General features: G+C 45.0%; 2 protein-coding genes across 3 annotated transcripts; one reads left to right on the top strand and one right to left on the bottom strand.

The window, feature by feature from the left end:
- Positions 1–9,603: 9,603 nt before the first annotated feature.
- Positions 9,604–10,548, bottom strand: LOC102971318 (vomeronasal type-1 receptor 2-like). Its single transcript, XM_007087123.2, has one exon. The coding sequence runs from the start codon at positions 10,546–10,548 to the stop codon at positions 9,604–9,606; it is 945 nt and encodes a 314-aa protein (XP_007087185.2).
- Positions 10,549–47,620: 37,072 nt separating this feature from the next.
- Positions 47,621–62,357, top strand: ZNF331 (zinc finger protein 331). 2 transcript variants are annotated; one of them, XM_007087126.3, is made up of 6 exons: positions 47,621–47,709; positions 48,686–48,751; positions 50,655–50,754; positions 56,330–56,377; positions 57,564–57,690; positions 60,519–62,357. In XM_007087126.3, the coding sequence occupies exons 4-6, from the start codon at positions 56,369–56,371 to the stop codon at positions 61,853–61,855; spliced, it is 1,473 nt and encodes a 490-aa protein (XP_007087188.1). In that variant the 5' UTR covers positions 47,621–47,709; positions 48,686–48,751; positions 50,655–50,754; positions 56,330–56,368; the 3' UTR covers positions 61,856–62,357. The 2 variants fall into 2 exon arrangements, with proteins under 2 accessions (XP_007087188.1, XP_007087189.1); XM_007087127.3 differs by lacking the exon at positions 50,655–50,754.
- Positions 62,358–72,089: the final 9,732 nt, after the last annotated feature.

The raw sequence follows: 72,089 nt of genomic DNA, 5'->3' as shown, positions 1-72,089 counted from the left end.
GCCTCTTAGGTTCAGCATGATCCCAGTCAACAAGCACTAGTAAATTTCATGTCGATGCTCAGACATTAGAGCAGTCCCATAAGTCACAAACAAATCTCAAGAATTAATCTCCAGTATCACCACTTGTACTCAGGAATATACTGGGATTTGTAGCCATAAAATAAGATGATAAAATACAAAAGATGAATCTTAATAAAAACAGGGATGGGGGGGTACCTGGCTGGCTCAGTCGGTAGAGGATGTGACTCTTGATCTCAGGGTCGTGAGTTTGAGCCCCACGTTGGGCGTAGAGATTACTTAAAATCTGTTTTTTAATGTTTATTTATTTATTTTGAGAGAGAACAAGATAGAGAGCAACTGGGGGAGGGGCAGAGAGAGAGTGAGACAGAGAATCCCAAGCAGGCTCCATGCTGTCAGCACAGAGCCTAACACAGGGCTCGATCCCATGAACCGAAAGATCATGACCTGAGCCAAAATCAGGAGTCGGTTGCTTAACTGACGGAGCCACCCAGGCATCCCCCAAAATAAAATCTTTTAAAAATAATAATAATAATAAAGTTTCATGCAATACTGGATGTGTGTGCATGTATGTGTGACTGGGTACAATGACAATATAAATGACAATATAAGAGATCAATGGACGGTTTTATTTTTTTATTTTTTTTAATGTTTATTTTTCAGAGAGAGAGAGAGAGAGAGTGCAAGCAGGGGAGGGGCAGAGAGAGAGGGAGACACAGAATGTGAAGCAGGCTCCAGGCTCTGAGCTGTCAGCACAGAGCCCGACGCGGGGCTCCAACCCACACTGTGAGATCATGACCTGAGCCGAAGTCAGACTCTTACCCAACTGAGCCATCAAGGCACTGCAGACAGTTTTAATAGCAAGAGTGTCACTAAGGTGAGGGAACTGAAGAATATGGACACAAAAAGGTTGAGGGACCGACCATATACAGCCACGCATTAAAAATGAAAAATCGTCCTGATGGATTTGGCTCTGAAATGAAAAATAGGCTAGAAGGAAAAATAGGCTAGACACGTATATGTGGAGACATGGTTTTTGAATATGTGACAGGTGTGGTATACAAAAGAAAGAAGGAAAAAGTAAATTTGGCTTTACCAAAATTAAATTAACTTATGCAGGGGTGCCTGGATGGCTCAGTCAGTTAAGCATCTGACTCTTGATTTCGGCTCATGCCATGATCTCATGGTTCATGAGAGTGAGCCCCGTGCTGGGTGTGGAGCCTGTTTGCAATTCTCTCTCCCTCTGTTCCTCCCCTATTCATGTGTATGCACACACGTGCATGCATTCTCTCTCACAAAAAGAAAATATATATATATATGCATTGAGGGATACTATCAAGGAAATGAAAAGACAACCTATCTGGGAGAAAACATTGGTGAGTTATATAACTGATAAGGTTCTGATGTCCAAAATATATAAAGAACTCTTATAACTCAAAACAAGCAAACAACAAAAAAAAAACTTTAAGATAAGCAAAATAATTGAATAAATATTTTCAGAAATAGAAAAACCCATCCTAAAACTAATAAGGAATGTCAAGAGTCCCCAAATAACCAAAACAATCCTAAAAAAAGAGCAAAGCTGGAGGATTTACACTTTCTGATTTCAAAACTTACTGCAAAACTAGAGTAATCAAAAAAGTGTGTTGTGGGCCATACATAATACGCAGGCCATATGCTAATGGAATAAAACAGAGAACCCAGAAATAGCCCTTGTATATATGTCAGAATATTTTTGACAAGGGTGCCAGGACAGACTTTTTAGCAAGTGGTGCCAGGAAAACTTGATATCCACAGGCAGAAGAATGAACCTGGATCCTTACTTTACACTAAACACAAAAAACTAATCCAAGAAGGATCAAATACCTAAACATAAAAGCTAAAACAATAAAGCTCTTACAAGGAAACATAATGAAAAAGTTACATGACCTTGGACATGGGAATTATCTCTTGGATTTGACACCAAAAGCACAGGCAGCAAAAGAAAAAAAAGAAACAGATAAAATACACTTTATCAAAAGTAAAAGCTTTTGTGCATCCTAGTACATTATTAAACGAGTACAAAGGCAACCCAAAGAATGGAAGAAAATATTTGCAGATCAGGTATCTGATGAAGAGTTAATAGCCAGAATACATAAAGAACTCTTACAATTCAACAACAAGCCCAATTAAAAAAGAGTCGTAGGACTTGAACACACATTTCTCTGAAAAAGAGACACAAATGATGTTCAACATTATTAAACAACACATTACAAAATATTCAACATCACTAATCATTACAGAAATGAAAATCAAAACCTCAATGGTACACCACTTCACACCCATTAGGATGATGATTACATAGAGACAAAAAAACAAACAAAAACAAGAAATACAAAGCATTGGTGAGGATAGGAAGAAGTTGTAACTCTTGGGTATTCCCAGAACAAAGGCAAAATGGTGCAGTTGCTATGCTTTTCCTCAAAAAGTTAAACACATGGGGGCGCCTGGCTGGCTCAGTCAGAAGAGCCTGTGACTGTTGATCTCAGAGTTGTGAGTTCGAGCCCCACACTGGGTGAAGAGATTGCTTAAAAAAATAAAATCTTGGGGAAAAAAAAACATTAAACACATGATTACCATATGATCCAGAAATTCCACCTGTAGGTATATGCTCATGAGGACTGAAGTGAGGGACTCAAACAGATTTCAATACTCTTGTGTGATAATCACCTGCAAGTGTTATGTTGTTTTCTCATTACAGAGTTAATTTTTTTTTAATTTTTAAATATTTATTTTTGAGAGAGAGAGAGAGACAGAGCACGAGCAGGGGAGGGGCAGAGAGAGAGGGAGACACAGAATCCGAAGCAGGCTCCAGGCTCTGAGCTGTCAGCACAGAGCCCCAGGCGGGGCTCGAATCCACGGACCATGAGATCATGACCTGAGCCAAAGTCTGACGCCCAGCCAACTGAGCCACCCAGGCGCCCCTAATTTTGTAAATGTTTTAAATTCCTACTTTGAATAATATGGAAAGGAAACAAAGCATTGATGCATCACTATGAAATATGTGTACAAGAAATTGTTTTAATTCATTGCTGACTTCATTTTGATTAAAAAGGTAATATTTGCCACCTATATTCACAGGTAAAAGGAGCTTGTAAACTGTCCTACAGTAAAATCCAGCTATTTCAGATCCAGGACAGAGTTTTCTCTGTATGTTATTAAGGAAGGGAGCATGTGAGTGAAAGATAGACTTTGGTCAATGATTCTCACCTCTGGAATGACTGAAATCTACATTAAAAAAAATTTTTTTTAATGGTTATTTATTTTTGAGAGAGAGAGAGACAGACAGAGGATGATCAGGGGAGGGACAGAGAGAGAAGGAGACACAGAATCTGAAGCAGGCTCCAGGCTCTGAGCTGTCAGCATAGAGCCCGACACGGGGCTCGAACTCACAAACTGTGAGATCGTGACCTGAGCTGAAGTCAGATGTCTAACCGACTGAGCCACCCAGGCGCCCCTGAAATCTACATTTTGAAAAAATGTTTATTTATTTAATTTAGAGAGAGAAAGAGAGTGCATGAGCAGGGAGAGGTACGGAGAGAGGGTGAGGGAGAGCAAGAGAGCGAGAGAGGGAGAGAATCCAAGCAGACTCCATGTTAACAGTACATGGAGCTGGATCTCACGACCCATGAGGTCATGACCTGAGCTGACATCAAGAGTCAGCTGTTCAGGGGCGCCTGGGTGGCTCAGTCGGTTGAGCGGCCGACTTCGGCTCAGGTCATGATCTCACGGTCCGTGAGTTCGAGCCCCGCGTCGGGCTCTGTGCTGACAGCTCGGAGCCTGGAGCCTGTTTCGGATTCTGTGTCTCCCTCTCTCTGACCCTCTCCATTCATGCTCTGTCTCTCTCTGTCTCAAAAATAAATAAGCTGTTCAACCGACTGAGCCACCCAGGCACCCCTGGAACCTAAAAATTTAAGCTGAAGAGTTAATGATTGTAAAATCTACATTTTTCAGAATACCTCAAATATTTACACATAAAAGATTTTAAAATTACATCACCAAAAAATACATCTATGGAGTATTTATGCATTATAGTGTAATTGGCAAAGTTGAAACAACCCAAATGTTTAATAACTAATTGGATTAACAAACTGGGGCATATCAGGATGCTTGAGTGGCCCAGTCAGTTAGGCATCTGACTTCAGCTCAGGTCATGATCTCGCAGTTCGTGAGTTCGCGCCCCACGTCGGGCTCTGTGCTGACAGCTCAGAGCCTGGAGCCTGCTTCGAATTCTGTGTCTCCCTCTCTCTCTCTGCCCCTCCCCCAGTCACTCTCTGTCTCTCAAATATGAATACACATTAAAAAAAAATTTTTAGGGGCGCCTGGGTGGCTCAGTCGGTTGGGCGTCCGACTTCAGCTCAGGTCACAATCTTGCGGTCCGTGAGTTCGAGCCCCGCGTCGGGCTCTGGGCTGATGGCTCAGAGCCTGGAGCCTGCTTCCGATTCTGTGTCTCCCTCTCTCTCTGCCCCTCCCCCGTTCATGCTCTGTCTCTCTCTGTCTCAAAAATAAATAAACGTTAAAAAAAAAAGTCAAAAAAAATTTTTTAAATAAAAATTTTTTTAAAAACTGTGGCATATCCATACAATGAAATGTCACTCAGGAATAAAAAGGAATGAACTATTAATCTACAGCACAGCATGGTTTAATATCAAAGGCATTACGCTGAGTGAAAGAAACCAGTTTCAAAAGGTTATATAATGTATGGTTCCAATTATATGATATTATGAAAAATGTAAAAATCTGACAGAAATTAGATTGGAGAATCCAGGTGTGAGCCTGGGGGAGATATGATTTCAGAGAGGCATGAGGAAATAATCTCTGGAGTGATGGCTAATCTCGGTACCTGATCACGCACAGGGCTTCTAAGAGGTGGGCGACATGAACAGGACCCAAGAGCAACCAATGACAGCTCTGTCTCCAGCATGGTCCACCTCCATCCTGGAAAATTCTGGGCTTGCAGGGTTCTAGCAGTGTCTGCTGCATGAGGCCTCTTTCGCTCAATATTCCCAGGAAGCGTATGACATCATATGGTCAACATGCCCAAGTTTGTGATTCTACCTCCATGACAATATTGGACGTGTGAGCCCCCCAAGGAAATGAAATCAAGTATGAGTCAGAGTGAAATGAAATACACTTTATTAAATAGTCTCTCCCTTCTGATGATTCTACCCTAAATAAAGTCTAAGGGACATTAGTTAAAAAAAATAAGTGTAGTTGGGAATGCAAGCCGGTGCCCCCACTCTGGAAAACAGTATGGAGGTTCCTCAAAAAACTAAAAATAGAACTACCCTATGACCTAGCAATTGTACTACTAGGTATTTATCCGAGGGATACAGGTGTGCTGTTTCGAAGGGGCACATGCACCCCAATGTTTATAGCAGCACTATCAACAATAGCCAAAGTATGGAAAGAGCCCAAATGTCCATCGATGGATGAATGGATAAAGAAGGCTGTGGTATAATAAACGATGGAGTATTACTCGGCAATCAAAAAGATTGAAATCTTGCCATTTGCAACTATGTAGATGGAACTGGAGGGTATTATGCTAAGTGAAATTAGTCAGTCAAAGAAAGACAAAAATCATATGACTTCACTCATATGAGGACTTCAGGAGACAAAACAGATGAACAAAAGGGAAGGGAAACAAAAATAATATAAAAACAGGGAGGGGGACAAAACAGAAGAGACTCATAAATATGGAGAACAAACTGAGGGTTATGGGAGGAGTGGTGGGAGGGGGGATGGGCTAAATGGGTAAGGGGCATTAAGGAATCTACTCCTGAAATCATTGTTTCACTATATGCTAATTTGGATGTAAATTTTAGAAAAATAAAAAATAAAATTGAAATGTATGAATGAATGAATGAATGAATGAATGTAGGGGTACCTGGGTGGCTCAGTTGGTTAAGCGTCCAAGTCTTGATTTTGGCTCAGGTCATGATATCCCAGTTCATGAGTTCAAGCCCCTCACTAGGCTCTGAACTGACAGCACAGAGCCTGCTTGGGATTCTCTCTCTCCTTCTCTCTCTGCTCCTCTCCTGATCTCTCTCTCAAAGAAATAAAAATTTAAAAAATAAATATCAACAAGTAAATTTTTAGGTCCCATCTGAAATGAGGTCATAGACTTTTGTAATGATCTTTATGATGTGCCATAAAAATGTTTTTGAAGACGCTTATGTATCACAAAATCCCAAAATTCTCAGATGAAAGTTGAAGCTATAAATATCTGCTAAGACCAGAGAATAGAAACAAACACTATGAACTAGTTCTATAAGGACCCTCTGGATCCCTTGCCTGTTCTCAGTCCTGATGCAATGATCCTGGCACTAATAGTAACTTTGGACTCATGAAGGGAAGAATGAGCACTTTGTTAGGTTATTTTTTTGCCCTTTAGCAGAACTCGGTGTGCATGTTGAGGCCAATACAAACATGTGACATGGGCATACAAAATACTGCTTGTTTGACCTCATAAACTGGGGAATTCCTGATGCCCTCCAGGAATTTTTATCCCACAAAGCAAATTTAATAGGGCAAAAGGGAACATTAACTAGTTTTCTCAATGTACCTTATATTTCAATGATACAAATAAAAATGGAACAAATAAATGAGGGAGAAGAGACAAATATTTCTTGCAGAAGAATGCTAAATAGTATACACGGATATTCCTCTTTCCAAGAGGTAGAGATTAGTTCACCTGCTCTTTCCAAGAGGTGAAGATCAGTTCACCTGCTCCCACACCATTGTGTTTGGGCTAAACCTATCAACTCCCTTCCAATCAATACACAATGGGAATGGACAAATAGAAATTTTATAGTGGAAAAACTGGAAAACACTACCAACACTTGATAACCAAGTGGTCGAGATCGACATAGCCGGTGATAAGTAAAGATTAATGATTAATGAATAATTCATTTCCAGTGATATGATGTGATGAGATGTTTTTTCTAAGTAAGCATTGTCTAATCAAAGAAAAACATCAGACAAAACACATTTTAGAGGTATTCTAGACAGTACCTGAACAGTCCTCCACATACCTGTCAAGTTCATCAAATTCTAGGAGACTGAGAATCAGAGAGCAGAGGAAGTTGGAGACACATGTCGGCTGAATGTAATGTGGTATTCTGGACTGGATCCTGGAATAAAAAAAAAAAAGACATTCGTGTTAAAACTGATGAAATAAGAATAAAGTCTACAATTCAATTTACAGTGCGGTGCCAGGGCTGGTTTCTTAGTTTTCCAAAATGTACCATGGAAACCATGGAAATGTAAGATGTTAACAACAGGAGAGACAGGGGGAGGGGAAGATGGGAATTCTATGTTCTTTGCTACTTTCCTGCAAATTTAGACAGATTCCAAAGTAAAAAAAATTACATTAAAATTGCAACCATTTATAAGTTAATTACAGATATTTACATTAAATTATATTGGGGTGCCCGGGTGACTGGTTCGATTGAGCGTCTGACTTTGGCTTGGGTCATGATTTTGCAGTTCATGAGTTCGAGGCCACGTCAGGCTCTGTGCTGACAGCTCAGAGCCTGGAGCCTGCTTCACATTCTGTGTCTCCCTCTCTCTCTGCTGTTCCCCCACTCTCACACACACACACACTCTCTCTCTCTCTCAAAAACAAAAAGTACATTAAATTATGTCTGAGTTGATATCTACTGTTTTCTTTTGAATGTGTCCATTTGCTCTGTTGGGTGATTTCAAAAGCAGGAAAGCTCATTAAGCAAAATGGATTCAATAGATTCACGTCTTTGGTCTCCAGATGGCTACTCCTCTGCTAATCCAAGCTTAATGAAGAGTTCCTCTATAAGCTTGTCTCCCCAACTTGGAAATGCAGGCACCCTCCTTGGAATCGACTTCTCATCAACCAGCCTGTTGGCACCAAGACCGATCCCAGAACAACTGACCTTCCAAAGACCCTGAATATTAATTCATTCTCATCACAGACATAAAATGTCTACTTAATGTTAGCCTTCTACCTCCACTCTTTTTACATCTCAGCTAACATATCATCCTGCCTTGGCCTTTGTCTCCTCAGAATTCCAAGGTTCCACTGAAAATATTTTTAACATGCTCATCTTTCTCCACACACGTTTTCTTTTTTCTTTTTTTTAATTTTTATTTACTTTTGAAAGAGAGCAAGAGACAAAGTGCGAGCAGGGGAGGGGAGGGGCAGAGAGAGAGGGAGACACAGAATGTGAAGCAGGCTCCAGGCTCTGAGCTGTCAGCACAGAGCCCAACGCGGGGCTCGAACCCATGAACCGTGAGATCATGACCTGAGCTGAAGTCGGATGCTTAACTGACTGAGCCACCCAGGCGCCCCAACACGCATGTTTTCTAATTTCAAACTACTACTGTTCTCTAAGAATGTGAGACACAATATTCACAACCTGGTTGTCATTGTCCTTAACAATGAAAACCTAATTTTACCTCCAGCTTCACCTCAGGACACTTGCATTACGTTACAGCGATGCGGAACCCTCTGCCCTGAATTCCTCGAAGGAACACCCCACAGGTATTCCTCTTACAGGCACAACTAGTCTTACGATCACATGGCCAGTAAATCCCAAGGAAATTTGATATGTCACATTAAAAATTATACATCCAGGGTGCCTGGCTGGCTCTGTCGGTTAAGCGCCCGACTCTTGACTTTGGCTCAGGTCATGACCTCACGGTTCATTAGATTGATCCTGAGTTGGGGGTCTGTGCTGACAGCACAAAGCCTGCTTGGAATTCTCGCTCTCCCTCTCTCTCTCTTTGTCCCTCTGCCATTCATGCTCTATCTCTCTCAAAATAAATAAATAAGCATTTTAAAAAATTATACACCCAAAGACATTTCCAGTAACTCTACGTTATTTCAGGACCGTTTTATTTATTGGACTCTGAATTTCTCCACGACCAGCATTAATAAAATGTAATTACATGAGTACTTACATAATTATTACATAGGATTTCATTTACAATGGCTGTTATTTACTCCTTATTGTAGCAGAATCTCTGTCTTATTCAAAACTCTATAAAATAAGACTGACTGGGCGACTTGGTGGCTCACTTGGTTAAACATCCGACTCTTGGTTTGGGCTTGGGTCATGATCTCACAGTTTCGTGAGTTTGAGCCCTACATCGGACTCTGCACTGACAGTGAAGAACCTGCTTGGGATTCTCTCTCTCCCCTCTCTCTTTCTCTGTCCCTCCCCCACTTGCTCTGTCTCTTTCTCTCTCAAAATAAATAAACTTAAAAAAATTTTTTAATAAAATAAGACTATTTTACTGAAGATTTCTTGAAGGATGAGTATAACAAGTGGCTGAACACTGGGGTGCCTGGGTGGCTCAGTCAGTTGAGCATCTGACTTCAGATCAGGTCATGATCTCACGGTTCATGGGTTCAAGCCCCATGTTGGGCTCTGTGCTGACAGCTCAGAGCCTAGAGCCTGCTTCACATTCTGTGTCTCACTTTCTCTCTCATGCTGTCTGTCTCTCTCAAAAACAAATGAACATTAAAAAAAAAAAAGATGTGGCTGAACACAGTGCAAACCAGACAATTTATATTTCTCTGATGAGACGAGGGAAGTGTGTATTTCTTCCCATGCACACAGAGAAGAATCTGGATACACAGTGGTTGTGACTCAGGAGAATAAAGGGGCAGGCAGTTGGGAAACCTGAATTGATTAGGGCGGAGGTGGTCATCAGCCACCAGCAGGTCTTATAAAAAACAGAAAAATAAATGTAAATAATGGAGGAGAAGGTGTAAAAAAATACAAAGGTGCTCACCAGGACAAGGATACTTTGAGTGGCTCTGATCTCAGGGGAGGACGTAGGGGGCACTTTGGTTCTATGAATGTATTGGACCTGATGCCTGTGCCTGTGCAGGATGGAAACCATGAACACACTGGTCCAAGTTATGAGCCCCAAGCACAAAACATCATGGACAGATATCAACAACATATATAGTAAGTCTGTGTGTTTGTCTTGCAGTTTAGAAGTACAGTATCCAAAGTCCATAGTTCTTGAAGTGTTTCTGCTGTTCCATTTGTCAGTCACATACACAGGAACCATAATATGGAGTATTATGTTCAGAGTCCAGCAGAGGATATTTGAGGGGCCAATGTATTGGGAAGCTTTCCCTTTAAGCATTGCCCACCTGGAGCCCCAGGGACTGATGGTGATGGCTTGGAAGACACTCAAGAGGCAGGTGGTGTCGATGGACATACCCCGGGCCACTCTGTGAACAAAGAAAACAACTTTGCATCCAAAGTCACTGAGAAAAGATTTCAGCTCAAAAGCTGCCATGGTCTCTGGGATTCCTCGAGAGAGAATCACCAAGGAGTTGATTAAAGTCAAGTGCCTGAGAATCAAGCCTGTGGACTTTGCCCCGTATCCCCTGAGGTAATGGGATGTAAAATGGTGGAAGAACCAGAAGTTTCCCAGGATTCCAAAAACTATCTGGAATAAGAAGATCACAGCAAATTTCACATCTGTTGAGGCCATTCTGTCATTTTCCAGGGTTCAGAATTCGCATTCACAAAGAGAAGACTCTACATGAAAACAAGAGTTGCGGGCTAATGGTTCGTGGAAAATAAATTTAAAATTCTCCACGTGCTACTACTTTTCTCTGAGAATTTCTTTCAAATGCACACGTTTTCTTTGATTCAAAGATTTCCAAGTTCAGGGGCGCATGGGTAGCTCAGTCAGATAAGCGTCCGACTTCGGCTCAGGTCATGTTCTCGTGGTTCGTGAGTTCAAGCCCTGAGTCAGGCTCTGTGCTAACAGCTCAGAATCTGGAGTCTGCTTTGGATTCTGTGTCTCCCAATCTCTGCCCCTCTCCTTCTTGTGCTCTGTCTCTCTTCCTTTCAAAATAAATAAACATTAAAAAACACTAAAAAAAAAAAAAAGATTTCCAAGTTTAACATATTGCTTTATATAGTTCTCATTTACTCTTTTTTTTATTTTTAAAAAATGTTTTTTATTTCTTTTTGAGACAGAGGGAGAGTACGAGCAGGGGAGGGGCAGAGAGAGAGGGAGACACAGAATCAGAAGTGGTCTCCAGGCTCTGAGCTGACACAGGGCTCGAACTCACAGACCATGAGATCATGACCTGAGGTGAAGTCAGATGCTTAACCAACTGAGCCACCCAGGTGCTCCTAGTCACTCTTATTAATGCTTTACCTATGGTAAATTATTTAATACTTAGAGATGTATACGTTTTACAGACAAGGAGGCTTTAATTAAAATGAGGTTATATGACTCACTGAAATATTACAATAGCCAGGGTGCAATAATCCTGGTGTTTACCATCATGCTATATACTCTCATAGCTACCTGGTTGTGTCTTTCTTTTTTTTTAAGATTCTATTTTTAAGTAATCTCTACCCCAACATGGGCCTCGAACTCACAACCCTGAGATCAAGAATTGCATGCTCTACTTGGAAGCACTCCGGCACCCGTACCTGGTTGTATCTTTAAATAATACAGATACATGGGGGCACCCGGGTGGCTCAGTCGGTTAAGTGCCTGACTTCAGCTCAGGTCATGATCTCGCAGTCAGTGAATTCGAGTCCCACATCAAGCCCTGTGCTGACAGCTCAGAGCCTGGAGCCTGCCTCAGATTCTGTGTCTCCCTTCCTCTCTGCTCCTCCCCCACTCACACTCTGTCTCTCTCTGTCCCTCAAAAATGAATAAATGTTAAAAAAAAATAAAATGAGGGGCGTCTGGGTGGCTTGGTCGGTTAAGCGTCTGACTTCGGCTCAGGTCATGATCTCACAGTCTGTGAGTTCAAGCCCCGCGTTGGGCTCTGTGCTGACAGCTCAGAGCCTGGAGTCTGTTTCAGATTCTGTGTCTCCCTCTCTCTCTGCCCCTCCCCTGTTCATGCTCTGTCTCTCTCTGTCTCAAAAATAAATAAACGTTAAAAAAATATTAAAAAAAAAATAAAATGCAATACAGATATATGCACGCATACAGGGTAATCTTTGAAATTGACTTTAACTTAGGTTTGATTGTGACAATTCTTCATTTTTGCTAAAATGTTTGTTCCATTGACCAACATCACTTGTGAATGAAGATGAAAAGGTCTGAATAAAGACCTGAATAGTATCTATCCATGAGCAAAACGGATTTCCCAAATGTGGATCAATGTTAGTATAGCAACAGAAGTAATCATATGATTTCCCCTCCCCCACAACAGAAATTGTTGTGTAATATTTCACTTTGCCCTAAACTATTGGATTTGTAGATTTAAATAAAACATTTGGAGATAAAGAAAACATTTAGAATAGGATCTATATTATTCCTCCTTAGAGAGCAGGCAGTGAGCTGTGATTTTTGAAAAAAAAAACAAAAAACAAAAACTACAAGACGAGAAAGATAGTAAGCTGCAAAACAAGCATGTGAAATGGAATTTCAAGGCATGAAATCATGAGCATCGAATAGAAGAAATGAAGGATGAGTCTGAAAATGATGCCAGAACTTTGAAAACCACACAAAATATCAGAAGACACATTTAAGCTGAAACGCGCTGAAGTCCTTCGTTTTCCTGCCCTCCAAATCCCTCACATGTGAGGGTCACCTTTTCCTGAAAGTCTCTCCTAAATTCACAAAGGAAAATTGTCCTTCCGTGATCACTAGTTTGCAAATATTTTCAGCAGAGATTTAGTTACTATCTCTATTAGATGCATCAAGGGTACATAGGAGAAACACAATTATGATTCAGCACATGCAATTCAGGCACATTATTTGCAGTGAGAGACACATGATGTGATTAACTCCATGAAACTCACTATCACATGCACAGTAACACTTTAAGGACATAACTACACACTATCGTGTAAATTTCTCTGTGGTTTCAGGAAGCGGCTTGAATAGCATATTAATTTCTGAATCGCAGTCTTGAGGATCGTAAAGTTCAGACTTGGCTACACCTAACTCCAGCATGCACGGTCAGGGAGGGATGTCCATTAAAACTGCATGAGGAGGGGCGCCTGGGTGGCTCAGTCGGTTGAGCTCAGGTCATGATCTCACGGTTTGTGAGTTTGATCCCCACGTCGGGCTCTGGGCTGACAGCTCAGAGCATGGAGCCTGAGCTTTGGATTCTGTGTCTCCCTCTCTCGCTCGCTCACACTCTGTCTCTGTCTCTCTCTCTAGAAAATAAATAAACATTAAAAAATTAAAACAAAAAACTACAGTTAGGGTCTGGGGGAGGACCTCAGCCCAAACCACTTTCTACCCCAGAAGAATCCTTTTTCCTGCCATAAGGATCAATCCAGACACAGACCCTGATACATCTCACTCCCTTACAGTTTGAGTCACTCAGACTGACAGAGAAAATACTCACCCCATCTCTCCTGTCGCCAGGATGCAGGCTCAATGGGACAGTCATGCCACCCCCTGTGTGGCAGAGGGAGGCAACCAGAGCTGATATGGGTATGATTCTGTGACCTCATCTCCCCACAGAACTGCAATTATCATTTCACCTGCATTTTCCATGACAATACACAATAAGGCAGGTAAGAATAATTTGTAAAAGCTTCCTCCCAGGGGCAGCTGGCTGGATAGCTCAGTTAGTGGAGCAGGTGACTCTTAATCTCAGGGTCACAAGTTTGAGCCCCAGGTTGAGTATAGAACAGATCCCAATTCCCAGGAACAATTATAAGTTTCCTAGCAAGGCTCTGCAAAGAGGCAGGTTTGGTGTCAGAAACTTTCTCTTTCCCACAACACCTGGAGGCAGACAGGGGTCTCAGGTGGTAGAACTGGGAAATGTTCCCACCTGACAGGCGAGGGGCTGGCAATGATTCACATGTATTTCATCAGACCCTGTGCTGCCCTAAGAAGTTCATTGCGAGAAGGATTCCTCAAGAAGAGTAATACAGAGAACATGTTATTAACTAGAGATGCTTTCCACAACTCAGTGCAATTATTTGAAAAGTCTAGTTGATGTGGGTATTTCTGGGAATAAATGTTTTATCAATATGGACACAAAAAGAGATACAAATTCTAAGCTGGGCAATGTCTATAGAATAAACAGCAATATTTATAAGAAAGGTTCCTCATGAAAACAGCACTAGGTCATATAGTTTATCAATAGCATCTCACTACTCTTAAATATTAACTAAACCAGGGGTGCCTGGGTGGCTCAGTTGGTTGAGTGTTTGACTTCAGCTCAGATCATGATCTCACGGTTAGTGAGTTCAAGCCCCACATTGGGCTACTGTGCTGATGGTTTCCCCCATCAGAATCCCTTTCCCCCACGCATGGTCTGTTTCTCTCTGTCTCTCAAAAATAAACGTTAAAAAATATACATATATTCCATAAACCAACGTGACTTAGGCCATCCAAAAATACTGAAGAATGATACTTCCTAATAATTTTCCAAAATCTTACAAAGATAACCACACATATTTCACAAATCTCATACATGCCTGGGAATCCAAAATTATGACACTCAATATTGCATATACTGCCATACAATATTACGGCAAGATCAAGTGCAGCTTATATCTACGTTCACGGATTAAAAGACTCGATGTTGTTAAGATATCAGGTCTTCCCAAACTGATCTGTAGATGTATGAAATCCTCATCAAAATTCCACCAAATTACTTGTAGGTATCGACTAACTGATTCTAACGTCTGTATATGGAGGTATAAGGTCCAGAAAAGCCAACCCAGTATTAAAGTAGAAGAGGGGCACTTGGGTGGCTTAGTCAGTTGAGTGCCCAACTTCAGCTCAGATCATGATCTTGTGGTTTGTGAGTTCAAGCCCCACATCAGGCTGGTGGCTGTCAGTGTGGAGCCTGCTTTGGATCTTCTGTCCCCCTCTCTCTGCCCCTCTTCCGCTCATGCTCTCTCTCTCTCTCTCTCAAAAATAAATAAACATTAAAAAAATAATAAAGTAGAAGAAAAAAATCAGAAGGCTGAGGAGGCCCAATGTCAAGACTTAATATAAAGCCAAATTAATTAAGACAGTGTGTCATCAGTAAAATAATAAGCAAACAGATAAATGGGACAGAACAAAGAGCCCAGAAATAGACTCACACAAAGGCAGTCAACTGCTCTCTCACAAAGGAGCAAAGGTAATTCAATGGGAAAAGGATAGTCTTTTCAGCAAACAGCACTGGAACACGTGGACATCCACATGCAAGGGAAAAAAAAATCAATCTGGATACAGATCCTGCACCCTTCACAAAAGTTAGCTCAAAATTGATCCTAGACATAAATGTAAAACACAAAACTGTAAAACCACTAGAAGATAACGGGAGAAAATCTAGATGACCTTAGGTTCTGTGATAACTTTTTTTTTAATATTTATTTATGTTTGAGAGAGAGAGAGAGAGAGAGAGAGAGAGGAGAGGCAGAAAGAGAGAGAGACAGAGAGAGAGAGGAAGAATCCCAAGCAGGCTCCACACTGTCAGCACAGAGCCTGATGTGGGGCTCGATCCCACAAACCATGAGACCATGACCTGAGCTGAAATCAAGAGTCAGACACTTAACCAATTGAGCCACCCAGGTGCCCCTGTGACAACTTTTTAGATACAACACCAAAGGCATAATCCATGAAAGAAATAATTGTTACATCAGACTTCATTAAAATTACAAACTTCTACTCCACGAAAGACACTGTCAAGGGAATGAGAAGACAAGCCAGATATTGGGAGGAAACATTTGCAAAAGACATATCTGATAAAGGACTGTTATCCAAAATATACAAAGAACTGGTTAAAATTCAACAAGAAAGCAAACAACTTGATTTTTTTTTTTAATGGGCAAAAGATCTGTATAGACAACTCACCAAAGAAGACACACACTTAGCAAATAAGCAAATGAATAGATGCCCATCGTGGATCGCGAATTGAAACAGTGAGATACATTAGGTGTCTATTAGAGAGGGTATAATTCAAAAGTGATGCCACCAAATACTAGCACGGAGGTGGGCAAGCAGGAACGTGCCTTCACTGTTGATGAGAACACAAAATGGTAGGGCCGCACTGGAGGGTAGATGAGGTTTCTTACAAAATTAAATAGCCTCTCTCATGATCCTGAAATCTCACCCTAGGTACTTATCCAAATGAGGTGGACGTTTATGTCTACACACAGATTTCTGCACACAAATGTTTATAGCTGCTTTATTCATAGCTGCCAAAACTTGGAAAGAACAGAGACGCCCTTCAGGAGGTGAAATAAATAACTGTCATCCATGCAGACAAATTCTGTTTAATGCCAAAAAGAAATGAGCTACGGAGCCATGAAAAGAAATGCAAGAACCTTAAATAAATATTACTAAGTGAAAGAAGCCAATCTGAAAAGGCTGCACACCATATGATCCCAGCAACATGACATTCTGGAAAAGGCTAAACTATACAGTAAAGATAGTAGTTGCCAGGCTCAGGGGGAGGAAGAACAGGAGGGGTGAATACATATGCATGAGGCTTTTTGGAACGGTGAAACTACTCTGTATGATGCTACAATGGTAGATACATGTCATTATACATTGGCCCAAACCCATACAATGTGTCACACAAAGAGTAAAACCTAATGTAAACGATGGACTTTGGTTGATGATGATGTATCAATGTTGGTTCATTGTAACAAATGTATTGCTCTGATGCAGGTTGTTGATAGTGGGAGGCTGGGGGACGGCAGGGTCATGATCTCACGGTTCGTGGGTTCAAGCCCCGCGTCAGGCTCTGTGCTGACAGCTCAGAGCCTGGAGCGTGCTTCAGATTTTGTGTCTCCCTCTCTCTCTGCCCCTCTCCTGCTCATGCTCTCTCTCTCAAAAAATAAGTAAACATTAAAATAAATAAATAAAAATAAAATCCATTTGGAGGCACGTGGCTGGCTTAGTCCATAGACCATGTGACTCTTGATCTCAGGGTTCTAAGTTCCAAACTCTATGTTGGGTGGAGAAATTACTTAAAAATAGGATCTTTAAGATAAACTAAATGTATTTTTTAGAAAGCATTATTGCTACATACATAAAAATCCAATATTCTTGCTATTGGCAGGTGCAATTGCTGACATAGCAAATCTATGTACAATGATGTAAAAACTGTTAGAACTAACAGGATGTATCAGCAAAATTCCTGGATCCAAGATCAATCTGCCAAAATTGCACAGCCGGTTCCCACACTCAGAGGGCAGGAAGAAACCAAAGAAAGAGACCACTCTAGATGGGTGGGCGACAGGTTTAATAAGCAAGGGAACTTTCTTTTTATTTTTTTAATGTTTATATATTTTTGAGAGAGAGAGCGAGAGTGAGCGGGGGAGGGGCAGAGAGAGGAGGAGATGGAAAATCCAAAGCGGGCTCTGCGCTGACAGCACAAATAAAATCCAATAGATTTACACACTCAGGATCTCTGCTGTCCTCAATTTAGTCTTTCCTGCAAAATCTGCCAACCCAGACATCAAATTGAGCCCCCCTTTTAATTACCTCACAAAATAATCTATTTTTCACCCAAAGCAATCTATATATTCAATGCAATACCTATCAAAATAACACCAGCATTCTTCACAGACCTAGAACAATCCTAAAATTTGTATGGAACCAGAAAAGACCCTGAATAGCCAAAGCAGTCTCTTTTTTTTTTTTTTTAACACTTATTTATTTTTGAGAGACAGAGAGAGACAGGGCGTGAGCAGGAGATGGGCAGAGAGAGAGGAAGACACAGAATCTGAAGCAGGCTCCAGGCTCTGAGCTGGCTCAGCACAGAGCCCGACACAGGGCTTAAACTTACAAACTGCAAGATCATGACCTGAGCTAAAGTCGGACACTTAACTGACTGAGCCACCCAGGTGCCCCATAGCCAAAACAATCTTGAAAATGAAAACCAAAGCAGGAGGCATCATAATCCCGGACTTCAAGCTATACTACAAAGCTGTGATCATCAAGACAGTATGGTACTGGCACAAAAACACACACTTAGACCATTGCAACAGAATAGAGAACCCAGAAATAGACCCACAAACATACGGCCAACTAATCTTTGACAAAGCAGGAAAGAATATCCAATGGAATAAAGACAGTCTCTTCAGCAAATGGTGCTGGAAAAACTGGACAGCGACATGCAGAAAAAATGAACCTGGACCACTTTCTTACACCATACACAAAAATAAACTCAAAATGGAGGAAAGACCTAAATGTAAGACAGGAAGCCATCAAAATCCTAGAGGAGAAAGCAGGCAAAAACCTCTTTGATCTTGGCCGCAGCAACTTCTTACTCAACATGTCTCCAGAGTCAAGGGAAACAAAAGCAAAAATGAACTACTGGGGCCTCATCAAAATAAAAAGCTTCTGCACAGCAAAGGAAACAATCAGCAAAACTAAAAGGCAACCGACAGAATGGGAGAAGATATTTGCAAATGACATATCAGATAAAGGGTTAGTATCTAAAATCTATAAAGAACTTACCAAACTCAACACCAAAAAAGCAAATAATCCAGTGAAGAAATGGGCAAAAGACATGAATAGACACTTCTCCAAAGAAGACATCCAGATGGCCAACCGACACATGAAAAAATGCTCAACATCACTCATCATCAGGGAAATACAAATCAAAACCACATTGAGATACCACCTCACACCTGTCAGAATGGCTAACATTAACAACTCAGGCAACAACAGATGTTGGCGAGGATGCGGAGAAAGAGGATCTCTTTTGCATTGTTGGTCAGAATGCAAACTTGTGCAGCCACTCTGGAAAACAGTATGGTGGTTCCTCGTAAAATTAAAAATAGAACTGCCCTATGACCCAGCAATTGCACTACTAGGCATTTATCCAAGGGATACAGGTGTGCTGTTTCGAAGGGACACATGCATCCCCATGTTTATAGCAGCACTATCCACAATAGCCAAAGTATGGAAAGAGCCCAAATGTCCATCGATGGATGAATGGATAAAGAATATGTGGTGTGTACACACACACACACACACACACACACACACACACACACACACACACAATGGAGTATTACTCGGCAATCAAAAAGAATGAAATCTTGCCATTTGCAATACATGGATGGAACTGGATGGTATTATGCTAAATGAAATTAGTCAATCAGAGAAAGACAAAAATCATATGACTTCACTCATATGAGGACTTTAAGAGACAAAACAGATGAACATAAGGGAAAGGAAACAAAAATAACATAAAAACAGGGAGGGGGACAAAACATAAGAGACTCATAAATATGGAGAACAAACAGAGGGTTACTGGAGGGGTTGTGGGAGGGGGGTGGGCTAAATGGGTAAGGGGTTTAAGGAATCTACTACTGAAATCATTGTTGCACCATGTGCTAACTTAGATGTAATTTAAACAATAAGTGATTTTTTTAATTAGGATTAAAGGGAAAAAATATATACTCTATTTTTTTAGGGGTGCCTAGGTGGTTCAGTAGGTTAAGTGTCCAACTCTTGATTTCAGCTCAAGTCATAATCTCACAGTTGGGAGATTGAGCCTGTATCAGGTTCTATGGTGACAGCAGGGAACCTGCTTGGGATTCTCCCTCTCTCTCCGTCTCTCTCTGCCCTTCTCCCCCCAAAAACAAATAAATAAACACAAAAGAAATAAGAGGGGTGCCTGGGTGGCTCAGTTGGTTGAGCGTCCAACTTTGACTCAGGTCATGATCTTACAGGTTCGTGATTTCAAGCCCCACGTTGGGCTCTGTGCTGACAGTTCAGAGCCTGGACCCTGCTTCGGATTCTGCATTTCCTTCTCTAATCCTCCACCCATGTGCTGTCTCTGTCTCTCAAAAATAAATAGACATTAAAAGAAAAAAGAATCTATGCTTTTAAAAAGCTTCAATGAGCCCTATGGCCTTTGTTAAAGATGCTGTTGAAGGTGACACATTGGGGGAGAAATGCCAGAACACTCTTTAGCAAACAATTTAATAAACTTACATAGTGATCATTTTTTTCCTATGATCCCTTCTGGTCCGTCCTGTCGCTAGGACTTTTGGCTCTTCCTTTCCACCTGTGCAATGTCCCACCTACTGATCACTCTTCCCTCTCCCCGGGCCCCTCCCTGCCCCAACATTTTACATCCTTTATCCTTTTTATATTAATCAATATGCTTTCCAAAATTTGCACCCACCTGCACACCTAAACCCAACCTCATTTAGAGACTAAGTGAGCTTTCTCGGCATAATCCAACCTCTTAGGAAAACATAAAGTGTGTTCATGTGTATGTGTGTATGTACATGTATACATGCATGTATGTATAGTCACACATACGGTTACTTTCAGAAAGTATGAAAAGCCCAAGATTTTACCTGAATTACTGGTGGGTAAGTGTGCCTGCAACAGTCCATGAATGCATAAAGACACAAGACTCCTGAGTCAGAGGAAAGAACTTTATTACCCATGGCATAGCAAGTAACATGAGCTTAATATTTGCAATGGCTTCCTTTGCACCCACCCCCAGCCCCATCCCCAAGCCTCACACCTTCCCACCTCACCAAACTCACGCCTCCCTTTGCCCCAAGACGTTATCTTCATTTTCCTGTGTGCCAAACAAATCCGTTCTCTCTTCCAGAAGGAGATTTATATCTCCTTCCAAGGCTGTTTTCCATACAGACATCCTTAGGAGATCAGTCAGGAAGAAAATCTGTCCATGATTTTGCCCACAAGACATGCAGACACTTGAAATCCCACTGACAGCCACTCCTCAATTCTGTACTGTCTTGGCTTCTAGCAGATTTTCCCATGAGCACAGCACTCCATTAAATTTCTGATTAATCACAGACAACAGAGACTGAGACCAATTTCATTCATCAGTTGGTTAAGATTACTATCAATGGTTGGGGTACCTGGTTGCCTCGATCGATGGAGCGCACAACTCTTGATCTTGGGCTTGTGGGTTCGAGCCCCATATTGGGTGTAGAGATGACAATAAATAAATAAATAAATAAACAAACAAACAAATAAGTATATCAGTATCAGCAGGACTCCATGTACAGGACCAGGCTAACCTGAAATACTGATGTCACTAGTGCAGAGAAGGGTCTCAGACTCAATCAGCTGTTTAAATATCAGAAGCCATCTGGACATGCCTTAGGTAGTCAGAGTATCAATGGCCTAGAGAGTGTAAAGGGTGACATAAATTTGTTTCAAGGGTCACAACGGTGTGGCTGGCCAGCTGACCGTCATGCCTCGAAGCAGGTCAGAGTTCCAATGGGGTGACTGGAGCCTCCCCACCAGTGGGACAAACAGGTCAGCTGACCGTCATCCCTCGAAGCAGGTCAGAATTCCAATGTGGCTGGAGCCTCCCCACCAGTGGGACAAACAGGTCACCAGCAATCACAAGTGTTGCATGTAGTGACAGCCTCTGTATCAGAGACAGAATCGAGCTTGGTCATCAGCTTCACTGTGGTCACTCTCTCCACGGAACAGGCAATAGTAAATCCTTCCCTATCAATCAGTACTTTACAGGGCACCTGGGTGACTCCATCAGTTAAGTATCTGATTCTTGATTTTGGCTCAGGTCATGATCTCACAATTAGTGTGTTGAGCCCCCCATTGGGCTCTGTGCTGACAGCATGGAGCCTGCTTGGGATTGTCTCTCTCTGTCCCTCTCTCTCTCTGCCCTTGCCCTGCTCTCTCTTCCTCCCTCTCAAAATAAAGAAACATTAACAAAAATCCTTATCTTAAATGTAAATGAAATGTGCAGAACCACAGAGTGGCTGAATGCATGGAAAGCAAGATCTAACTGTATGCAGTCTACAAAAAAACCCACGTTAGATTGAAAGGCTCATGCAGACTGAAAGAGAAAGGATGGAAAAAGCTATCTCATGCAAATGGAAACCACAAGAGCAGGAGTAGCTATATTTATATCAGAGGAGGCTGATGTGAAGTCAAAAGCTATCCCTAAGGGCTCCTGGCTGGCTCAGTCAGTGAAGTGTACAACTCTTGATCTCGGAGCTGTGACTTCAAGCCCCACACTGGGTGTAGAGACTGATTAAAATAAATAACCTTTTTTTTTTAACGTTTTTAAAATTTTTTTAATGTTTTTATTTATTTTTGAGAAGAGAGAGACAGAGCATGAGCGGGGGAAGGGTAGAGAGAGAGACACAGAATCCAAAGCAGGCTCCAGGCTCCGAGCCGTCAGCACAGAGCCCAACGCTGGTCTCAAACTCGAGCTGCGATATCATGACCCGAGCTGAAGTCGGATGCTTAACCGACTGAACCACCCAGGTGCCCCAGCATGGATTTATTTTAAAAGTACCTCTACGGACTCCAGAAATGTTGCCTTGTTTTGAAGACTGGTAGCAAGCAAGTTAATTTCCAAATTGCCATATACATGATTTTTGTTTTTTGTTTTTTTACAGTTATATTTGTATTTCTTTTTTTTTTTCAATATCTGAAGTTTATTGTCAAATTGGTTTCCATACAACACCCAGTGCTCATCCCAAAAGGTGCCCTCCTCAATACCCATCACCCACCCTCTCCTCCCTCCCACCCCCCCATCAACCCTCAGTTTGTTCTCAGTTTTTAAGAGTCTCTTATGCTTTGGCTCTCTCCCAATCTAACCTCTTTTTTTTTCCCCCTTCCCCTCCCCCATGGGTTTCTGTTAAGTTTCTCAGGATCCACATAAGAGTGAAACCATATGGTATCTGTCTTTCTCTGTATGGCTTATTTCACTTAGCATAACACTCTCCAGTTCCATCCATGTTGCTACAAAGGGCCATATTGCATTCTTTCTCATTGTCATGTAGTACTCCATTGTGTATATAAACCACAATTTCTTTATCCATTCATCAGTTGATGGACATTTAGGCTCTTTCCACAATTTGGCTATTGTTGAGAGTGCTGCTATAAACATTGGGGTACAAGTGCCCCTATGCATCAGTACTCCTGTATCCCTTGGGTAAATTCCTAGCAGTGCTATTGCTGGGTCATAGGGTAGGTCTATTTTTAATTTTCTGAGGAACCTCCACACTGTTTTCCAGAGTGGCTGCACCAGTTTGCATTCCCACCAACAGTGCAAGAGGGTTCCCGTTTCTCCACATCCTCGCCAGCATCTATAGTCTCCTGATTTGTTCATTTTGGCCACTCTGACTGGCGTGAGGTGATATCTGAGTGTGGTTTTGATTTGTATTTCCCTGATGAGGAGCGACGTTGAGCATCTTTTCATGTGCCTGTTGGCCATCCGGATGTCTTCTTTAGAGAAGTGTCTATTCATGTTTTCTGCCCATTTCTTCACTGGGTTATTTGTTTTTCGGGTGTGGAGTTTGGTGAGCTCTTTATAGATTTTGGATACTAGCCCTTTGTCCGATGTATACATGATTTTTTGAATGAAGATTTCATTGCAGAATCTATACATATTTCCTTGCTGCATAGATTACAAATCCATATCCATGATCCACACAAATTGCAATAAACTAAACGAGAGGTGGCCAGAATTGAAATAAGGGCCAGAACCACCAGTCAGTCTCCACAGGCTTGGCATGCACCTCAACGATTCTCTTACTTTCTGGGTGGCTTGGTATCAGACCTGTTTCTACTGTAGAACTGCTTTTCCCGGCACGAGCTCCTATCTGGTCTCCTGACAGGTCTCGTTCCCTTTTAGACTGCATCTCAGACTGGAAGAGAAAATGCTCACCCAATTAATTCCATCCTGCTGTCAGGGCCGTGGGCTCAGTGTGATGCTTGTAACAGCCAAAGCATGTTATAGTTCTGTAACATCACCCCCAACCCCTCACAAGTGCAATTATCTTCCCAACACTGTGGCAGCACTCTTGGGGAGCGGAGAATATTTTTGAAAAACTTTGCCCCAGTTACCAATTATCAAGCATCTAGTAAACACCTACTAAGAGGCTGAGGAGTTTTGGAGACACTGTTTCTTTTCCATGATCCCTGGAGGGGGACAGGGTCTCACCTGAGAGCAGCAGATGCTGAGTCTGACACTCGAGGGACCCGCATTGCAGCACGCTTGCCTTCCTGTACTACCTGTTTGCCTGAGAGGTTCTTCCACCCCAAATCCAACTCTCTATCAGTCTTCAGGTTCCTGAGCTGCCCCACATTTTATGTTACGGGCAGGGAAATGCAATCACTCAAAGGATCCTCAGAAGAGATTTTCGATTTAGTAGTAGCAATGAGAAGAACATGATGTCAGTAACTAATGGAAATCACCGGGCTAATTTTCATCACCCAGAGCAAATAATCAGGAACCCTCGATAGTGTGAAATTTTTCCAGGAAAAGAAACTACTGATAATCGGCCCCAGTATAGATGGGGGGGGGGCGTCTAAAGACAACCATATCTGCAGAAGGAAGGGAGAAGTTTATACAAGTATCCTGCCCAAATAAAAGCACCAGTATTAGATGGTTTAACATGGAGATTCTACCATTATTTTTATTTTTTTTAATGTTTTATTTTATTTTTGAGAGAGAATGCAAGTGAGGGAGGGGCAGAGAAGAGGGGGGGGACAGAGGATCTGAAGTGGGCTCTGAGCTGACAGCAGCCAGCCTGAGGCAGGGCTAGAACTCACAGACCGTGAGATCACAACCTGAACCAAAGTCGGATGCTCAGCCAAGTGAACCACCCAGGTGCTCCTACCATTGTTTTAAATATCAGGTAAGTCCATGCTACCTACGCAAGGAAGTAGAACTTGCAGATAATTTTAGGACATTTAATAGAACATGGATACATGCAGCGCCTGGGTGGCTCAGTTGGTTAAGTGTCTGACTTCAGCTCAGGTCATAATTTCACATTTCGTGAGTTTGAGCCCCACGTTGGTCTCTGTGCTGACAGCTCAGAGCCTGGAGCCTGCTTTGGATTCTGTGTCTCCCCCTCTCTCTCAAAGACAAAATAAACATTAAAAATTTAAAAAAAAAGAAGAACATGGATACCAAAGCTTCTAAAATTGTACCAAAGAGAATACAACAGAAGAACCTCACATCTGCCTATAGATGCAAAAAAGTAAAATGAATACTAGCAAATATATTCCAACAGCCCACTAAAAAACAATAAATGACCAAGTGCAGTTTATCCCTGGGATCCAACAGTGATTGTAGTGATGTAGGTTATCATATATATAAAGATAAAAGTCCTAGGGAGCCTGGGTGGCTCAGTCAGTTAAGCATCCAACTCTTTTTTTTTTTTACATTTATTTATTTTTGATAGACAGAAAGAGACAGAGCACAAGTCGGGGAGGGGCAGAGATAGAAGGAGACACAGAATCCAAAGCAGGCTCCAGGCTCGGAGCTGTCAGCGCAGAGCCCGAGGCGGGGCTGGAACTCACAAACAGCAAGATCATCACCTAAGCTGAAGTCAGGCCCTTAACCGACTGAGCCACCTAGGCGCCCCAGGCATCCAACTCTTGATCTCAGCTCAGGTCTTTATCTCGGGGTCGTGAGTTCAAGTCCCGCATTGGGCTCTATGCTGGGTATGAAGCCTCCTTAACAAAAAAAAAGAAAGAGGGGTGCCTGGGTGGCTCAGTCAGTTGAGCGTCCGACTTCGCTCAGGTCATGATCTCGCGGTATGTGAGTTCGAGCCCCGCGTAGGGCTCTGTGCTGACAGCTCGGAGCCTGGAGCCTGCTTCTGATTCTGTGTCTCCCTCTCTCTCTGACCCTCCCCCATTCATGCTCTGTCTCTCTCTGTCTCAAAAATAAATAAACGTTAAAAAAAAAAAGGAAAGAAAGAAAGAAAAAGAAAAAAAAGGATAAGACCTCTATTTGGCAGAATTTAACATGCATTAATGTTAAATGAAGACACTTAAAAATGAAGAATCAATGGACCTTTTCTAACCTGACAAAATAGTCTTCATCCTCATCCTACTCATGGAAAGCACTAGAAAGCATCCTACTAAGGTCAGAAACAACACCAAGAAGTATAAGATTGCCTGTCCTGGCTGTCGAACACTGCACTGGAAATACAGCCAACACAATTTCGAGCACTGTAAGAATTCAAACACAGATGTGTGTGATTATTTGCAGGCGATATAATTATATACCTGGAGGGCGCCTGAGTGGCTCAGTCGGTTGAGCATCCACTTCGGCTCAGGTCATGATCTCACAGTCTGTGAGTTCAAGCCCCGCATCGGGCTCTGTGCTGACAGCTCAGATCCTGGAAAATGCTTCGGACTCTGTGTCTCCCTCTCTCTCTGCCCCTCCCCCGCTCACACTCTGTTTCTCTCTGTCAAAAATAAATAAAACATTTTTTTAGAAATTAAAAAAAATTATATACCTGGAACCACAAAAGAACTGAGGGAAACTCCTATTACAAAAAAACAAAGAGGGGCTCCAAGTGGTTCAGTTGGTTGAGCATCTAACTTTGGCTCAGGTCATGATCTCACAGTCCATGAGTCTGAGCCCCACATCGGGTCTGTGCTGTCAGCACAGAACCTGCTTCAGATCCTTTGTCCCCGTCTATCTGCCCTCTCTTTCCACTCACCTCTCTCAAAAATAAATAAACTTTAGGGGTGCCTGGGTGGTTCAGTCGGTTAAGCATCCGACTTCAGCTGAGGTCATGATCTCACGGTTTGTGGGTTCGAGCCCCGCATCGGGCTCTGTGCCGACAGCTCAGAGCCTGGAGCCTGTTTCAGATTCTGTGTCTCCCTCTCTCTCTGCCCCTCCCCTGTTCACGCCTCTGTCTCAAAAATAAATAAACATTAAAAATTTTTTTTTCTAATAAATAAATAAACTTTAAAAAAAAATACAGAGGGGATGCTTGGGTGGCTCAGTTGGTTAAGCGTCCAGCTCTTGACTTTGGCTCAGGTCATGATCTCACAGTTCATGGGTTCAAGCCCCACATCAAGTTTGGAATTCTCTCTCTCCCTCTGTCTCTCTCGGCCCCTCTGTGCTCACGCTCTATCTCAAAAATAAATAAACATTTTAAAAAAATACACAGAGAGAGTATGACATTAGCACAGAGAAAACAATGATCTTCATATAGACAAACAAGTATTTACAAGTTATGATTTAAAGGCAGGCTACAATCACAAAGGGATAGTGTAAAAATGAAAAACCTACAAATAACCTTCACCAGAATGACCAGTGGGTGATTCTCCAGAGGGGGGGTCTAAGGAGATGTATGGCGTGTCCCCCTCTGTAAGGGGACAATGCTGGAGCTGAGACAAGATTAAAGAGCCTGATTCAGCCACGCTAAGAGGGAGCGGCTGGTGCCTCCAAATACACGACGAAGCTATCACCTGGTCTGCAGTGAGGAAGGACAAAGTGTGTTGGAACGACAGAAATATGTCCCATGTGCCAGGAGTGTGTGTGGAAGGGAATTGTTGGAAGAAGGAAAGTGACAGGCAGTCATGGACCACGTTACGGAAAGCTGCCTTGGTCCAACATCTGAATTTCAAACTAAGAGCAGTCAGAGACCATGGGGGGAATTTAGTAGGGAGGTGATAATCCGCAGTTTGTAAAAGGTTTCTCTGGGACTGCAATGGAAGTGAGACTTAAGAGGGAAAAGAGATTCGCCAGCAAGTTGCTGATATAGACCAGGAAAAGTTTTAACAACTCTGATAATGGGGACGGATATCCAAAGTAATTTCCTGTTGACTTGGATACGTGGGTGAGAGACATGAGAGTGCCAAGGATGGTTAGTTTGGGATTAAATGGTTGTATGGTGTCCTTAATCCACATGAAGACCAGAGGAAGAAACCAAGGTGAAGGAGGAACATGATGTCCCATCTTGGGTATATTAAGGGATGAGATGCATTTCATCCCTCTAAGTAAAACCCTAGTAATGTATCACCATGTGGACAAGAATGAGCATCTCTCGGGGCACCTGGCTGTCTCAGTCTGAGAAGCATGTGACTCTTGATCTCGGGGTAGTGGGTTTGAGCCTACGTTGGATATAGAAGTTACCTAAAAGTAAAATATTAAAAAAAAAAAAAGAGGATCTTTCCACAACAAGGACTGTCATCCCAACATATAGGTGGGGAGACTTCTATTCTTTCCTGTGTAGACTTCTGAGGTACCACCTACTAATTTCATTTGCAAGCACGAATTTTAATGTTTACTACATGTCAAGAGGTAAGGGCCTTACAAATATTAACTGACTCATCCTCATTAACAACTCTGTGAGGAAGCTACTGCTAATTCCCACTCTGCCACTGAGGGATCCGAGGCCTTCAAGAGGTTAAGAAACTTGTTGAGGTCACTTGATCGTCAAGTCAGAAATGGAAATCATGGGATGCCTGGGTGGCTCCCTCTCTCTCTGCCCCTCCCCTGCTCGCTCTCTCTCTCTCTCTCTCTCTCTCTCTCTCTCTCTCTCAAAAATGAATAAACATTTAAAAGAGAGAGAGAGAGAAAGAAATGGAAATCAAACATCTGGATCCACAATTCCATACTCTTAGCCTCAACCCGGGAACGTCTGTTTGCCATCACCCCTCACCCAAAGAGAACCCCCTCTGAACTTCATAGCGTTCTCAGGGCCCACATCAGCAGCATATTCCATATTCCTTCCTTCTTTTTTAATTTTTATTTACTTTTGAGAGAGAGACAGAACATGAGCGGGTGAGGAGCAGAGAGAGGGGGGACACAGCCCCGACGCGGGGCTCAAACTCACAAACAGTGAGATCATGACCTGAACTGAAGTCGAACGCTTAACTGACTGAGCCACCCAGGAGCCCTGATATTCTTTTCACTACAGTGAGGTGAGGGCTTGTTTCTAGGCCACCACCAAGATTCTCTGCCTCCTGCTTTCAGCCATGAACTGCCTGCTATTAAAGAGTCTGTCCTCTGGAACATAATCTTCCAGTGAGTTTTCTGCCCTGACACAATATAGCCCACTTCCCAGAGCATCTTTATTCCTTCCTGTACTGTCTACCAAAGCAACTCCAACATTTCTCCTTGACCTGAGAGTTTGGCCGTTGTTTTTTCCGGGATTCTGAAAGACACTCCAGCAACAAAACAGCCCCAACTTCTGGGGTCCTTGCTGGAGGGTTAAATCCAACGTACTGAGCAACAGAATAAATGAGATTTTGTTTATCCAGCCCTACATCCCTGCTCTCTTCATCAAACTTCCATAAATCGAATCCCCAGAGTATTCCCTTGGCCCCTGCCATACATTCCAGCTACTTATAACTCTTCATGTTCATTCCTTCCTTAGCATTCCTGGCATGTCCAGAGCCAAGATATACTGAGATTCAGGCCCAGTTATGGGTCTAACATCCAGGAGAGGAAGTGGGAGAAGCTCCGGAGGGGATACTTGCTGCATCGTGCACAAAATTCTCTGCAGCATCTTCCAACACAGCAGCAGAGCCAGTCGCCCTTACTGGGAGAGAATGGGCCACCTCTATGCCCCAGAAGTTCCCTGGGATGTTGTAAAGTCAACATCTCCAGACGTTCCCATCCAGATGTCCCTACCCCAGTTTTCAGGACGCCAGGTTTTTCCGACCAGACCCCAATTGTAGCCTAACAGACTTATGGCGGAGCATTCAAGCATCTCTAGATATCGGCGATACTCACAATTACGTCTAAACCCTGCCATTGGATCGTGCCTTCTCTTCCACTACAGATGACAACGAGGGCTTCTTTGTAGGCTACAACCAAGTCTCTCTGGCTCTTTTAGCCATTAGCTACTTGCTATTTACTTTTAGTCTCTCATTTTCCTTGCGCAGGCACTCAGTAAAACTCAGTAACCAGGCAACTCAGCTGTCTTTCAAATATCTGAATCATCACACCTGGTCAGCACTAGTGAAATCCTTAGAAAGGGAGTTAGCTCTGTGCCCCACCTACTGATGAGAACAACATCCTCTTTGCCTGTCAGACAGTGGGGGAACCAGTCCCAAATTCCCATCTTTCCACTTGGCTTCTCAGGCTGCTCTCAAGCACAGGTTTTACTAAGATGGTCCTCAGAGAAGTAGATGCCCAGATGAGATTAAACATTCAAGGGATTAAGGGGCATCTGGGTGGCTCAGTCGGTTAAGTGTCTGACTTAGGCTCCAGTCATGATCTCATGGTTCCTGAGTTCAAATCCCATATCGGTCTCTGTGCTGCCAGTGGAGAGCTGCTTCAGATCCTCTGCCCCTCCCCTGCTCTCTCTCTCTCTCTCAAAAATAAATAAACTTAAAAAAAAAACCCAAAAAAAAAACACGTTCAAGGAACTTATTAGGGGAAATGACTGAAAAGAAATAGAGAAGGAGCCAGGCAGGGACAGAGTCTTCAGAAAGCAATGTAAGTCTGACTCCCCCTAGTGGACAGTGAAGGTTGAGGGAATTTTTGGAGACCTGTGCGCAGCATAAGCATGGTTCTACAGAGTGTCAGGGAGTTCTTGAGCCCACCAAAGACTTAAATCTTGGGAAAGGAAAAGAATTATAAGGATAATCAGGTGTCTGTTCACATTTAATTACATGCCTTCAGAGACAGGGCATAGACGGATGTCTGCTCTTTTCTATAATTGGCAATACTAACAATATTTTTTTTAATTTTTTAATATTTATTTATTTTTGAGAGAGAGAGAGAGAGAGACAGAATGTGACTGGGGGGGGGGGGTGCGGGCAGAGAGAGAGAGAGAGGGAGACACAGAATCTGAAGCAGGCTCCAGGCTCTGAGCTGTCAGCACAGAGCCTGACATGGGGCTCAAACTCACAAGCCATGAGTTCATGACCTGAACCAAAGTTGGACACTCAACCGACTGAGCCACCCAGGCGCCCCACAACATTTCTGATTTAGCATTTTATGTGCATACTGTACAGCTTCAAAGTTATAACATATTGTGAAAACAAACAGCAAGTGACCCACCCTTGTGTTGCAGCCATATACTTACTGGTCAGGTATCAGGAGCTAGTAAGGACCCAGGGAGTGGAGACCTCAGGGTCAGGTCATCTGCATTCTTTCCTGTTTTCACTGCTCTGCTCCCTCCCCCACAATCCCCCCACACTGCATTTGAATCCCAGGCCTTGCCCTCTCCCACAAGACCCCACTCTTCTAGTCCCAGTGGACTTCCTCAAGACTCTTACTTTCATGGACAAGAACACCCTCCCTGACCTCTTCTTGCTCTTTTGGACTGAGGCTAGGCGGCACAGGCATGGCTGTTGCACTGGCCCTCAAGGGTTCTCCAACTGCAGGGGTCCCATGCCGCATCTCTAACTTCTGAATGGCCTCTGACTCTCCATGCTGCCTTTACCTGGAAACATGGATCAATGCCAGATCCATGGCACTTGACTGTTCTTCCGTTGGCCAGAAACTCAAGCACAACATCCTCCTCCACTGGGGTGAAGAAGAGTCCTTGGTAGATGAGTGATTAGGTAAACTTGTCTGGGCCCCATTACTATTTCAGACCAATCTGGTGTGTTTGTTTCATTTTGTCTTTTTTCCAAGAGCTTTTTTTTAATTTTTTTTTAATGTTTATTTATTTTTGAGAGAGACAGAGACAGAATGTGAGTGGGTTAGGAGCAGAGAGAGAGGGAGACACAGAATCCGAAGCAGGCTCCAGGCTCCGAGCTGTCAGCACAGAGCCCGACGCGGGGCTCGAACACACGAGCCGTGAGATCATGACCTGAGCTGAAGTCGGACGCTCAACTGACTGAGCCACCCAGGCGTCCCTCCAGGAGCTTTTTACATTAAAATTTTTTTTTAATTTTGTTTAAATCTAAGTTAATTAACATATAGTGTAATAATGTTTTCTGGAGCACCTGGGTGGCTCAGTCAGTTGAGTGTCCAACTTTGGCACAGGTCATGATTTCACGGTCTGTGCATTCGAGCCTGTGTTGGGCTCTGTGCTGACAGCTCGGAGCCTGGAGCCTGCTTCTGTTTCTGTGTCTCCCTCTCTCTGCCCCTCCCCCACTCATGCTCTGTCTCTGTCTCTGAAAAATAACATTAAAATTTTTTTTCATTAAAAAAAATAATGGCTTCAGTAGAATTCATTGATTCATCGCTTTCATACAACACCCGGTGCTCATCACAAGTGCCCTCCTTAGTACCCATCACCCATCTAGCCCATCCCCAACCCACCTCCCTCCACCAACCCTCAGTTTGTTCTCTATTGTTAAGAGTCTCTTGTGGTTTGTCCCCTGTCTCCTCTTTCCCCCTCCATATGTCCATCTGTTTTGTTTCTTAAATTCCACATATGAGTGAAATCTTATATTTGTCTTTCTCTGACTTATTTCACTTAGCATAATACATTCTAGTTCCATCCATGTTGTCGCAAATGGCAAGATTCCATTTTTTTATCACCAAGTAATATTCCATTGTACATACATATAACACATCTTCTATATCCACCCATCAGGCAATGGACACTTGGGCTTTTTCCATAATTTAGCTATTATTGATGGTGCCACTATAAACATTGGGGTGCACATGCCCCTTTGAACCTGGATTTTTGTATCCTTTGGATAAATACCTAGTAGTGCAATTTCTGGGTTGTAAGGTAGCTCTATTTTTAATTTTTTGAGGAACCATCATACTGTTCTCCAGAGTGGCTGCACTAGTTTGCATTCTGATGTGTTTGTTTTGTGTGTGTGTGTGTGTGTGTGTGTGTGTGTGTGTGTGTGTAAATAAGATGGTCTGTTGACTGCTAATTGCAAATTATCTGGCTACAGCATTCCCTTCTCTGTCCAAATTTTCATTTTCACCCCATGTGTTTCTGGGTTCCATGTATCATGCTCTACCTCCTAAAGACATGACTCCTAGAGTCAGCTTGTCTAGAGAACCAATCACACACAATTCCAGCCATTCTGGATCTTAGGGGGAGTGGCATTTTTCAGGTGGGAAAGATGGTGTGAGATGGAAATAGAGGTCACCTTCCTAGATGTGTGGTCTTGATTAATCTATAAAGGATCAACATTTCCAAATGGAAGTTAGATCCTATAATTACTATGCATAGAATTTTGCAAATAAGATGTTCAGTATATCACTTATAATAAAAATAGGATATACATCTGAAAACAGGGATTGATTAAATTATACTATTACACATGAGAAGTGAGATAAAATTGGCAGTCTACAAATGAAAAGGTAATTTATACATCGTGTATGTCAACTATACTTCAATTTTTAAAAAGGTAACTTACACAAACAAAAATTATTTATTTCCATCTTAGAAAACAGCCTTTTTAAAGGTGACACAAAATTCAAGCATTGGGGCGCCTGGGTGGTGCAGTCGGTTAAGCGTCCGACTTCAGCCAGGTCACGATCTCGCGGTCCGTGAGTTCGAGCCCCGCGTCAGGCTCTGGGCTGATGGCTCGGAGCCTGGAGCCTGCTTCCGATTCTGTGTCTCCCTCTCTCTCTGCCCCTCCCCCGTTCATGCTCTGTCTCTCTCTGTCCCAAAAATAAATTAAAAACGTTGAAAAAAAAAATTTAAAAAAAAAAATTCAAGCATTAATGGAGTAATAAATTTGAATGCAACAATATTTTTAAATGGTTCATAAGACAGCCAAATTAAATTTAAAAGGCAAATGAAAAACTAGGAGAAGTTGTTTCTACAACCACAGAGAAAAGCTTATTTCTTGAAACTACTGAAAAAAAAAAAAAAGGCAACAAATCAGAGACAACTTAGCCTAATAAAAGTGGGCGAACTTTATGAACACATGAAAAGATGCTCAATCGTAGTCACAAATAGGAAAATGCAATTTAAAACTAATTTAAATACCTTTATATTCCGAATATTTTCAAACTATTTATTTCTCTTTTTTTTTAATGTTTATTTCTTTTTTAAGGGGGAGACAGAGAGCCAGTGGGCAAACTTTATGAACACATGAAAAGATGCTCAATCGTAGTCACAAATAGGGAAATGCAATTTAAAACTAATTTAAATACCTTTATATTCCAAATATTTTCAAACTATTTGATTATTTCTCTTTTTTTAAATGTTTATTTCTTTTTTAAGGGGGAGACAGAGAGCCAGTGGGGGAGGGGCAGACAGAAAGAGAGACACAAGCTGAAGCAGGCTCCAGTCTCTGAGCGGACAGCACAGAGCCCGATGCAGGGCTCGAACCCACCAACCGTAAGATGACGACCTGAGCTGAAGTCAGATTCTTAACCGACTGAGCCACGCAGGTGCCCCATATTTGATTGTTTCTCATTGAGAATATATTCATTAGGGATATTAGGGTTCCCGGACCAAATATGGCAGACCGGGGTTTACTCCACACAACACCAAGCAATTCTGACACTATCTACAGATAGCATCAGATTCCGAGTATTAAGTGTTCGGTCCTACATGACGGCCTCCCCAACCCCCATCTCTCACCCCATCTCCCCACATCCCCCCTCCCCCACTTCTGATGCCAGCCGCAAGCCACAGGCCGCCACCTGTGCTTCTGATTAACTGGCTACAGATTATAGGTGCCAACAACCTTCTTCTCAGGTTCAATTAATTTGCTAGAGCAGCTCAGAGAACACAGGGAAACACTTACCAGGTTTTTGAAGGACACGAATCAGCAGCCAGATGAAGAGCTACATCGGGCTAAGTTACTCAACAAAGGAGCTTCCGTCTTCGTGGAGTCTGGGCGCAGTTTAGTGGCACTTGGGGTGTTGAGGTTTCCCAAACGTGCAAAGTCTCCATAACAGGACCAGAAGCTGGGCTCTTGGATTTTTACAGAGGCTTTATTACATAGTCATGAATGACTCAGTCACCAGCTACTGGCTGATTCAACCGTCGGCCCCTCTCCCCTCCGCAGAGGTCAGGGGGTGGGACTAAAATTTCCAACCCTCTAATCACATGGTTGATCCTGCCGGCCACCAGCCTCTGCCCTTGGGTGGAGCCCAAAAGTCATCTTCATTAATAATGAGGCTGTCACTTCACTCCTATGGCTCTGAAGCATTTTTAGAAACCGTGGGTGAAAACCAAGCAGATCCGTGAAATAAATTTTGGTCATCTGAATGACCAAATACATATTTCATATAAATCATTATATCGCAGGGAGAGAATTCTCAAGAGATGTTGAAGCCATCACTGTGTTACTCTAATTACCCAAAATGAGAAAAATTAGTAAACTGGACCTGAAATGGGATGTTTGTGGTGCAGGAAAACTGTGGAAAGAAATCGAGCTTTCTGAAAGATAGCATTTTGGAAGGAATCTGTTTTCCCTCCTCCTACCTTTCTGATATTGATGCAAAATAAACAAACCTTGTATTATTATTATTATTATTATTATTATTATTATTATTATTATTATTATCTTAAAGAAATAGGGAAAGAGTTTTATTCCAGCCCAAGTTGGGACAGCTGCCCAGGACACACAATCTTCACAAAGTAGAGTGCTCTGGGGAGAAAACATTTAGTGCAGGGCAATGTATGCTGTTTTGTACATGAAGAGTTACAAATCATGACAGGGCGCCTGGGTGGCTCAGGCAGTTAAGCATCTGTCTTTTGATTTCAGCTCCGGTCAAGATCTCATGGTTTGTGAGTAAAAGCCCTACATCGGGCTCACTGCTGTCAGCCTGGGGCCTGCTTCGGATCCTCTGTCTCCCTCTCTCTCTGCCCCTCCCCTGCCTCTCTCTCAAAAATAAATAAACATTAAAAAAGAGAAAGATGTAAACGCATTCTAATAACAAGACCATGACAACGGGGGGGCGATGGCTGCCATGCCGTCTACAGTACTCCATTCAAGGTGCTTCTTTCCATGTTAGGTTTACAACACCATCCAGGACTGGATGAAGAAGGGAAGGGAGCTGTGTACAGCTCTGACATGGTAGGGTCCTACCAGAGAGACGCCTTCAAGTCCAGAGGCTCAGCAAGTGCCCTGCTACAGCCCCTGCTTGACAACCAGGTTAGTTTTAAGACCACGCAGAATGTGGAGCATATCCCACTGTCCTTGGACGTAGCCATGCGGCTGGTGAAAGACGCCTTCATTTCCGCAGCTGAGAGGGACGTGCACACTGGGGATGCACTCACAATCTGCATCGTGATCAAGGAGGGCATTAGGGAGGACACTGTTTCCCCGAGGAAGGGTTGATTTGTGTGCTGTTATCGTTAATCACTGCAAAACTGGTTGACTTTGGGTACACCTGGGTGGCTCAGTAGGTTAAGCGTCCAACTTTGGCTGAGGTCGTGATCTCAAAGTTCATGGGTTCTAGCCCCGTATCAGGCTGTCTGCTGTCATTGCAGAGCCTGCTTCAGATCATCTGTCTGTCTGTCTGTCTCTCTCTCTCTCTCTCTCTCTGCCCCTCCCCCACTCACACTCTCCCTCTCTCTCAAAAATAAATATTTTTTTAAAAACTGGTTAATTTTTGGGGCGCCTGGGTGGCTCGGTCGGTTAGGCGTCCGACTTTGGCTCAGGTCATGATCTCACGGTCCGTGGGTTCAAGCCCCACGTCGGGCTCTGGGCTGACAGCTCAGAGCCTGGAGCCTGCTTCAGATCCTGTGTCTCCCTCTCTCTGTGACCCTCCCCCATTCATGCTCTGTCTCTCTCTGTCTCAAAAATAAATAAACGTTAAAAAAATTAAAAAAAAAACTGGTTAATTTTTAAATAAATATTTAAAAATTTTTTTAAGAAAAAGAGGAGCCTGGGTGGCTCAGTCGGTTGAGCATCTGACTTCAGCTCAGGTCATGATCTTGCAGTTCGTGGGTTCAAGCCCCACATTGGGCTCTGTGCTGACAGCTCAGAACCTGGAGGCTGCTTCAGACTCTGTATCTCCTTCCCTCTCTGCCCCTCCCCCGCTCATGCTCTGTCTCTCTCTCTCTCTCTCTGTCTCTCTCTCTCAAAAATAAATATTTAAAAAAAATTTTTTTAACTGGTTAATTTTGTATCTTGGAACTATTAGACTAATTTGGGGTTTTTTAAAGTTTATTTATTTTGAAAGAGAGAGAGAGGGAGGGAGATAGAATCCCAAGCAGGCTTTTCACTGTCAGCACAGAGCCTAATGCGGGGTTCAAACACACAAACTGTGAGATCATGACCTGAGCTGCAGTCGGATGGTTAACTGACTGAGTCACCCAGGCACCACTGGACTAATTTGTTTTATCAAAAAATAAAGCCTGAAGTAATCATTCTAAGCAGATAAATAAATAAATAAATAAAAGTTGAAAAATTCCTTTATTTTATCACTGGGAATCCTAAAAAGACCTCCCCTTGGTGTGAAGAACAACATCATAAGAAACTACACCTGGCCAGGTCTCCAACTGTTTGCCAAACACATGACCCTCTCCTCTGTCCCCACACCCTCCCAGCACCTGGTATTAACCCACATCACGAAAGGTAATCCCTGAAGATTCCCTCCTACATGGAGGTGGGAAGGTGGGTTTCCTTCTGCCAGCACTCAGAATTCCCTATTCTCTGGATTGTCTACAATTCCTGGAATGTGGACATAGACAACCACAATAGAACAAGCTTTCAGCTTTTTTCTTTTTAAGTAATCTCCACACCCAATGGGTGGCTTGAACCCACGCTCGAGATCAAGAATCACACACTCTACCCACAGAGCCAGCCAGGTGCCCAGCTTTGACATTTCTGTATGGGTCATAAATGATCCCTGAGAAGGATGATCTAGACTTCCTGCAGACAAGCTCAGTCCATGACTGAATCTTCCTCAAGACATCCTAGGTGCTATTTCTCAAACAGGGCAGCACTTTAGAATTACCTCGGGAGTTTTTTAAAAAAATATACCAGAAATCCTGATGGAATTGCTCTATGTGGCTGGCATCAGGGATTTTGAGATATACTGTCCTAGATGAACATATAAAAAATCCTATGGACTTCCGTGCCTGTCAAATTCAAATATACCTTATAATATTTTCTCTGTGGGTTCCAATAAACATTTAAGTTTTAAAAGTATTAGGATGTGCGACGGATGAATGGATAAAGAAGATGTGGTATATATATACAATGGAGTATTACTTGGCAATCAAAAAGAATGAAATCTTGCCATTTGCAACTACGTGGATAGAACTGGAGGGTATTATGCTAAAAGAAAGACAAATATCATATGACTTCATTCATATATGGAATTTAAGATACAAAACAGAACGTAAGGTAAGGAAAGCAAAAATAATATAAAAACAGGGACAAGGACAAAACATAAGAGACTTTTAAATACATAGAAAAAAACTGAGTGTTGCTGGAAGGGTTGTGGGTGGGGGGGATGGGCTAAATGGCTAAGGGGCATTAAGGAAGACACTTGTTGGGATGAGCACAGTGTATGATACATAAGGGATGAATCACTGGAATCTACTCCTAAAATCATTATTGCACTATATGCTAACTAATCTGGATGTAAATTTAAAGAAAAATTGATCTGGCAGGGCAAAAAAAAAAATGTATTAGGATGTGGCTTTATTTTTTTTAACGTTTATTTATTTTTGAGACAGAGACAGAGCATGAACAGGGGAGGGGCAGAGAGAGAGGGAGACACAGAATCTGAAACAGGCTCCAGGCTCTGAGCTGTCAGCACAGAGCCCGACGCGGGGCTCAAACTCACAGACCGTGAGATCTGTACCTGAGCCGAAGTTGGACGCTCAACCGACCAAGCCACCCAGGCGCCCCAGGATGTGGCTTTAGTAGCAGTTGTCAGATAGGAAAGAGTTTTGCTGTTAAGAATCAGGATTGGGGCACCTGGCTGGCTCAGGTGGTTGAGTGTCCGACTTCGGCTCAGGTCATGATCTCACAGTTCATGGGTTTGAGCCCCAGTCAGGCTCTGTGCTGACAGCTCGGGGCCTGGAGCCTGCTTCAGAGTCTGTCTGCTTTTCCCTCTGGCCCTCCCCTGCTCACGCTGTGTCTCGCTGTTTCTCAAAAATAAATAACTATAAAAAAATTTTTTTTTAAAGAATCAGGATTGGGTATTATGCTAAGTGAAATACACTAGACAGAGAAAGACAAATACCATAGGATTTCATTTATACGTGGAGTGTAAAAATCAAAACAAAACAAAACAAAAAAAAACAAATCCAGAGGTCAAACATGTGCTTGTCAGATGGGAGAAGAATAGGGAGAGGGTGAAATAAGTGAAGGGGATTAAAAGGTACAAACTTGAAGTTATAAGATAAATAAGTCAGTATAGGGAATATAGTCAATAATACTGTCATAACATTCTATGGTGGCTAAATTTATCATGATGAGCATTGAGTAACATATTGTCAACCACTGTATTGTACACCTGAAATGTATGTAACATTGTATGTCCACTATACTTAAATAATGACTTTTTAAAAAAAGAATTGGGACCACTTCTCCATCAGTATGAATTACATGCTCCATCTGTTTTCATGTCTTTGTGTTTTCTTTACGTATTCTTGTCATCATTTGAGAAGAGTTGATTATTTTAGAGATATTAACGTGCCAACACCTCACCCGATCATTGAGAAAATTTGTGAAAGATTTTGAAAGAAGTAAGAAATTTTGAAACCTGTAAAAGATTTGGAAACCTGGTTTCCTTTCAGTGGAATTCTGGCATACTAGGATTGATGTATATGGTACATTTTTCCCTCTGACAATCGAGGAACAATTGTCTGCCCCAAAGAACTATGAACTCATTAGTTTTTTTCCACTGTGGAAATACTTTTACTTAATAACTTATAATAGTTCTCTACATAAACACATAAAATATGTGGGTTTTTTTTAATTTTTTTAATGTTTATTCATTTTTGAGACAGAGACAGAGCATGAACGGGGGAGGGTCAGAGAGAGAGGGAGACACAGAATCTGAAGCAGGCTCCAGGTTCTGAGCAGTCAGCACAGAGCCCGACACGGGGCTCGAACTCACGGACCATGAGATCATGACCTGAGCCGAAGTTAGACGCCTAACCGACTGAGCCACCCAGGCGCCCCATAAAATATGTGTTTAAGTACTGTTTCTTCTTGCACTTCTGGTGTGTGTGTGCGTATTTAAGTAAGTTCTTCACCCAATATGGAGCTCAAACTCACAACTCTGAGAAGAGTTGCACACTCTATCAACTGAGCCAACCAGGCACACCCCTAAGAAATACTTTTTTTTTTTTTAATTTTTTTAACGTTTATTTTTGAGAGAGAGAGCGCATGCGTGCACTCACAAGTGTAGGAGGGGCAGAGAGAGAGAGGGGGAGAGAGAATCTGAAGCAGGCTCCAGGCTGAGCTGTCAGCACACAGTTCTATATGAGGTTCAAACTCACAAACTGCGAGATCATGACTGGAGCCAGAGTTGGACCCTTAACTGACTTAGCCACCCAGGTGCCCCAGAAATACTCTTTAAAAAAAAAAAATGTTTATTTATTTTGAGAGAGAGAGAAAGAGCATGAGCTGGAGAGGCGTAGAGAGAGAGAGGAAGAGAGAGAATGCCAAGCAGGCTCCGTGCTGTCAGCAGAGTGCCACACAGGGCTCAATCCCATGAACTGTGAGATCATGACCTGAGCTGAAATCCCAGACACTTAACCAACTGAGCCACCCAGGAGCCTCAGAAATACCCTTATTCCACTTTAACACACATATAGTGAAACCACCTGGGCTCCTCCAGGCAACCTAATAGTCTTTAAGCTTTAGCAAGCACCCTTAGCCCTCGTGATTAACTATCCTGTCTTTGAGTATCTATAGATCATGCATTCTTTCCTAGAAACAACAGAGCACCTCTGCACTTCATGAAACAGAATCCAAATGCACTAGCACTGGCACTTGGGCACTGAGGAACCAGACCCCCTTGCACAACCTCAGAACACGGAGATAACATCTGTAGCTGGCATCACTGAGTCTGCAGGTAATCAAGAAATGTTCCAGGGAGCACTGCCCTCCCTTTACGGATCAACTGCCCCAAACTCCTTTAAAAGTCCCTGGGCCAGGCAGAAACCTTCCTTGGTGTTGGCCCTGGGACAAATCTGTCCTCTCCCAGGGTGGCCAGCCTCCTGACTAAAGCTCAAATTCCCTTCCAATCAACATTCATCTCTTGGGCCTTCTGAGCCTGAACTTGGGGTTCGGTAACAACAGAACATCTATCAAATGTGAGGTTACAGCAGGACAAAAGAAAATTTCAGTTAATTGCAAACAAGTAGACGCAATCCAACTTTATTTCAAGATACATGCATAGATTTATAGCTCACCTCCAGCACGTAATAGACCAACACAATGAAGATAAAAAGGAACCAAGGAATTAATGCCTATTTTTTAAGTTTTTTTTTTTTAAATTGATATTTTAAAGCAATGGATTGGTGACGTCGAAGCTCAAATTCCCCTCCACCCACCCTCCCAGGCCCTTTGTCCCGGGTTGCTGCAGCTCCTCCCCGTGGAACCATTGTGTACACCGACCAGCGCCCCCTCTCGTCTCCACCCGCTAGCAAAAGCGGCTTCGGACTCCAACCGTTTCCAGCTCAGTAAGAGGAAAACATCTCGGCTTCCAGTGTGAGAGTCTACAGCACTCTAAGCGTTTACGCTAAATTGTTGGAAATATATACATAAAGCAGGAAGGAGTCAACCCTGCCCCGCACTACGCCTAAGTAGTCTAAATGAATCCAAACCCCGAACACCACATTAGGTGGGGCCGATCCAGGAACGCCCCGGGGGCGGGACACAGGATCGGCCAAGGCCCCGCCCACCACCAGACTCCACCCCCACCGGTCCTCGCTAGCTCCAGGCACCGCCCCGCGCTCACCGCAGCCCCGCCCACCCCCAGACCGCGCCCCCACACCCGCTCCCTCGGGAGCCAGCACCCTCCTAGCCCCACCCACTCCCAGCCTCCATACCCGCTTCCCCGGATCCCAGGACGCACCATGCCCAGCCCCGCCCCGGCCAGCCGAAGCCCCTCCCCCAACCCCCAGCACGGCCGTAGCGCATTTCTGGCAGACCCGGAAGCGGATCCGGATAAGTGGTGTCCCACTGTTGCGGGACACTTTGTCTTTCCGGTTCAGGTTTGAACGCAGCGGCTGCTCGGTCCGCAGAAGTCCGCACGTGGGTGTGGGGTCGCTGGAAGGGTGCACCCCCCCGCCGGTCCATGCAGCGGTGAGTCCCGACGCCTCTAGAGACGATCCGAGTGCTGGGATCCGCTCTGTTCCCGGTTAAAATTGCTCGGAATGAGATCTGCCTCTCTGCCTGTGGCGTGTGGACACTACCGGCCTCGTCGTTTTCCTGCACAGTACCCTTCGCCGACCCTCCTCACGGACCCGATGCCGTGTGAAGTCCCCACTCGGTGCACGGATTCTTGCCCTTGCCGCCGGCTCCCGCCTCTCGATTGTCTGTCTGCCCCTTGTGGGCAGCGCGGGTGGCCGGTTTCCTCCCTGAGCCTGGCATTCCGCAATCTTCACCCTGTCCTGAGACCCCCACCTCCACAGCCCGCGGCATCGCGTGCTCCTGGGGCGGGGACCTGTCACTCCTCCCGGGACCTCCTCGTTGTTGTCCCCCCACCCATCCGCGGAGGTGACAGGCTCGTGTCCTGTAGTGTTTCTTCCCTCCCTGAGCTCATCCGGACCATGGTGTAGCTGGGGCGCAAGGGTGCAAGAGGGGTGGGGTTCCAAACAGACCAGGTTGGGCCATTCCTGCTGACAAAATCCAAAGGCAAAGAGAGGAGCCGTGGTGAAACACGAAAGGAACCTAGGATTCGCTTCTCAAAGACTGTCCAAAGTGCTGAAAATACTTCCACGTTTATAAGGAAAATGTGGGGCAAAGGTGGGTGGGTGGATAGGTAGGCAGTGAAAGTCAAAGAGATCTTTGTCTTGGAGTCAATGATGAGTGGGGGCTCAGGGCAAACCCTACTGCTTGAAGGGGCAGCTGTTGGTTCCCCTCAGGGCATGTTTTGCTTTCAGAGTCTTCCTCCTGAGCTGAGAGTCCAGCTGGAGAGAACCCAACGGGAAAGTTTGAGGTCAAAATGCAGGCGCCCGAGATCCTCTTTCTCAGTGGTGTGTGCGCAACCTCAGTGTTGCACTGGAAAGGGTTTTCCCCACCCAGGGGCCATTTTTGTTCCATTCCTGTATCCTCAAATTTCATATTTCAATATGATTCCTAATGTGTTCATTTTTTTTTTCAAGTTTCAGCTTTTTTCCTTTTAAATAAATTATATCATTCAGTTGAGGTCTCAATGCTTTTCTGATAATTATATATTGAAAATATTCATCAGGGGTGCCTGGGTGGCTCAGTCGGTTGAGCATCCGACTTCAGCTCAGGTCATGATCTCCCAGTTTGTGAGTTCGAGCCCCACATCAGGCTCTGTGCTGACAGCTCAGAGCCTGGAGCCTGCTTTAGATTCTGTGTCTCCCTTTCTGTCCACCCCTCCCCTGCTTGCGCTGTCTTCAAAATAAACATTTTTTTAAGTAAAAAAAAAGAAAAACAGCAAAACAAAAAACCAGCAGATGCAGGAAAGGTGTTGTGCCTCCCCCATAACTGTCTAAATTTACAGTGGAAAGGAGAGTCTGCAGGAGGAAGACAAGTATTAACAGAGGCCCCCCTTTACCGAAGGAACTCATCTGTATAATCAGCCTTCTTTTCAAACATCTCCTCTCACCTTGCTATTGAGTTTACACCCATACCCCTCTCCTTCATTCCCTGTAAGCTTCACGGTACCTCACTGTCTTCTGAATTTCACACCTCTGTGGATTCCCACATGTACACTATTAAATCTAGTTTCCTCCTGTTAATTTGTGTCATGTCAGTTCGATTTTTAAGTTCAGCTAGAAGGACCACAGGGCAGAAGGTCTTCCTCCCCAACCTTCTCGATTCTCTTATTAGTCAAACAGTCAAAATAGATCTGCTGTTTCAAGGTTTGTAATCATGTCATCTGTGAATAATAACTGTTCTAGCCTCCTGCTTCTAGTTTTGTTTCCTGCTTTACCCTTTTCCTCTGGGTCCTGACTCAGGCATCCTGTGCAGGGGTGAACGGGCTGAGCACTGACTGGGCCCCTGGTCTCAGCCCCACTTTCATGAAAATATTCCCAGTGTTAACTCCTGACCATAATGTTTGCTGAAATTTTCTTGCTGAAAAATAATTTTTTAAATGTCGTATTTGGCAGGATTTAACTATCAAGGATCTACAGCAGTGCTCAACTATGTTTTGTTTAAATCTGTTACAGGTGCCTGGGTGGCTCAGTCAGTTGAGCATCCGACTTCAGCTCAGGTCATGACCTCACGGTCCCTGAGTTCTAGCTTCACATCAGGCCCTGTGCTGACAGCTCATAGCCTGGAGCCTGCTTCAGATTCTGTGTATTCCTCTCTCTCTGCCCCTCCCTTGCTCATATTCTGTCTGTCTGTCTCTCTCTCAAAAAATAAACAAACATTAAAAACATTAAAAAATATATGTTATTTTGATGTATTGCATTAATTGGTATTCTAATATGGAATCTTTTTTTCATTAATGGAATAAAGTGAATTTGGCTAATATTAATTGCTAACTGGCTACATTTAAATGGCTAAAGTCATATTTGTACCTTTACATTATGTATTTAAAGGAGATCAAGTTAAAATTTTCTCGTTTCATTTTGTTCAGATTTTTTTAGTAGCCTGATAAAATAATGTGAACAAATTAATTTTTCTTCATTAAAAGAGATTCCAACACATTGGAACTATCTCTGACTTAAAATGAAACAGAGCTTGGGGCACCTGGGGGGCTCAGTTGGTTAAGTATCCGACTTCCGCTCAGGTCATGATCTCACGGTCTGTGGGTTTGAGCCCCACATTGGGCTTTGTGCTGACAGCTCAGGGCCTGGAGCCTGCTTCAGATTCTGTGTTTCCCTCTCTCTCTCAAAAAATAAACATTAAAAAAAAATTTTTTTTTTAATGTTTATTTATTTTTGAGACAGAGAGAGCATGAATGAGGGAGGGTCAGAGAGAGAGGGAGACACAGAATCTGAAACAGGCTCCAGGCTCTGAGGTGTCAGCACAGAGCTCAATGCGGGGCTCGAACTCACAGACCGTGAGATCATTACCTGAGCTGAAGTCAGACGTTTAACCGACTGAGCCACCCAGGCGCCCCCCCCCCAAAAAAAATCTTTTTTAAATAAAATGAAACAGACCTTATTAGATTCAGAGACCTCCAATGCCTTTTAATCTGTATATTGAAATTGGTTACTCAGATTGTTTTCTTTCTCAGTCAGGATGTGCAATATAACCTAGAAAGTAATACATGTCCCTTAAAATTATAGATTTTTTTTAAAAATAGAAAATGCTTTGTTATTTTCCATTCTGCGCAGAAATAGGTAAGGCCTCCAGTTTCTCCATAGCCTCAGCAACAGTGTTTTTGCTCTTTCGTATTATAGCCATTTTAAAGAGTGTAATAATTGCACTATAGTTTTGATTTGCATTTTCCTAGTGCCTGATGATGTTGAGCATATTTGCTTATGAGCCATTCATATATCTTTGGTGACATGTCTATTCAAGTCTTTTCCCTATTTCTTTTTTTTTTTTTTTTTTAATGTTTATTTATTTTTGAGAGAGAGCGAGGGAGACAAAGAATCCAAAACAGGCTCCAGGCTCTGAGGTGTCAACACAGAGCCCAATGTGGGGCTTGAACTCACAAACCATGAGATCATGACCTGAGCCAAAGTTGGACACTTAACTGACTGAGCCACCCAGGGACCCCTCCTGTTCCTTTTTTAATTGGGTTGGTTTCTTCATGAGTTACGAAAGTTCTTTGCATATTGTTCGCCTGGAAATGTCTTTATTTCCCCCTAATTTTTAAATGATAGTTTTGCTGGATATAGTATTCCTCTTTGACCTTTTTAAATTATTATTCTCTCATTACTTTGAATATCTTATTCCACTGCCTTCAGTTACTATTTCTGATGAAATGCCAGGCATTAGTCATCACATTGTTGTTATCCTCTATACAATGAGTCTGTTCTGTTGCTGCTTCAGGATTTCCTCTTTGTCTTTTGCTTTCAACACTTAAACTGTGATGTGTCTCTTACAACTTCTGGATTTTGGGTTACAGTTCGAAAGGATCTCTCCTTATTTCCATGTTATGTACACATTTTTATCATGTTTATGACTTACTTTTTTACTTTTACATCTCTGATCCTCTTGATCCTCTGATATATAATTTGAGCTATTGAATGAATTTGACCTTTTTCCAAATAACTACCCTGTCGTTGCAACTCCATTTTTAAATAGTTCATTACTGATAAAGAAACAGTGCAGTATCTTGAATGGGAGCCATTCTAAGGACAAAAAGAATTATGGAGAACATTTCAGATTTTCTTTTGTTATATCACAGTTCTATCAACATCGTTATTTTGAAATTTTTTTTTCAACGTTTTTTTCATTTATTTTTGGGACAGAGAGAGACAGAGAGAGACAGAGCATGAACGGGGGAGGGGCAGAGAGAGAGGAAGACACAGAATCGGAAACAGGCTCCAGGCTCGGAGCCATCAGCCCAGAGCCTGACGCGGGGCTCGAACTCACGGACCGCGAGATCGTGACCTGGCTGAAGTCGGACGCTTAACCGACTGCGCCACCCAGGCGCCCCAACATCGTTATTTTGAAAGTATTTCCTTTAGGGGCACCAGGGTGGCTCAGTTGGTTAAGCCTCTGACTCCTGGTTTCGATTCAGGTGGCTTGCGAGTTCGAGCTAAAGTCAGGCTCTATGCTGACAGCACAGGAATTCTCTCTCTCTCTCTCTCTCTGCCTGTCTCCTGCTCACCCGCTTGCTCTCAAAACAAATAAACTTCAAGAAAAATAATAAATATGGGCAACTGGGTGGCACAGTCGGTTAAGCTTCCGACTCTTGATCTTGACTCAGATCATAATCTCAGTTTGTGAGCTCAAGCCCCACATCGAGGTCTGCACTGATGTTGCAGAGCCTGCTTGGGATTCTCTCTCTTTGACCTTTCCCCGCTTCTGCTCTCTCTCTCTCTCAAAATAAAAAAATAAACTTTAAAAAGAAAAATAATATAAAATATAAAAAAGCATTCCCTTTATGTTGTAGGTGACAATAAGTAATTATAAAGTTGGGATTTAATAAATTGAGAGAACAATGCTCTAAGGTCAGATTTAATTTGAAAATTAGGAATAGGAATACAAGAATTCTTTTCCTACCTCTGTTCACCAAAAGCACCTAAAAGCAGTGTCAGCCCAAGAGTACGGAGTTTGTGTTCTCTAATGTCCTTTCCAAACAACAGGAGTCCAGGCTTTTTGGAGAAGTGACTGGTGCTGCATCTGGAACAGAGAATAAAATGAACCTACAAGAAAAAGCCAAAAGTAACTAACATCATCATCATTCAAGGTAGTTTTTATAAAACAACTGATTCGGTTACAGAGTGGTGATTGCAGAGGCAAACGTGCTGCTTTTCCGATGGGATCAATACTAGAGTGGAACCACATAGTCCCACTGGATAAGGAAAGAAATGTCCCTGTTAACGGCTGTATAAGGAACGTCAGCATTAGGGGGGAAAAAACGTTGTTTTGGGCTTTTTGTTTTTCATAAGTCAAACAATGGTCTGAGGGAAAAGTCTCAATTACTCTTAAAGTCAACCCCTTGGCAACGAGCGACATCACACAGACGACGAGCCATCCTTACGTAGGAGACCGAAATGCATGCTGGGAGCACCGCCGCACCCCCATCCTTCCGCGAGTCCTTCCCCTGAACGACATTTCCCAGAAGTCTGTGAGGCACAGCGCTTCGGGCCGCGCAGAGTTGCATGCCGGGGAAGTGGGCCGCCGCGCTTCAAGCTCCGCGTATTCCCGGGCTGCTGGACTACATTTCCCAGAGGCCCGGTGCACCGCCCCCTCTCTCAAGTCGGAACGCCGCGAAGTGCCTGCTGGGAGAGGCTCGCTAGGTCTAGCATCGTCTCTGCTTCGCATCCCGCGGACGCGGGTCGGAGTTAACCTCGCGCCTTGCGCCCCCTCCCGCCCCCTCCCGACTTCCAGTGGGTCGTGGGGCCCCGAGCGGTGAGTGGGTGGCCTCCCGGGAGAGGAGCGGCGCGGGGGACGGCGTGGGAGGGCGGTGGGGAAGGCATCCCGGGCGCGGAGGCCCGACGCGGAGCCTGGGCCTGCGGGAGATGCTGCGGGGAGAAGTGCGGGAGCGTCGGGGGGGGGGGGGGTGCCAGGGGCCGGGTCCCCGGGGCCGCGGTGCTCGCGAGGGGGCAGGCCCCAGCTCGGAGGCTGTGACGCACTTCGCGGGAGTGGGGCGGAGGGGGGGGGGCGGGACCGCGATTGCGCGACTGGGCTCCGCAGGGGTGGAGGGGCCCGGCTGGAGCTGCGTGCCTGTCACGGGTGCTTTCGCGCCATGGCGGGGGCGGCAGGGGGTCGGATGGGCCACCGTGCCTGTCACGGGTGCCTTCGTGCGGCGGGTAGCAGGGAGGCGGAGGGGCGGGTCTGGAGTGTTACGGTGCCTTCGCGCAGCCGCGGGGGTGGCGGGGCCAAGGTGCTTGTCGTGACGGCATGTGCGGTGGCGAGGCTGGGATTAGTAGGGGACAATGCAACCTGTAGCTTTGCTGTCGCTGCTCCAACCGGAGCACGTTCCAACCCGGGGTGGAGGGGGGAGGAAAGGCAGTGGTCACAGAGGGAGATGAGAGCCCGAACCCTGCCGCGAAAGTGACCGACAGGAAGGGCGCAGACGTAGCATGAGATGACTGTTTTAGAACGAAGTATTGACTTTACGGGCTACCAGAGTAACAGGACCGAAGGGCCTCGGGAATGAGATTCCTTCTTTGGAGGGGAGAGGTCCCTGACTTGGGAGATGGGGCTGCTTCATATGTCAGAACCCCAGTGACTCCAGCCTGGTCCCCGGGAATCTCCGAAATACTCAGATCCCATTTCCCTCTCATTTCTGATTGGTTTTAGATAGGATGTGTGGGCTTGGAGGGTGTTTCCTGATAAGTTTGTGCTCCAGAAAGGCCCTAGTGTCTCCTTCTCTTTCCCCCAGGCCAGCGGTCATCCGGAAAAAGCATCCTGAGGAGGAAGACGGCTTGTTACACACCTTAAAGTCAAGGTTCAGATGAGTTACCCTTTTTATTCTGTCAATGACTTGTGCTTATAGGACTTCAGAATATCTGCTTTCCTTGGCCTGAAATGTTCTCCCTGATAGGGACTTAACCTCAGTCATTCTTGCCCAAGAGGTGTGATGGGGTCAGGCAGGTGTATGCACACAACACAGAACAGAAGACTGCAGTGGAGAGGTTCCCTGTGGTGCTTTATTTTAGACGGTGCTTTGGTCAGGACGATCTGACTTGTAAGGTGGAATCAAGCACTAGACTTCATCGGTCTTCAACCACAGGCCTGACTTCCAGAGCAAAATAAGAACAGAGAAGTTTTGAGGGTTTGGGCCAGCGAATGACAAAGTTACCAGCTTTGTGATGCTCTTAAAAGTGGGGCTTGAACAAAGGTCTTTTCATCAAAGGCAGGGACTTTTTTTTCCAGGAAGCAATAAGTCGAGATTTGTTGTATTATCCCCATCTTGTTGGGGGTCTGGACAGCCTCCGTTTGTTTTCCTGGGTTTCACTTGCCTCTCTGTCTGAACTGTAAGAAGCAACGTAGTTTGACGTTGTGTGTGAGTTCTGGGTCTAGAGCAGGGTTTCGCAGACGTTTTCCGTGAAAGGTCACGTATTAAATAGTTCATGTTTTGCGGGCTACAGGTTGCATATTTTCCATGTTAATTTTTAAAATGGTTTGAGAGGGGCGCCTGGGTGGCGCAGTCGGTTAAGCGTCCGACTTCAGCCAGGTCACGATCTCGCGGTCCGTGAGTTCGAGCCCCGCGTCAGGCTCTGGGCTGATGGCTCGGAGCCTGGAGCCTGTTTCCGATTCTGTGTCTCCCTCTCTCTCTCTGCCCCTCCCCCGTTCATGCTCTGTCTCTCTCTGTCCCAAAAATAAATAAAAAATGTTGAAAAAAAAATTTAAAAAAAAAAATAAAAATAAAATAAAAAATAAAATAAAATGGTTTGAGATTTGCAATAAAATTGCAAAGATAGTATGAGAATGCCCAGGTCTCGCCCACCATTAACAACGTACGTTAGGGTGGGATATTAATTCACAGTTGATGAGCCAGGCTTGATATGTTATCATTAACTGAAATCCGTGCTTTATTCAGATTTCCTTAGTTTTTACGTAATGTTCTTCATCTGGCCCAGGATGCCATCCAGGAGATCCCGTTACATTTCACTGTCATGTGCCCTTAAGCTCCTCTAGGCTGAGACAGTTTCTCAGACTTCCCTTGTTTCTGATGACCTTGACGGTTTTGAGAGGTACAGCTACTTGGTAGGATGCCCCCCTCTCGGAACCTGATGCTTTTCTCACGATTGGACTGGGTGTATGGTTTTGGGGGTGGAAGGTCACACTGCTTTCATCTTGTCATGGCAAGAATACATCACGATTTCTGATGGCTGAGTTTGAACTTGATCATCTGGTTGAGGTGGTTTGTCAGTTTTGTCCACTGTGAAGTTGTTCCTTTGTTTCCAAAGACCGTGTCTCCCTAAGTGACAGCCTTGTGTTTCAGGACCCCAGTTACTAGATCCCAGTGACTCTGACCCTGCCTCAGTGGTCAGGTCTTTCTCTCTTATCACCCCCTCACTTACTTGTAAGGACCCTTGCATTACGTTGGGCCCACCTGGCAAAATTCAGGGTACCTCCCTGTGTTGAGGTCAGGTGAGGAGCAACTCCCAAGTCCACCTGGACCCTAGCTCCCCTCTGCTCTGTAATGTAACATATTCACGGGCTCCAGGGCAAGGATGTGGATGGACATCTTGGGGAGACCGTTTTCCTGCCTGTCACAGGCCTGTCCAGCCAGCGTTCCCCTGATGACTGCAATATACCCACTCCCCCATGACTATGGTCTTTCTCTTTGTTGATTTTTTTTTTAATTTGGGACTCTTATGTTTCTTATCATGGGATTAATTCAGGCCTGCCGCAAAAGCTTCAGTTCCCTAAGGAGCCCGTAAAGAAGAAACTCGAAATTACCCATAACTGTACCATCCAGAGCTAATTGCTGTTGATTTTTTGGTATGTATGTGCCCAGCCCTTCCCTCCCCGTCTGTGCATACATGTGTGGTTTTTGTCCTCAGAGTCCTGGATCCCGCTAAGTGATAACGTAAGTGAGCCATAGACTCTCCAGATGTTAGTTTATAGAGGCGTCCAAGTCAGCCGTGGGTCCCATTGTACCTGTGTGCATGTGGAGAGAAGTGTTCCAGTGATCCTCATCTTGCTTAGGAAAAAAAATCTCTCACATATTTACACCTTCAAGGATTAGAAAGGCATCATTTAAAATTAATCCCATGAACAAATTATCAACACAGACAGGCTTTCAAAATTAGATTTTGTAAGATTTGAATTTTCCTTTCACAGAACGTGACTATAAGCACTGACTTACTACAGATACGAGCTGTACTCTAACATTTGCACGGGCAGATACATGAGAAAGGTGTAAGGTGACAGAAATCTCCCCTGACAATGGAGTACGAGGTCCAGCCGCGTGCTGTCAGTTTGACACCTTCTCAGGTTAGATTCTGAGCTGGATTTTCCATGCAGACTCCGGTCTGTCCCTCATTTTCTCCTTGTGTGTCTCAGAATGTTTTTTTGCTGATGATTTAAAAGAATTTCATTTCCCAAGAGGCTCGGAAAATTGTTAGCATGGATTATATAGAAACAGGTTTGAGAAGCACCTTTCAGTAGAAGAAAGGAAAAGGCACGCTTGAGTTTCTTTCATAGAAACAGTGTGATGTGACTGATTTTCAATCATAACTGTTAACTTGTATTAAGTAACTGCTAATATTATTGTGTTTTATATAGATTATCTTAATAGTTGCTGCAGTCCTACCTGCCCGATACTGCTTTTACCCCCATCTTACCCATGGGGGAACAGACAGTGGGAGGTTAGCAACTGTCAGAGCTCGGATTCACATCCTAAAAGACCACAGGGCCTTATTCTTAATTTCACCAAGACCTCTTCTCCCAAATTACACATATTTATTTAAACCTGTTTTCTTCACGTAGTAACTTACCTTAAATTTTTTTCTTAAGGAATATAAGTCAATATCATTGTTAGTAAATGTATTATATGCCATTATAACAGACCATAATTTATTTCATCTGTCCTCTACCATGAGATATTTCTGTTTCTTTCTTTTATTTTTTTTTTCCATCTTTTAAAACAATTCTCTGGAAAATCTGAATAAAATTGATGGATTACATCCGTATCAATGTCCTGATTGTTACATTGTCCTATAGTTTTGTGATGTGTTACCATTGGGGTCAGCTGGGTAAAGGGTACACAGGTTCCCTCTGTATTATTTCTTGAGAGCTTGTTTGGAGGTTCTAGCAGGGGAGCGCAGCTACTCGTATACCCTTGACCGAAGAACGGTCCTCCTCTATCGGGGAAGGTCGTCCTCTTCGAGCGCGCAGCTTCGGGAGGGACGCACGTGGAGCGGTGAGGGAGGAAGGGGACACCCGCCTAGCCAGCCAGATCAGCCGAATCAACCCTGGCGATCAATGGGGTGACAGATGTCGCAGCCAGATCGCCCTCGCATCCCCCTCTGTATTATTTCTTGCAAGTGCATGTGAGTCGACAATTATCTCAAAACATTTTTAAAGCCGTCCCATTTTTAAAAAGTCCTCAACAGGGGCGCCTGGGTGGCGCAGTCGGTTAAGCGTCCGACTTCAGCCAGGTCACGATCTCGCGGTCTGTGAGTTCGAGCCCCGCGTCGGGCTCTGGGCTGATGGCTCGGAGCCTGGAGCCTGTTTCCGATTCTGTGTCTCCCTCTCTCTCTGCCCCTCCCCCGTTCATGCTCTGTCTCTCTCTGTCCCAAAAATAAATAAAAAACGTTGAAAAAAAAAATTAAAAAAAAAAAAAAAAAAAAAAGTCCTCAACATTCTTGTACACATATTTGTACACCTCTTTCTGTTTCCTTGGGATAAGTGTTCCCAAAAGAGGAATTTTGCATCAAGATCCTGTCTTTGTTAAGTGCCTACAAGGGGCCTGACCCTGTGGTGTGAGCACTGGGGACGAGCGATGACTGAGCACATCGTTACCTGCACGTTGCCCATAACCCGGCCCAAAAGGGAGACTGAATGGAAGCCCTGGGCAGCCTGCAGTCAGGGTCTGTGGAGACTCGTAGGTGACGTGCTCCGAAAGGTGATGGGAAGGAGAGAATCACTCTCATGGTTGTCAGGTCGTGACCAGATAACTGAATGCACGGGCTGTGCGTGGAGTAAAATGGAATTTGCTACCCGAGTTTTAGACCTTACAAGTCGTCTGTAATGACGTCTGATGCAAAGTGAAGACTGACAGGGTCAGGTGGTTTAGCATTTGTGCACAGGACACCGTGGCTGGAAGGCCAAGTTCAGAAGTCCAGTTCAGCCTTCCAGCGAGACAGCTGTCAGTATCTGCAGAGCACCCCTTGGAATTCTCGTCCTGTTTCTAGTCGGTGCCCCAACATGTGTGGGCATGGGGATACACCAAAGAGCTGGTTTACGTATTAGGAAGTGAAAGGAAACCAAAGTCAATGCGTAAAATAATGCAGAGATCATGTATTCTGAGCTTTTTTTCCCACCATGTCAAAAGGAGACTTTAAAAAAGAAGTTTCTCTGTTGTTTGAGAGTCCAACGGCCATTTAATGAATTTTTTTAAATTTTTTAAAGTTTGTTTATTTTTGAGAGAGAGTGTGAGCAGGGGAGGGGAGGAGAGAGAGGGAGACACAGAATCTGAAGCAGGCTTCAGGCTCTGAGCTGTCACTACAGAGCCCAGTGTGGGGCTCGAACCCACGAACCGCACAAGTTCATAACCTGAGCTGAAGTTGGACACTTAACCGACTGTGCCACCCAGGTGCCCTGCCATTTAATGAACTTAAAAGAAACGCACACACGTATATACATCCAACCAACACCTGCTGTTACACACCAAGTGAGGTGTGCTTAAGAAAATCAAGATCATGGGGCGCCCAGGTGGCTCAGTCGGCTAAGCCACCGACTTCGGCTCAGGTCATAATCTCACGGTTTGTGCGTTTGAGCCCTGCATCGGGCTTTGTGCTGACAGCTCAGAGCCTGGAGGCTGCTTCGGATTCTGTGTCTCCCTCTCTCTCTCTGCCCCTCCTGCTCACGCTCTTGTGTCTCTCTCAAAAATAACCAAACATTAAAAAAAGAAGGCGAAAATCAAGATCAGACGGGTTTCAGGTCACCAGGACCACCAGCAGGTTCTGTGGTTCTGAGTGGACTCACAGGATTCAACAGGCAGTCCTGCTCGTGGCCAGGGTTTATCCGGTGACAGGGCACACACCACAGTCAGCCGAGGGACAGGCGCATGGGACAATGTCGGGAGGAATCCAGGCACACACTTCCAAGAGCGTCTTCCCAGTGCAGTGACCCAGGACATGCTTAATCCCCCAGCTTGAGTGACAGCAGCACATGTGAAGTGTCGTCCACCAGGAAAGCTCATCAGGGCCCAGTCACAGAGGCACCGTCTGCCTGGTACATCCCAGAATTGCAGACCCCCAGAGGAAAGCAAGGGTTCCGTATAAACCACATGGTTTCTACAGTTTAAGAGCAGTGAGCCGCCTTGTCAGGGAGTGGTGGGGACCCTCCGGAAGTCCAGCCAAGGGCCAAGAAATTTCCAACCTGCTCTGTTAGCTCTTTTCTGCATAAGGGATGCATAACTTTCCAGGCATTTTCTTTCTGTTTCTCTGTGTTTCCTGTTTCTATTGATGTGTAACGGTTATTCTGTGTCTGTGTGTATCTGTATACACATACATATGTTCATATATAAAATACTGCAACTATATTACTCTGTTTTGGTAGACTGATTTTTCTGCTGCCAATATCTCCGAAGTAGTCATGTCTTTTAAGGATTTCTCCCAACTTAGCATTTCATGAACATTTACTCTTTTACATCGTACTTGATGCCGTCAGCTTTTCTAGACCCAGTGCTGAACATGGTGGCATTTCCTTCACTGTATCCACCTGCCTTGTCTTGACCAACCTCACCCCATCTAGAGGCCAGAACAGATTTGAGGGCACGGGATCCACACAGGGTTACCTTCAGCCCTGACACCAACTAACTCCAAGTTCAGGACTTTCCCGAAATGACTTTCAGGTTCAATAAATCAGGACTAGAAGCATTCTTAGGATTCACTGAGAACTGTTCTCATAGTTACAGTTAATTACAGGGGAAGGATGCAGATTAACAAGCTTCTAGTGTCCAGTGTCCTCTCTGCATGGAGTTAGGACTGGATTCCCTGTCACAGGGACGTAGGACAATATGCATAGAGTATTGCCAAACGCCCAGAGTTTTCACAGGCCTGGTTGGTTGACTGAATGATTGATCATCCAGGCATGATTGACTAATTGTCTCCATGCTAATCTCATTATCAGATCATGACCCAAAGCACCCACCCCGAATCACCTGGGTTGGCCTTTCTTGTGTAGCCAGTTCCTGCCCTAAGACTAGCTGGGTATAACCAGAGGCACCAAAACAAAGACATTCTCATCAGGTGTGATGTAGGTCACCTCTTGGAAGTTGAGGGCAGGGGCACCTGGGTGGCTCAGTAGGTTGAACACCCGACTCTTAATTTCACTCAGGTCATGATCCCAGGGTCGTGGGATCGAGCCCTGAGTTGGGCTCTGTGATGAGCATTGAGCTTGCTTAAGATACTTTCTCTCACTCTGCCCCCCTCCCCAGCTCTTGTCCTCTCTCACTGTTTAAAAAAAAAAAAAAAAAGTTGAGAGCAAAAGACAAAGAAGAATGAGATCTTGCCATTTGCAGCAAAATGGATGCACCTAAAGAGTATTAAGTGAAGTAAGAGAAAGATAAATACCATATGATTTCACTTATATGTGGAATCTAAATAAAACAAATGAACAAACTAAAACAGAAACAAACCCATAAATGCAGAACACCCAACAAGCATGGTTGCTGGAAGGGAGGGGAGGGGGGAGGGGCAGAATGGGTGAAGGGGAGCGGGGGGAGGTACAGGCCTCCAGCCCTGGAGAGAGTCACAGGGATGAGAGGGACAGCAGTCAGCGGCATTGTAACAAGTGTAACAGGGCCGCTACACTTGTGTGCACAGCGTGAGATGCAGACTTGCGTGTTCCCGACACTGACACAACACTGTCCGTGCGCTGCAGTTGAAAAAACGATGTTGAGGGCCGCCTGGCTGTCTCAGTCATTGGAGCGTGCGACTCTTGATCTGGGCGTCGTTGAGTTCATACCCACGTTGTGGGTAGAGATTACTTAAAAAAATAAAAATTTATAAAGTAAAAGAGTTATATTGAGAAATGACAGCTAAGAGTAGGTCTGACTTCAAGGCAAAACCATAACTACAAGCCGCTCTAATGTGTGTGTGCAGCTGGGTTTCCGGGGGTTTCGGGGAGTGCGATTTCCCTTTTTGTGCAGACTCCTGTATCCTCTCCGGATGTGTCATGTTGACACGTGCATATTGTGGGAGAGGAATGCGGGGGCGGGGGTTGGAAACAAAGAGGAGCAGGAAGGTTGTATGTCGGCATTTGGGGACCAAGGCGCACTTACTTTAATGCCTCTTTTTTTCTCGTATATCTCTGGCTTCTCTGGATTTTGTGTCTTTGGTAAAAGAAACCCCAAGAGGACTGATCAGTTCTTGATTCTAAAACTATGGCCCACGTAAGTATGTTTTTCTCTCTCTCTCTTGAAATATGTGGATATTTTTATGAGTTATCCTGAAGCCTCCTGCCCGACTGAGGCCCCTGTAATTGCCCCCCCCCCCCCCCCACCACCACCTCGGGTCTTCTGTTCTGGTGAACGACAATGCCACACAGCCCTGTGCCCCCGCATGGCTAATGCTCACTTCACCCTCAAGCCAGTGATTTGTGTCTCCTGTGTGCTCACGTTTTTGTCAGGAGTAACGGGGGAGCAGTGGAGGAGGAAAGTCCCTTGCGAGAAATACTTGGGCCGCGTCTGTGGTTGGAGGAGTTGGAGGTGGCAGTCCCATGTGACCACATGCAAAAACTAAAATTCTCCCCATTCTCCACTGGTCTTTTTTCAGGCCGAGAAAAGGGAACGTTCACGTTGTCTGGTCAGTGTCAGTGTGCGGTGAGAGCTCGAGCTCCAGGAGGCTTTTGGGGGTCGGATAGGGCTGTGCTTAGGGCCTGAGGGGCCGTGGTGTTACCAGGGGACCCAGGAGATGCATTGTGTTGTCATGGAGACTTGCCAGACCCACACTCCCATCCACGTGATTCTGCACCAGTATCCTAAGTCAGGAACGGGGAAAAGGCGGGGGTGGTGGGTGGCGACGGGTAAGAAGGTCACCCAGTACAGAAGTCCCGGATGATCATCTACTCCCAGAATTGGGGAAAACCCCGGATGTCTGGTTGTACCTAGGTGTACAGCTGCAGTAAATTTAATCTGTTCCCACGAGGGAATAAGAAAATGCTGCTCATTACGTAGGAAGACTGCTTAAAGTCTTGGCAAATGATGAGCATGAGGCTGGAGAACATTCAGACACATGAGCCCTAGTTTCGAAGGTAAAAGAGCTCACATTTCGGAAACAAAACTCTAGGCATTTTCCTTCCCTTGGAGGATGGAAAGGGTGCCCCAGGAATCCACACTTGCTGAGGTGTTATGGGGCAGGCACTCAGGAGGAGCCCCAGGATTGACAGGATTGGAGTAAGGAGGCATCCCACAGGCCGTGGGGTTTTCTCTTCAGCCGCCCGGCCCTGCTGCGGTCACAGCCCCCACCGCGTCCTGTCTGTGTCCAGCCCGACCCAGCACAGAGCCCTTTCTGGCCTGTCTTTCATCTTGAGCCTGTGCTCTCTCATCTCATCAGGAACGTGTGGGTCTGTGTTCTCAGGGTCTGGTGACGTTCTCAGATGTAGCCATCGACTTCTCGCAGGAGGAGTGGGCGTGCCTGGACTCCTCGCAGAGGGACCTGTACTGGGACGTGATGCTGGAGAACTACAGCAACCTGGTGTCCCTGGGTGAGCCGCCTGCCCCCCGGAGCATCGGGACTGCCTTCCAAGGACCTAGCCGACTTCCTTCTTCCCCTTCCCAAGGAGTGTCCTGAGCTCAGCCGCATCTAAAATGGGCTGTCAGCGATCGTCCCACCTTTGGGACATCCTGTCCTTAGTGACCAAAGTGAATTTAGATTCTGGCATATTTATTTCACAGCCATCTTGACATTACGGTAGTATGTTACCGCGCAAACCACTGTGCATGGACTGTGCTACTCTGGGGACCCACCTCCTGGGAAAACCGCTCTGCACAGCAACCTCATCTTCCTGGTAAACCAGCGTCTGTGTCTGACATACAGGCAGACCGAGTGAACAGCATTCCTGTAAAACCAAAGCGAGCACTTTCCATTTGCTGCACGTTGTTACCTGCAGTGAGGCCGAAAGTTACCATTCCTGAATCCTGAGTTAAACATTGGATGACCGTGTCCTGTAAACGTCTCAGGACATGTCTTGTTTTTCTGTTGGAAAACAGTAGCCGTAGTGTTAGTGGCTGATCCTGTGCCCACTGTGTACCCGGCGTTGTTGTGAGCACTGTGTGTACAAACACATCTCGTCCCTACCAGCTTATGGTGTCGGCACGATTGCCGTATCTGATCTGTAGGCGAGAATACTTGGGCATAGGGTGACTAGGTCGGACAGGGAGGCAGAAGCAAAAATCGAACCCTAGAGTTGTGGCCTGGGTCCACACTGTCACCCCCCCTGTTGTACTTGCCTCCAGGGGTGAGGCCCTTGGGAGTTTAAAATAAGATCTTCCTGTCTGGCTGCCTGTTTGTTCTTTGATCATTTCTCTTTTCTGAAGTCTGACCACTTTGACTTGCAGCTTGTCAGAAATTTCGCTAAGTCTCCATCAAAACATTTTTGAGCTTCTAATTTGTTTCCTAAGTCCCGCATCACGTGCATTTCTTTTTTCGGAAGCAGGGCCTTTCATTTCTAAGCCAGATGTGACTTGCTGCTTTTGGGAGCAGGGGAGAGAGCCTGGGTTGAGAGGGGGGTATGCGTGCAGAGGACAGTGACAGCCGGTCCACCTGGGATGTGCCATCGAGGCAGCGAGCAGGTGTGCCCCTGGGCATTTGGGAAGCTCGCTGCAAAGGCCCAAGGCCTGTGGGGAAGAAGTCACCACCAGGAACCTGATCTCCACCCCATCCCCCTCTACCCATTCTCTCCTCTACTTCACCCCACTTCTCGTGTCGTGGATGCTGCTGGTCTGCGGACCAGCCTCCAGTAGCAGGGGCGTAGACCGCGTGATCCCATGCCCTTTGTCGTTCGTGCAACTTGGCTGGATTCCTAGCTTTGAGGGCTTTTCTCCTTTTCCTTTTGTCTGATTTTCACTAATACCTCTTCCCGGGTGTGGTTATGTTCTAACATCACAAGACGTTGTCTGGTTATGGCTCTTTTTGTGCCTTTAGCTGTCACTGACACTCGGTGCCTAGACCCACTTTTGCAGAGGGATTCAAAATGGTGATCTTCTAGGGACGCCTGCGTGGCTCAGTCGGTTAAGCGTCCGACTCTTGGTTTTGGCTCAGGTCATGATCTCGCGGTTCCTGAGTTCGAGCCCCATGTCAGGCTTTGCATTGGTGGTGAGGGGCCTGCTTGGGATTCTCTCTCTCTTTCTCTCTCTCTCTCTTCTCTCTCTCCTCTCAGTGCCCCTCCCCCACTCACACTGTCTCTCTCAAAATGAGCTTTAAAAAATACATTTTAGGGGCGCCTGGGTGGCTCGGTCAGTTAAGCGGCCGACTTCGGCTCAGGTCACGATCTCGCGGTCCGTGAGTTCGAGCCCCGCCTCGGGCTCTGTGCTGACCGCTCAGATCCTGGAGCCTGTTTCGGATTCTGTGTCTCCCTCTCTCTCTGCCCCTCCCCTGTTCATGCTCTGTCTCTCCCTGTCTCAAAAATAAATAAACGTTAAAAAAAAATTCTTTTTTTTAAATAAAAAATACATTTTAAAAAATGGTGATCTCTTATCACCACTTCTTTGTTTGTTCACTGCACTGTTTTAAAGAGAAACTGCGCCATCTACTACTTGGTTATGTAATGACACCATTTGTACCTGATAAAGATTGTTCTTTAAAGAAAAAATTACCACTTCCTACAGTAAAGGGCTGCTTTGTTAGCATGCTTCCAGTTGATCATTTAACACTTTGTAGCATCGTTGTGACCTCAGGAAGTTGAACATGTTCAGGATTTTGCAGCCCCTTGGAGTTAACATCGTACGGGTGGTCAGATCCTCCTGAACATTCCTTTATACGCGTTTACCAGGTTTCTTACAGTGAATCCTACACATTGTCTCTTTTATTGCCTTCGATGTTGGGTCTTTATGTCCAGAACTACTTTTCATTATATGACTGACACTACATAATTTCAGAATATTTTATACCCAGCTACCCAAACTGTATATTCTTGTTTTTTACATTAGTTGTGTATTTGACTTTCCTGCATTTTCCAGGTATGTCATTACATTATCTGCAGATTTGTTCTTTATCATCTTTATTTTTGAGATCTGCCCCTCTGATTTCTTTCTGCTTAATTGCCTCAGCTCATAGGAAATAGTGGGGCGTCTAACAGACAGCTCCTTTTTCTTGTCTGACTTTAGCAGGAATGTGTGCGTCTCCAGTGTTTCCTCATTAAGTATTATGGTCCCAGAAGTGGACTCTGTATTCTAACAAGAGCCCTTAGGGGATTCATGTTTGTTCTCCTAGAGAAGTTTTATTTCTCTTAGACAAGGTTTTCGGTTTGTGGTTAGTTTTGTGTTTTCATTCTCCTTAGAAGGAAACAAAATATGTTTATTTTTTTTCCCCCAGATTTGGAGTCACCATATGGGACCAAGAGTTTACCTACAGAAAAGGGCATTTACGAAATAAATTTATCCAGATGGAACTCAAATGGAAAAAGTAAATCCCTGGGCCTTAACTGGATGTGTGAAGGTGAGTTTGAAAGGTCACAGGGCCCTCAGCAGGGCTGTTTGAATCAAGTGATAACCAACCATGAGAAAACGCCCACTTGTAGAGAAAATACCTCTGGTAGAGCACACCAGAGACCTCATGCTAGGGAGAATTCCTATGAATGTAAGGAATGTGGGAAGGCCTTCAGTCGTGGCTACCAGCTCACTCAGCATCAGAAGATTCACACGGGGGAGAAACCCTATGAATGTAAAGAATGCAAAAAGGCCTTTCGTTGGGGCAATCAACTCACACAACACCAGAAAATCCACACGGGGGAGAAACCCTATGAATGTAAGGACTGCGGGAAGGCCTTCCGCTGGGGCTCGAGCCTGGTCATTCATAAGAGGATCCACACGGGCGAGAAGCCCTACGAGTGTAAGGACTGCGGGAAGGCCTTTAGACGTGGTGACGAGCTCACCCAGCATCAGAGGTTTCACACGGGGGAGAAGGACTACGAGTGCAAAGACTGCGGGAAGACCTTCAGCCGTGTGTATAAACTGATCCAGCACAAGCGAATTCACAGCGGCGAGAAGCCCTACGAGTGTAAGGACTGCGGGAAGGCCTTCATCTGCGGCTCGAGCCTCGTCCAGCACAAGAGGATCCACACTGGCGAGAAGCCCTACGAGTGCCAGGAGTGCGGGAAGGCCTTCACGCGAGTCAACTACCTCACTCAGCATCAGAAGATCCACACCGGTGAGAAACCACACGAGTGCAAGGAGTGCGGGAAGGCCTTCCGCTGGGGCTCGAGCCTCGTGAAGCACGAGAGGATTCACACGGGTGAGAAGCCTTACAAGTGCACAGAATGTGGGAAGGCCTTCAACTGTGGCTACCACCTCACGCAGCACGAGCGGATCCACACGGGCGAGACACCTTACAAATGTAGGGAGTGCGGGAAGGCCTTCATCTACGGGTCGAGCCTTGTGAAACATGAGAGGATTCACACAGGGGAGAAGCCCTACGAATGTAAAGAGTGCGGGAAGGCCTTCAGTCACGGCCATCAGCTTACGCAGCATCAGAAGATTCACACGGGTGAGAAGCCCTTTGAAGGTAAGGAGTGTGGGAAGGGGTGTCACCATGTGAACCATCTTCGAGAACATGAGAGAATTCACACTGCTGGAAAACCTCTTGAACACAAAGAACATGCAGAAACTTCCATCCCACATTCCTTCCTTCCACAACACAAGGAAAGCCCATGATACGATTTAACACGAGAAAGCCTTCACCGGACACCCTTCTGCTCACAGGACCTCAGAGGAGTCACGCTTGAGGCAGATTTGGAGAATGGAGAAATCACTTTTTCTTAGTGATCACCGTATACCCCGTGTAGACTTTTTTTTTTTGTTTTTTACTGAATTGGTTAGTGCAGTGAGTGGATAGAAGCCTCCTAGTGCCACTCGATGTCTGTCTCATTTCAGACTTGTTCTGGGGAATAACTCCGCCAGTGTAACCTATGCGGGAGAGCCTCCCGCCATGGTACGCTCCCTCCCCGTTATCGTCACCATCCCACCGCTTTACTCCCTGTGATTCACTGGGGAAGTGACCTGGTACCCCCTGTGCGTTATGTGTGAAATGGAGATAATTACACCTAATACTGCTGTTGTGGTGACTGCATCTGGTACTTGTAAACTCTTTGAAAGTGTCTCTGGAATATCATATAAGCTCAATAAATATTAGCTGTTGTTGTTCTTACCATCATTACCATGGGCGTTGCTCTTAGTGAATTCTTACAGGAAGACCCCCTTCCCTGTGGGTACAGCGGGTTTAGAAAAGACTCAGACTTCTAGAAGAAAATAACAGTAATCTAGAGATTACTGCCACGGCCTTGGGGTGGACAGCGTTTCTTGGTACACAAAAGATGCTCATTATGAAATAAAAAGTTTACATGTTGGATCTTGTTGAAAGTTGTTCGTCAGGCGAAACCATGAAGCCAGCAAAAACAACAGGAAGAAGGCACTTCCTGTCTATGCACCTGGTAAAGGACTCACACAGAGAACCAAATCCCCCAAGTCAGTAACAAATTGGTGGGAAAGGCGGGCAGGGAGACTTAAATAAGTGCTTGACAGAGATCATCAAATGGCCGGTGAGCCAGTGAAATGGGTTCGACGTCTTTTCTCACCAAGGAAATAAGAACACTACCTGCGATTTCACCGGATCACTAGAATAGCTACCATTAGAATCACGTGTGAGCCTGGCACTTTGTTGGATCGTCACATGTGACCTGTTCCGGAAGGAATATGGGACCAGCACGTGAGATCTTGGGGGTCCCAACAGCAGGAGCAAGGAGGTGGTGCTCAAGGGGGGTGGCGAGTGGACTTGCCCTGGGGGGAGGCGCTGGGACCCTCCATCCAGTCCTGGGAGAATGCAGGGAGTAGTTAGAGTCAGGAGTCCTAGGGAGAAGGGAGAGGTCGTCTTGTGGAAAGGACTAGAGCCCACAGGAGTGAGTTTGAGAAGCTGGGGGAGGAATGGCTAGTGCTCAGACGGGTCCTGGGAGACTGAAGCCTTCAAGAGCTAGAAGACTTGAATGCCTGTGGGTCTGGCCTTGGTACGGGGGGTGGTAGTGTGGTTAGAGCACAGAGGAGCGTCCTACAAGGGCAACAGAGGATCCAGATTCTGGGGTCAACGTAGGGCTTAATGTTTGGTTTACCTCAGGGTTGGGGTGTAGTATTCACAGAATACAGATGTCTGCAGACTGCAGGTGTGGGTGGGTGCTGTCCTGCATGAAGGGAAGTGGGGGCAGGGATAGGGCGAGGCCACCCAGGCACCCCCACAGTTTCAACTTCAGAAATCTTCAAACTCTGCTTTGGACTGTTTTCAAGAGTGTGGTCTCCCAGTGTTTGCCACCCTGGCATCAGAGTGGTTCTGACAAGTTCGTTCTTGCCGCCCATGAAAGCATCAATGCATAATCCTTGCTTCAGGCTCAGTTTTTGGGAGAATAGGGTTTAAGGCATCTTGATGCAGCTCTGTCACATCACGACTCATTTGCTTTTGGTGCATATCCAAAACTGAAATTTCTACGGAAGGTTTTTTTTTTTTTTTTTTTTTTTTTAATTTTTAATGTTTATTTATTAGAGAGAGTGTGTAAGCAGGGGAGGAGCTGAGAGAGGGAGACACAGAATCCAAAGCCGGCTCCAGGCTCTGAGCCGTCAGCACAGAGACTGACATGGGGCTTGAACATGAACCGTAAGATCATGACCTGAGCCGAAGTCATACACTTAACCGACTGAGCCACCCAGGCACCCCTCTACTGAAGGTTTACTGACTTATCGTCTGTGTTCTCCATCAGAGTGTGAGTTCTTGAATCCTGTGACCTTTCGCTTGCTTACCTCTGAATCCTGACCCTTTTTTTAAAAACAATTTTTTTAATGTTTGTGTATTTTTGAGAGAGAAAGAGATAGAGCGCGAGCAGGGGAGAGTTAGAGAGAAAAAAGGAAACACAGAAACCGAAGCAGGCTCCAGGCTCCGAGCAGTCAGCACAGAGCCTGACTCAGGGCCCAAAACCCATGGACTGTGAGATCATGACCTCAGCCGAAGTCGGACGCTTAACCAACTGAGCCACCCGGGTGCCCCTGAATCCTGACCCTTTTGAACAGTAGGCACCATGTACGTTGTAGGCAGTCAAGAAATGTCCGTTGAACATCTAAATTTTATTGAGCCTCAATAACACATTAATCAATGATCCCCTTCTCAAATATATAAGCATAAGACACACTTTATCATTAAGGATATGTCTAAAGAGCTGTTGCAAGGGTTCACAAGATCTCGACAGGGGGTGGAATGATATAAAGTGCTAAAAGAAAAGGCTGCAAACCAAGAATTCTTTATCCATCAAAACTGTCCTTTAAAAACTAGACAGAAGTGAGGACACTCCCAGATAAAAGACCAAGGAGTTGCTTGTTAACAGACCTGCCCTACAAGAAATGCCAAAGGAGCGCCTGGGGTGACTCGGTCAAGCATCCGACTTCCGTTCAGGTCATGATCTCACGGTTCGTGGGTTCTAGCCCCGCATCGGGCTCTGTGTTGATAGCTCGGAGCCTGGAGCCTGCTTCAGATTCTGTGTCTCCCTCTCTCTCTGCCCCTCCCCCACTCACGTTCTGTATCTCAAAAATAAATAAACATTAAAATTTTTGAAAAATGCTAAAGGGAGTCCTTCAGGTTGACATGAAATGGCACACGGCAGCAATTTGAAGGCATGTAAAGAAACCGTAACTACACAGGTAAATATTTGTAATCCCTCTGATTTCCTGCATGATTTAAAGGATAAATGCATCAGAAATGATGTCTCTGTTAATGGGCACAAAAGTAAACCTGTAACTGACAGTGATAGGAGCACGGTGTCTGTTACTGAATCTAAGTTGGCATCAGCTCAAACTAGATTGTTACAAATTTAGAATGTCGGCTAAAATCCCCATGGTAACCATTAAGAAAATATCTTTATAAATATATACATAAAAAGAGGGGCGCCTGGATGGTTCAGTCGGTTAAGCAGCCGACTTCGGCTCAGGTCATGATCTCACAGTTCGTGGATTCAAGCCCCACATCGGGCTCTGTGCTGACAGCGTGGAGTCTGTTTGGGAGTCTCCACCCTGTCCCCTACTCTCTCTCTCTCTCTCAAAATAAACATTTAAAAATATTAAAAACACAAAAAACAAAAAGGAAACTAGGGGCGCCTGAGTGGCTCGGTTGGTTTAGCATCCTACTCTTGACTTTGGCTATTGTCATGATCTCATGGCTCATGAGTTCGAGCCCCGCGTCAGGCTCTGTGCTGACAGCTCAGAGCCTGGAGCCTGCTTTGGATTCTGTGTCTCCCTCTCTCTCTGCCCCTCCCCCACTTACACTCTGTCACTCTCTCTCAAAAAAAACCACATTAAAACATTTTTAAAAAACTCACCGTATTAACTTCGCTGTTCATTTTCTTGACTTCCATCCTCACAATGGTCATATTCTTCACTCTACTGCTTACCCCACAGACAATCCTGTACTTGGCTCTTATCTACATCTTCAGCATCCACAATCTCAATTTCAAGTATTCCCTTCAGCACAGCGGTCTTGACTTTTAGTTCCACCCAAATGTACCCACATATCCACCATTACTTCCCATGCCGCCCCGCCTCTGGCAATGCAATTCTCTTCAGTTCACAACTTTTCCTCACCAACCCTACCACGTAAGAGTATGACCGAAAACGTAAAGAAAAATGATCACTTACACAAGCTGATAAGTCAACTATACCTCAATAAAGCTGGCGGGAAAATAAAAATGATCAGTTCTCTTGGATATTATGAAATGATGTACCTCACCTGATACTACTCTCTTAGAGTCTCCGTTGCCTGATGTTAAAACAGCTATGCCAGCTTCCTGTTACCACCTGCACGATGTGTCTATTCTCTTCCTTTTTTTTTTTTTTAATGTTTTTATTTTTTCTTAATGTTTATTTAGCTCAGAGAGAGAGAGAGACAAAGTGCAGACAGGGGAGGGGCAGAGAGAGGGGGACACAGAATCTGAAACAGGCTTCAGGCTCTGAGCTGTCAGCACAGAGCCCAACGCGGGGCTCGAACTCACGAACTGTGAGATCATGACCTGAGCCAAAGTCACTTAACCGACTGAACCACTCAGGCAAGCCTGATGTTTATTTTTGAGAGGGAGAGCGAGCACAAGGAGGGGAGGGGCAGAGAGAGAGAGGGACAGAGGATCTGAAGTGGGCTCTGTGCTGACAGTAGCTAGTCTGATATGGGGCTCAAACCCATGAACCGTGAGATCATGTGCTGAGCCAAAGTCAGATGCTCAACTAACTGAGCCGCTCAGGCGCCCCTCTTCCCTTCCTTTTATTTCTAGTCTGTGCCCTAATATTTATTTATTATTATTATTATTATTATTATTATTATTATTTTGAGAGAGAGAGAGAGAGGGTGAGCAGGGGAGGGACAGAGAGACAGGGAGACGCGGAGTCTGAAGCAGGGTCCAGGCTCTGAGCTGTCAGCACAGAGCACAAAGGAGGGGCTCGAACCCATGAACCATGAGGTCATGACCTGAACCAAAATCGGATGCTTAACCGACTAAACCACCTAGGTGCCCCTAAGAGCCTGTCACTCTTGATCACAGGGTTGTAGGTTGAAGCCTCACACTGGGTGGAGATTACTTAAAAAAAAAAAATTTCTTTTTTAATGTTTAGGGAGAGAGAACAGGGGAGAGGGGCAGAGGGAGAGAGAGAGAAAGAGAATCTTCAGCAGGCTCCACTCTCAGCACGGAGTTTGACTTGGGGCTCAATCCCAAGACCCTTCCTTGGATCATGACCTGAGCCTAAATCAAGAGTCAGACACTCAACCGACTGAGCCAACCAGGGGCCCCCCAGAGAAATATTATTCAACCTTTAAAAGACTGAATTTTGGTACATGCGGCAACACAGATGAATCTGGAAGACATTATGGTAACTGAGATATGCCGATCACAAAGACAGATGTATGATTCCACTTCTATGAAGTACCCGGAGTCCTCAAATTCATGGAGACAGAAAGTACAATGGGCTGGCCGTGGGATAGAGGGAGGGGGAGGAGGAGGTGTTTAATGGGGGCAGAGTTTCATCTTGCAAGATGAAGAGTTACGCAACATACAAATAAAATATGGTTTGGGCACCTGGGTGGCTCAGTCGGTTAAGCATCCAACTTTAGCTCAGGTCATGATCTCAGCTCGTGGGTTCGAGCCCCACGTTGAGCTCTGTGCTGACAGCTCAGAGCCTGGAGCCTGTTTCAGATTCTGTGTCTCCCTCTCTCTCTGCCCCTCCCCCACTCATGCTCTGTCTCTGTCTCAGAAATAAATAAACATTAAAAAATTTTTTTTTTTATCATACAGATGGGTCACTCAGATAAAATTTATCTCTGCTAATAATCTTTACTCTGGAAACACTCTCCAATTTAGATTCTTCTATGTAATTAAGGGAGGGGTGAAAGGGGCGCCTGGGTGGCTCAGTCGGTTAAGTGTCCGACTTCGGCTCAGGTCACGATCTTGCAGTATGTGAGTTCGAGCCCCACATCCGGCTCTGTGCTGACTGCTCAGAGCCTGGAGCCTGCTTCCAATTCTGTGTCTCCCTCTCTCTCTGCCCCTCCCCCGTTCATGCTCTGTCTCTCTCTGTCTCAAAAATAAATAAACATTAAAAAAAAAAAAATTAAGGGAGGGGCGAAAGTTCCTCTTGAGCCTCCAGGGTCTTGACTGCTTTCAACTTAAAGTAACCTGCAGCCAACAGTGCCTATTCTGGGGGCACCTTTCCTCAACCCTTCAATATCTTTCTAAGATTTTTTTTTTTTAACGTTTATTTATTTGCAGAGAGAACATGAGCAGGGGCAGAGGGAGAGAGAGAGAATCCCAAGCAGGCTCCACACTGTCAGCACAGAGGCGGGCACAGGGCTCAATCCCACAAACTGTGAGACCATGACCTGAGCTGAAACCAAGAGTCGGACACTTAACCAACTGAGCCATCCAGGTGCCTTTATTTCTAAGATTTTTATTTTTTTTTTTAATATTTTTTTAACGTTTATTTATTTTTGAGACAGAGAGAGGCAGAGCATGAACGGGGGAGGGTCAGAGAGAGAGGGAGACACAGAATCGGAAGCAGGCTCCAGGCCCTGGGCCATCATCAGCCCAGAGCCCGATGCGGGGCTCGAACTCACGGACCATGAGATCATGACCTGAGCTGAAGTCGGACGCTTAACCGACTGAGCCACCCAGGCGCCCCAGATTTTTAAATATTCGAATCCATTTGATCGCCAAGGACCCAGAGAAGTAGGAGCTGTATAACATGGGACCCCACTCACAGCCCTTCCTCCCCCCATCTTCTTAGGCTCCTTGACTTGCCAGTCTGCACACGCCTGGGACAGTCGGGTGCAGGGGACCCCCAAGCCGAGCTGGGACCCAACCAGAAGCAGGGGAGCTCTGATATCTGTTAATCCACACAGGCATGGCATTTAACAAGCAAGCATCATGCACTCGCCCCGCCTAGCACATGGGGATGGGAGAAGATACAGATGACTATGAATTCATCCTGTTCTTCAAGGAGCTCAGCTGGCTGGGCCAGCGGAGCAAGCAGCCACGAGACGCAACGTGATGCAAGACAGAAGAAGCACCGTTCCTTCACGGGAGAGTCCCAGGCGAGGGAAGGGGCCTGGTGCAGGACTGACAGAACAGGTTACGACATGCATCAAACACCTGACGTGCTGAAACGCCGGGTACAATCCACCAACAATGGGACTGAAATGCAGTACTCTTTCACTGACTTTCAAAAAGCCATCCACCCAAGATGGAGCGAAGTGGCTTAAGCTCTTGAGCAGACTTTTGGTTGGTTGTGTGGAAACCAACTCAGACCCCCAGGGTTGACATTAAGATTATCTTAAAGCTTTTTTTTTTTTTTAATTAAAGGTTTATATAAGTATTTTTGAGTGAGAACCCAAGCGGGGCAAAGGGAAAGACAGAGGGAGACAGAGAATCCCAAGCAGGCTCTGCGCTGCTCAAACTCACGAACCAGAGCCGAAACCAAGAGTCCAACGCTTAACCAACGGAGCCACCCAGGCATCCTGAATATGAAGATTATTTTATTTTATTTTTTAATTTTTTTTAACGTTTATTTATTTTTGAGACAGAGAGAGACAGAGCATGAACGGGGCAGGGGCAGAGAGAGAGGGAGACACAGAATCCGAAGCAGGCTCCAGGCTCTGAGCCATCAACCCAGAGCCCGACATGGGGCTCGAACTCAAGGACCGTGAGATCGTGACCTGAGCTGAAGTCGGACGCTCAACCGACTGAGCCACCCAGGCTCCCTGAAGATTATTTTAAAGGGAAGTCAGTTGAGACCCAACCGATGCACAAAGGAGCCTTCTTGGCTCTTCCCTTATGTGACTCAAAGCAGAATATTCTACAGTATAAGGATGCAACAAACTCCCTCTTCAGGGAAGAGCTGTTCCCAAGCACAAGGAAAGTAAACTTACTATTCTAATTCCCTGACGATGGAAAGACCGCTCACGCCTGCACAGGCAAACACTATCACAAAGTTTCTTATCTCCTGTTTGTTCTCTTAAAAACCTATTCACCTAGGGGCGTCTGGGTGGCTCAGTGGGTTAAGCCTCTGACTTTGGCTCAGGTCATGATCTCACGGTTCCGTTAGTGAGTTGGAGACTCGCATTGGGCTCTGTGCTGACAGCTCAGAGCCTGAAGCCTGTTTCGGATTCCGTGTCTCACTCTCTTTCTCTCTGCCGCTCCTCTGCTCATGCTCTGTCTCTCTTTCTCAAAAATAAAAATAAAAAAAAAAAAATGCGCGAGTGACCTTCGGATGGGGCATTCTATTCGATGGCACTTTTACCGTCTGGGGTCTTCTGACTTTGTATGGGTGCACCTGCCCCAGTCTTGTTCCCTCCTGCGTCCCAATTCAAAAGCTTTAATGGGATGGATGTCTTAAGGACTCAGCAGGCCGTATCCTGGAAAGCGTTCTCTCGTGTTCCGGAAGGTGGCGCTGTAGCTCCAGCTGCGGTCTCTCCCAGCCGACGCGCGGTCGGATCTCCGAGCGCGCTCCGGGTCCGCGGGACCGGCTGCTGCGCGCTCGTAGGCGCTCAGAGCTGGGAGAGGTTTGGGATTGGCGCAAAGTCTCTCCCTTCCAAGGCCCCAGAAATCTGTATCTGCCGTCTCTCCCAGGATCCCGCCTCCCCTGGTAGGGGAGGTCCCACCGTGCGCCGCGGCGTCCTGCGCTGCGAATGGCCGGGCGCCCCCCGTGCGGCTCTCCTTTCCCCGCGCGCGAGGGCGCTGCCGCCGAGTCCCCCCCGGAAACCTGCGCTCGTGCAGATTCTCGCTGCTGGCGACACTCTGCCCTGGTCTGCACTCTCCTGGCTTCCCCAACACTTGCTGGCTCCGCAGGTGCCCGTCACCTCATGCGCAGGTGCGCAGGCCTCCTTCCGGATCGCGCAGCACCCACGGGGGCGCCTCCGTTCCTGGACGGGTGTCTAACCCGTTGTTAAGGGGGGTAAAAAGGAGGCTTTTCCTTCGCTGCCGTGATGCCGAGGTCACTCCCTCTTTTGTCTCCGTCTTTTGCTCATTTTTGTACCGATTTATCTCTTTTCGTAGTGATTTACAAGAACTCTTCGTATGCCGTTGCCTGTATCTTTCCCCACGCTGTGGACTGCCTTTCCCCTTTGTCAATGGTGTTTCGCTTTTTTAAAGAACAGTGGTCCTTAATATAATTTAATTTGTGTATCTTCACTATTAATAATTTTTTGGCCTTTTTAATAAATCTTAGCTTACTCCTAGATCGCAAAAAATATGTCCTTGTATGTTGTCTTCTAAAACCCTACTGTTGTGCCTTCTGATTTTAGGTCTGTAAATCATTTGTATTTGCTTTTTGTGGATGAGGAAAGAGAGAGTCAAGATCCATCTGTTATGCCATAAAGTGTGGCAACGGGTGATTTTTTGTTCTGTTGATCTGGGGTTTTTTTGAATGTTTGTTTATTTTTAGGGGGAAGATCTCCCACTTCTGCCTGTTTCTTGCGTCTCTTCCTCATCCTGTTTTTCAGAACGATACTGCCTTAATCTGGATTCCCCAAATCAGAGCCTGGTACAAGGACGTGAGTTCAAGATGTTTATTTGGAAAACGATCCCCCAAAAACAAGAGGGACGTAGTAGGGAGAGTAAGATAGGGGAAGGCAGGGGACCCAACATAAGGGTAAGTTATTGAAATCCATGGTGTGAACAATGAGGGGGGCCTTCATCCCTTCTGAAGAGCATATATGATGCCTCATATAATACCCTGCCAGAAAGACGGGAGGTTGGGGCATTTATGTACTAAATTTAACCCCTCTCCCTCACTGACTTGGGGGTTTTCCTCAGAGGAATTGACTTTATGCAGTTCTGAGCCATTATTTTCTTTCTTTTTTCTTTTTTTAAGTTTATTTTGAGAGAGAGCATGAGCAGGGGAGGGGCAGGGAAAGAAGGACAATCCCAAGCAGGCTCGGCACTGTCAGCACAGAGCCCAGTGCAGGGCTCAAATTCACGAACTATGAGATCATAACCTGAGCTGAAATCAAGAGACAGATGTTTAACTGATGAAGCCAGAAGCTTCATAGGCCATTATTTTCTATGGGGTGAACAGCGTCAGAAAAGGCTCTAGGGACAAATACAGAAGGATGAGTGGCCCATGGCTGAGATAAGACTATGGCAGAATAAGGGGAATCTGTGTTTGTACGAGACCATTGAAGCCCAGACTGACTTTAGAGGTGCACCAAAGAGATAGGAGGTTGACTTCTGCCAAGGCACAACCCTTGCACCTTCTCAGATATACTCACTTCCACATGGAGTCCACCCAGTGGTTGAGGCTTCAAGGATCCTGCCACCATCTACAAAATTCTGACTTCAGTATGACAGTGGAAGCAGCCACAGTCCCCATTGTACCTCGGACCCAAGAC

This window comes from Panthera tigris, chromosome E2 (assembly GCF_018350195.1).
Source record: "Panthera tigris isolate Pti1 chromosome E2, P.tigris_Pti1_mat1.1, whole genome shotgun sequence".
Taxonomy (NCBI): domain Eukaryota; kingdom Metazoa; phylum Chordata; class Mammalia; order Carnivora; family Felidae; genus Panthera; species Panthera tigris.
The sequence above is the reverse complement of the archived record's forward strand: the minus strand, read 5'-3'. Positions and strand labels throughout refer to the sequence as shown.

Excerpts from the sequence above, each read along its gene's own strand:
- LOC102971318 (XM_007087123.2), bottom strand. The coding sequence starts at position 10,548 with ATGGCCTCAACAGATGTGAAATTTGCTGTGATCTTCTTATTCCAGATA.
- ZNF331 (XM_007087127.3), top strand. Across the intron at positions 57,691-60,518 it reads CAGCAACCTGGTGTCCCTGG|ATTTGGAGTCACCATATGGG; the intron begins GTGAGCCGCCTG and ends TTTTTCCCCCAG.